At 41.8% G+C, this 71,798-nt stretch overlaps 1 protein-coding gene across 2 annotated transcripts; it reads left to right on the forward strand.

The window, feature by feature from the left end:
• The first annotated feature begins 7,197 nt into the window (after window positions 1-7,197).
• LOC106888811 (melanopsin-like) lies at window positions 7,198-53,330 on the forward strand. Of its 2 annotated transcripts, none has more exons than XM_014943323.1 (12): window positions 7,198-7,262; window positions 11,981-12,102; window positions 27,982-28,124; window positions 30,501-30,634; window positions 32,152-32,355; window positions 32,771-32,942; window positions 35,339-35,494; window positions 36,636-36,743; window positions 42,591-42,765; window positions 45,150-45,236; window positions 47,131-47,280; window positions 52,202-53,330. In XM_014943323.1, the coding sequence occupies exons 2-12, from the start codon at window positions 12,010-12,012 to the stop codon at window positions 52,589-52,591; spliced, it is 1,812 nt and encodes a 603-aa protein (XP_014798809.1). In that variant the 5' UTR covers window positions 7,198-7,262; window positions 11,981-12,009; the 3' UTR covers window positions 52,592-53,330. The 2 variants fall into 2 exon arrangements, with proteins under 2 accessions (XP_014798809.1, XP_014798803.1); XM_014943317.1 differs by lacking the exons at window positions 7,198-7,262; window positions 11,981-12,102 and adding exons at window positions 13,029-13,096; window positions 19,746-19,908.
• Window positions 53,331-71,798: the final 18,468 nt, after the last annotated feature.

The following is a 71,798-nucleotide window of genomic DNA, read 5'->3' on the forward strand; positions in this document are numbered from 1 at the left end:
GTAATTTATATAATTAACAGAGCAGCTGCATCTATGCTTCTAGTCTATTTTGGCTGCAAATTACCATGTGTGAATATGCATTAAAAATGAGATCTAGTTACTCAATGAACCTGGAGCAAAGGAATGAACAGCTCGTATTGCTCAGCTGAGTCAGGGACTTCTGAGGCTGCAGAAACACTGTCAGGTGCCATTGCTTCCCTGTATTCTGAGAGGCATTCCCATGGCCAGATGGTCCTTCAGGATCATCCATAGACATAGACGTCCAACTGGCTGCCCAAGAATACATTTCTTCACCATCCAACGTCTCTGGGATTGAGAGAGCCTGGAATATACCAGTCAAATTTCCGTTTATCAACTCTTGCTGTGAAAACTTTCAAACCATTTTGGATGCACACAGAACTTTGGTTGCACCGAACTATCATATCTGTGATAGTTATGTGGTATTTGGTCAAGGGGAAAATTGGATCTTATATATATGGGAGTATTTCATATCTCTATGGAGTTATTCACAGGTACAAAGGACACAGAAACCAGAGGTTTTTCTGTCATATAAGTCTTATATAAATGTGATCCTTTTGGCAGATTCATTTCTGAGGTGGCTGCTTGCTGAAAAGCAGCAATAAAAGATATACAAGGATGTCACAACCCATATTGGAATTGTCTTCACCTATTCCTATGCTTGACCATATTCTCTCCTAACCCTAAATTTCTTCTGCATTCTGCTGCTTATCCATATCTGTTTCTTTGTCAGTCAGACAGCGGCTGCCTTGTGCTCCACTTTTTCTCCTTACAATTTATTTGTGTAATGACTTTCACTTCTGTCTCCAGCCCAAACAGCTTGTAATTTATCTCCTCTTTTCACTTCTTCCTCCTCCTTTATGTCTCCGGTAGGCTTTTCCTGGCTAACTTTTCAAAGGCTTAATCTGCTGGCCATTTCATGTGGTACTTCAGTTCCTTCCAGTTACCTTTTGTAGTCCTGATCCTAGAGCCTTGACCCGCTTCTGAAGGATTCAGCTGTCTGTGGTCCAAGACCTTGTTGTGATACAGCACAGCTGCAAAACCTTGGCTTGGACTTCTGAGAAAATTGCTTAATTCTGAGAAAGTACAGAGATGAGAGCCATGCAAGATAAGAAAGGTAAAACTGCAGACAGAAGCAAGATTAGCAGCTCAGGGGTTCGAGAAAAAAACACAGTCATATGAAGAGACACAAAACTGAAGAAGAAGATGGGGAGCTGGAAGTTGGTAGGTCAGTGGTATCAGGGACCAGCCTGCCCAAGCTGTGATGGAGGCTGGCCCTTACCCATCTGCTGGCAGATCTGGCAGCAAAGGCTCAGTGGGCATCTTACTGAGAGGGGAAAGCATATTAATCCTTATGCTAGTAGCTCCTCAGCCCTAGCTAGCTGCTGAATGGATTAGTTGTGTATGGGCTGTTTGCCTGGTTTCTTTGTAAAAGTTGCCTGGAGAGGGGTGGCTACACGGTATGTACAGGATTTTGTCTCGCTTCTAAAATCTGCACGGCAGTGCCATGAAACATGAGCTGTAGCAAGGGGTTTTTTTGTTGTTCTACAGCCAGGTTTTTTGTAGCCTAACGTATTACTGTTCTTCTGCAATGCCGACTCACCAAAACCCTTCTTTCTCAGGACAGTGGTTGTTACTGTGCAGTCTCTGTATGAAACCTGACCTGAGCTGATCTCGCTGGTGATGGACCGAAGCACTGTTTGCCAGTCACTGAACAGAGATTGAGGGCAGCACACTAGATATACCAAGGAATCCTGGGCTCTGCTGGCAGGCTGCACTGACTTAGGTTTATCTAAAACTTTGTGTTGAAATTCAGAAGCCCTGAGAGAGTAATCACATTTTTGGTTCCTAGCACAGCACATTACCCTGCAATAACTTTTAATTCCTTCTGGCAGTTAACAGTCTTAGCCGAAATCACCACTTCTGCAAGCATCTCAGTGTCTGCTTAGAGCCTGTTGCTTCTTGGAAAGTTTGTTTCCTCTGAAACTGGTGGTAGATAGTCATTTTCTGTCAGGGCTGTTAGTTACTGCAGCGCCTGAAAGTCCCAGCAGGGACTGCTCTGTCTTGGGCAAACTTTTGACTTCAGAAATTAAGTGTGGAAAAAAGCAAGCAGACTGGAGAAGTTAAAAAAAGAAGAGGCCAATACTCTCTAAGTAAAGGCTAACAGATAGTGATTTGTGCCTAGAAATAGATCCCAACAGCAATGTGAAAATCGAATAAGGCTGTGTTTTTAATGTATGTGTGAAGATCAATGCTGTAGACCAACCTCTGTTCTCACTACCCTAACAAAAATACATAAGCCAAATGAAGCCTGTGATGTAACAGTAGAATTTGATTCCATGATTTAAGGAAAGTGATTTGTTACTCAGGGCTTGATGGATAAAGGAGAAACCAGCAGAAGGAATAACAAAACTGAGTTTTGCTGAAAAGCAGCTTAATGTTTCTTCCGTATCTCATACCAAACCTAAATTTGCCATCATTTTGTAGATTGAAATAGATGGAGTGGTATTTTAATTTAATTTTTATTTTATTAATAACAAACCCCCATGGCAAATCTTGCCAGTTGAGTGCAGGACTTTTTCCCCCCTTGGCTTATGAAACTACAGAGTTGCTGTGATGCTGCATGAAGGATCTTTATCTATTTCATTGGCTTTATAGTTGTTGATGTAACTGGAAAAATACTACAACATTAAACATACCTGAGACCTCACAAACATGTCGTCCATCTGAAAGAAGCTGCATTAGGCACTGGCTGATTTGGTACCTCTGAAGCAAATTTGGTAAATTCTTGTATTCCAGTTATAAAAATGAACAGTTCCAGTCTGTCCTTGGATGATGACAATACTCTGTTCTGACTGACGGAGCTGACAAAAGAGAATTGGATGATTTAGCTGGATTTTTGTTTTTTCTAGTGTTCTACTCCTTTCCTTTCATTTGGAAATTAGTTTGGGTAGAAGTAGAGCTGTTGCTAAAGTGTATAAACCTCAAAGACACATGCTTTGCTGCCAAAGTGTATCTCTGCCAAAGAAACATTTAGTTCCTTTTCTTTGCATCATTTGGGAAAGGGTGGGGAGAATACTTGAAAGCATTGGGAAAAGCTTAAAAGAATAAAGGAACTGAAGAATTTATTTAATACTATTTCCCTGTTATTCCATACAGCTATATTTCTTGAATTTAACTGTAGCAAAGCTTACTTTACAGTCTAACTTCCCATTACTTTTCTGAGAGAGCAAAAAATATTTTCTTCTCTAGGCCAGCTTTCTCCTAAACTAAACAGTCAGATGGAGAGTTCAAAATTGCAGTTGCCAGAAGAAATGATCAGTAAAGGCACACTCAACTTCAGCAATGAGAATTATTAACTATATGAGGAAATAGTTTTTTTATTTAAATGATTTTTTTATTGAAGTGTATATATGTATGCACATACATGCAGGCACTCCCAGCAGTTTTGGTTATATAATCTGACTTGCTTATAGCTCTAATCTAAAATTTTCAGTTACATTTATGCATAAAAAAAAAAAACCAAACCAAAACACCTCTATTTAAAATGTTTAAAAGAAATATGAATCCTGTTTCAGATATACCTGAAGTGATTCTCAAAGTAGCCCTATGTAATTCCCTACATCTCTTGACAAAAATCTCTTTTTAGCCTAGTGTTTTAATGTCTTGTTCCATCCAGTTCTCTCTCTGCCCTGCTGTTTTGAGCTTGGGTGAAGAGTATCTATCTCTGAAACCCTCCTAGAACTGATAGCTGTTTTTACATTCTGGCTATTCCTTATTCACTCTGTGTTTGGGGAAAAATGTTTAACTCATTTCAAAGCTTTCTTCATGAATTATTTCTAGAGGAAGCAAAGCTTTGTCTCCTTCTCAGGCAACATGTACCTTTCCATTTTGGTTTCTGTGAGAAATGAGGGAAAGAAGCTCTAGAAGTAGCTGTTCTTGCTTATGCCTGTTGCAAAGGGAAGGAGGACACCACCTGGTCGCAGAAGCCCAGACACTTGAGTTTCATTCCAACTTCCTTCGTGATATTCATCACGTCTCTTTGTTTGCATGCCCTACTCTTAGGAAAGGGGTTATATCTTAAATGTTTGATTTTAGTGAAGTGCTGGATTTTCAGTAATATGTATTTTGCTGAAGAAGGTAAGTGCAGCCTTATGACTTCTGTACCAGATGGGGTAGGGATTACAGAAATTTACATGGCATTAGACCAAGAAAAGCCCAGAAATGGGCTCAGTCCATGACAGAGAAGAGATTATAGACCAGAGATTACATGCTGGAGGGAAGAACAGGGTTTGGAGTAGACCTTTCTTTTGTTTCTTCTGAAAGCAAAAAAAAAAAGTGAACTCTCTTTCTAAGATGTTTCTTCCAAATTGTGTTTCTTTCTTTTCTGGAGCAGAATTGAAATTTGTGAAGATAAAAATCACAGAAGATCCTGCCAGAAAGAAAGATTAGATAATTTGAGTTTGTTTTTCTTTAGTTTTAGTGCCCGCATTCAAAAACCGGTCTCAGATTTATATGTCAAATTGTCATCCGGAAGGTATTACTGATGGTTTATTTTCAGAGCAGAGATGAGATCCAAGTTTCTTCTTGCTTCAGGATAAATGTAACATTATGCATCTAATTCAGTTACTGCACACTATTGCTTCTGTTTTCTAAGGTAAGAGTCAACAGTGAGTTTTATATTTGCCATTGAGCCTTGAAGATATTTGAAACAAAACTCTAACCAACACTTTAAAGGATTTTGTAGTTTAAATGTTATTTTATTCTGAGTCAGTTTTTGGTTTATGGCGATTTTATGTGAAGAACAATTCAAATCATAGGATTACTGGGCCTAAAATGGCTGAAGAAATTGTTATGTATTAGTCTTTGCACCACAGTAGATCTTGAGAGCTTCTGAAATTTATTACTATCTCATACCCTTAATTTTTATGGGAACTGGATTTTAATTTCCCTGGTTTGAGAGTTGGCTGGTGGGAATAGATCATGGTGAAGGACCTGCAGATCTGGAACTGGTGGCTGATCACTGAAGTACTATCTGTCAGGGCAAAGCTCAAGAAGCTCACACCACATGTGCTTCCATTGCCGTACTCTGCAAAATGCCGTAGTTGGAACAGAGCAGACCATGACCTGTGAGCACACTGCCCAGTGCACGCAGAGCCAGAGTGTCACCGTGTCACCAGGGACTGTTGGAGCTGTGTTAGATGCCGTGGTGGATCCCCTGGAGCCACACTTAACAGGGCAGAGCATTTTCTGCTAAGTGTTCGGGGTTGGGAGGTCAGGGCGGTGGCATGGCTAACACGTATTCCTTCTGGGTTTTAACAGTTGTCCCCCTGGCTTTTCAAGGACGTGCCGGTCATAGCTACTTTACATCGGACTATATTCTTTCCTCCTTTAGCATATAGAAACTGCAGACCTGTAAGTGCTTCTTTTTTTCGTGTGTGTCTCTTTTTAAAACATTTTTTGAATTAGTGAGTCAATACCAAGTTTGGGTTTCTCTTTTTTTAACCTCATTATCAAGAGCCTCTGTAAGTGTTGATAGGACTCTGATGCATTCAGCTTCCAGGATGAAATTCTCCAGGCTGGCTTTTTACACAAAAGGATTTTGTTTCAAGCCTTTAAAGTGTGAAAATGTTTCCATTTATAGAAATAAGTCACCTTTGACCAGAAATGGAACACTTCACTATAGAAGAAAACAGTACAACAAAAAAAATGTCTGTGTGGCTGTCTCTGCCATGATTTTCACAGCAAAAGTTATGACTTTTTGGATTTTTCCATAAGTTGTTAGAGAAAACTTTTTGATTGAGTGGGGCCAGATAAAAACTTGTGAGTTGGTAAAAAAACAGCATGACTTTTCTGTGGAAATTTCTGGTATTACAAAATGCATTTTTTCAACCAAAATGGGGATTAAAAGTAAAATTTTGTATTTTATTTACTGAAATTTTGTGAAACAACCAGAATTCAGATTTGATTTAAAGAATTGGTAGCACACTGAAAGATGTTGATCTGAGGACCCTGTTCCAGGTCAGGCAATGTATTTCCAAACCAGTTCAAACAGCCTCTCTAGAAGATATGTAACAGAGCCATAAGAATCATAGAATTATAGAATGGTTTGGGTTGGAAGGGACCTTAAAGACCATGTAGTTCCAACCCCCCTGCCATGGGCAGGGACACCTCCCACTGGACCAGGTTGCTCCAAGTCCCATCCAACCTGGCCTTGAACACTTCCAGGGATGGGGCATCCACAACTTCTCTGGGCAACCTGTTCCAGTGTCTCACCACCATCACAGTAAAGAAGTTCTTCCTAATATCTAATCTAAATTTCCCCTCTTTCTGTTTATAACAGTTACTCCTCATCCTATTGCTCCACTCCCTGACAAAGAGTGCCTCCCCATCTCTCCTGTAGACCCCCTATCACTGTAAGGTCTTCCCGGAGCCTTCTCTTCTCCAGGATGAACAACCCCAACTCTCTCAGCCTGTCTTCATAGGAGAGGTGTTCCAACCCTCTGATCATCTTTGTGGCCCTCCTCTGGACCCATTCCAACAGGTCCATGTCCTTCTTATGCTGGGGACTCCAAAGCTGGACACAGGTCTCCAGGTCGGGTCTCATGAGAGTGGAGCAGAAGTGGAGAACCACCTCCCTTGACCTGCTGCCACATTTCTTTTGATGCAGCCCAGGATGCAGTTGACTTTCTGGGCTGCCAGCACACATTGCTGGCTCACATTGAGCTTCTCATTCACCAACACCCCCAAGTCCTTCTACTCAGGGCTGCTCTCAATCCATTCTCCACCCAACCTCTAGTCGTGCCTGGGATTCCTGTGGCACAGGTGCAGGACATTGCACTTGGCTTGATTGAGCTTCATGAGGTTCACATGGGCCCACCTCTCAAGCTTGTCCAGGTCCCTCTGGATGGCATCCCTTCCCTCCAGCACATTGACCATGCCACACAGCTTGGTGTCATCGGCAAAATTCCTGAGGGTGCCCTCAATCCTACTGTCCATGTCACCAGTGAAGATGTTTAACTGGCCCAAGTACTGACTGCAACTAGGAATCAGTGTTTCTGTCCCCCAGGTGAGTGTCTCCCCAGGGGGCTATGGAGTTGAATTCGTCTTCCCTCACCTTCTGGTCTTTTGATATCTGCATTTCTTCCTCTGCAGTTGCCTGTCTCCAACAGAGATGAGATAACATCCCTTGGCTGTGGCTTAATGCTGAAGTCCCTTTCCTGGGACAAAAAGGAGCTTCAAAGGTTAGTAAGACCATAAGATGTGGCTAAAGCTTCTCTGCTGTATCTGAGAAAGTTAATGTCCTCACCCGAGGAATGAGAGATTGAGACTGCATCTTGGCCAGGTTGTTCTTTCCATGGAAAGGACTCTAGGAAAGGATGAAGTTTCGAGGAAAAGTTGTGGCTGAGTCCTGGTAACCCATTCCTGCTGGTAGAATAAGGGGATAAGAGGGATATCAGGCCCTAATGGGGTAAGTAGGAAGAGGCTAAGACAAGGAGATAAGAATTATGCTGAAGGCCCTGTTTGAGCAGGGGCCACCACCTTAGGTACCTCCAGATTCTCCCTCTCAGTGTGTCAGCAAGCAAGGGTTTCTGTCGGCTTGGCGCAGGCAGAGTAGAAATAAAAGGCAAATGCATATTTAAATTCCACCATTGGATTAACATATATACTCTGTTAGTGAGGAAAGAGAAGAAAAGTGTCAAGCTTGTACATATTTACACTTTTGCTACTGAGGTGACCTGTACATAAGATGTATCCTAGATAAGCAGTACCATGTCCTCTTTGTCACTCGTGAGCAAAGTGTAACTGTGAGACATGCCTTCTAATCCTGTGATTGACTCTTACCTGTACCTTGGTGTTAACTGGCTTCATTCATATCCTAAGGCTTAGATTATACTTTAGATGTTCAGCCATTGAAAAATGGTTGGTTTTCCATGATGATTAACATTCACAAGAAAAGCTGGCCTGGCCCATGCTAACTCTTCCTTTTTCTTTACAATTAAAGTGTTTCAGCTGCCTGTGAAATATGTGAGACTTTTCAGAGTTCTCAGAAGCGCAGTAGGCTGACATTGAGTGTTTGCACTGCAGTTTATAACAATCATTAGTGAGCAAAGTGTAACTGTGAGACATGCCTTCTAATCCTGTGATTGACTCTTACCTGTACCTTGGTGTTAACTGGCTTCATTCATATCCTAAGGCTTAGATTATACTTTAGATGTTCAGCCATTGAAAAATGGTTGGTTTTCCATGATGATTAACATTCACAAGAAAAGCTGGCCTGGCCCATGCTAACTCTTCCTTTTTCTTTACAATTAAAGTGTTTCAGCTGCCTGTGAAATATGTGAGACTTTTCAGAGTTCTCAGAAGCGCAGTAGGCTGACATTGAGTGTTTGCACTGCAGTTTATAACAATCATGAGATTAATTCCCAGATCAACATTGTAGCCACTTTGAAACAGTGGGAGATATGGACTGCTGAATGAATCTGTTTTGCTCATTGGCATGTGATTCTGTTCCCACCTTTTATTTCACTCTTCCTTTTTCTACAGCTCAAAACACATTTCCAAACATGCCTCCATGCTGTCCCAAAATGAACATGTGACTGTAGATTATCCATCAGTCTTTGACTTCTTAGCCTTTCTTTTGGTCTGACAGCAAATCTGGAAAGGGCTTTGAATGCAATTTCTTTTCCTTTTAAAGCTAGAATATACCAGTTCAGTGGCCATGTATTTCTCTTTCATTACACCCTCTTCTTTCTGCCAATTTTCGGGGGGTTTTGTTTTTTTCTTTTAATAATCATACTCTGCTTACCTTGTTTTGCACTGTTCAGTGATCATAGCTTCAGTGGCCACAAATATGGCCATAATTCCTTAAAAGGACTGAGATCCCTGACATGGCTGTGAGAGAGAGGGAGTGTGAAACTCGCTCCCATCCCACTGAATCTGTAGCCTGGAGGAGCTTTTTGGTGCGACTCTGCTTCCTTCGACATTCTAGGTAATAGTCCTTAATATACACTGAATTTAGCCTGCTTTGCTACTCTGTATTGCTAGTGTTCACAGATTTCTGAGGAGCTGGTGGGGCAGGCTGTTGTCAGACCCACATACCCCCTAGGAAGCAGCACTTTTGAATTGCCTGTTGGATGTAAAACACCTTTAAACCTCACTGTGTTGCCAGAAGTCATGTTTTTTTTCTGGAGTGCCTGTTGTTAGGCTGCAATGGAGGTAAGATGCCGCTGGTGAAGGAAGGCTCAGATCAAAGCAACTGTTGAAGTGTGCAGTACTTCTGGATTCACCACTGTGTCTGGCTTTGTGCCTGGATGTTTGCAGTCAGTCTCTGCTCTCTCCTTGTCTGGTGAATATAACACTCAGACGTCGCAAGGATGGGGGCTAAGGGTTGTGAAGGCACCTCGTGCTGAGACGGGTACCCCAAGGAGATGGCTCGTGAGGATGCCTGCCCTGGGCATGGCAGGTCTGCAAGGTTTGTGATAAAGTCTTCATCACCAGTGATAACTGGAGAAAATACCAGCAGCCTTTTCCCAACAACTGCTCAAGCCAGGATTCAGCACCAGTTCCAGCTGTTGACAATTACACTCTCCCTGAAGCTTTGCTTGGAAGCCGTGTTTGTCACAACAGATCTAACCTGTTAAACAGATACTGCTTTTTGCTCCAGCAGGGCTGCCTTTAGTGACAGATAAAATGATTTCGGTGTACGGTAGATAATGTCCTTCAATTTGTTCAATTTGCCAAATGCTTTGGGGAGCCTGTGAGGGATGAAAGGTGTCACAGAAATGTAAAGTGCTATTATTCATCCTAAATGACTCTGCTCTATTTCCTATTTAAAAAAAAGTGGGGGGTGTACACTTCTTTCCTGCATTTTGTTCAACATTTGGTTGGTTTCTTTAAGTCTCCACATGGAACTATGATCATTAGTCCCTTAGCCAAGGATCTCAACTACCCTCAAAAAGGACATTTTTCTACCCTTTTTTAGGCAGTTATTTACCTTACCTATTTCTTTAGTTAGTTGAGCAATCTCTTTTCTGTGACTGATTTTTAAGGACTGATTTTCAGTGCTTTTTACTTAAACACATTGTGAGTTTTAGTATGCAAATGCGGTTCAGAATGCACAATGAGGCCAAATTCATTGTCTGGTTGTACTTGCTTGGTTGATTTACCATATTTTCCCATGTCCCAAGATTAATTACAAACAGCTGAAATAGGAAGGCCTGACAAAGAACTAATCTTGGTGTAAGTGCAGGGAAGAGAGATGTGTGAGACAGGAATCCAGTAAGCCTCTAGCTGGAGGCTTAGTTGCACCTAAATGCTGTCATTCTGGAGCCAACTCAAACCATCAATCAAACCCCTGTCAGCCTAAACAAGTCTGAAGTTTGAAAAAGTTTGCTTTAGTTGGCATTTAATTTTCCCTTGGCATCCAATTCTTAGCTTTCATTAGAATATCTCGCACAAAATAGGGTTCATTTTGAGTCCAGCTCCATGAGGTATTGTCTGTAGTGGTCTGGCCTCAGAGAAGTTTCAGCTCCACCTTGCAGATGTAGGAATGAACGACAACATGAGCAATGTGAGCTGCTCCTTGGAAAGGACATCTCAACAGTTTGTCAGGTCTCTGATTTCCAGATTTTTGTAAGTAAAGAGAAAAAACAGAGCCCACCTGTGGACGTTAGAGGGCTGATAATTTTCATGCAGCCTCTATTGCCTTAAAAAATATTTAAAACACGTTACTGATAATATAAGCTATCCACCAACAAATTATGAACCTACAGGTTCTGAAACTGCAAAGACAGTATATAGTACTTCTGAAATTGTGTATATATTTTCCTCTGAAAGCCAATCTTTATGGAAAAATGTTGTAAGGTAAGCAAAAACTTTATGCCTCATCATACATCTAGAACATCAACACAATATTTTTAAGGGCAACAAAGGTAATCTAATGGTTCATATCATTTAGGTAATAGCGAGATGCAATGAATAAAGAAAAAATACTATGTAACTGTTACAGTGTCTATAGTACGTGCCATTTGGTGGATTTGAGGTTGGAGCATATAAAGCAATAGAAAGAACTGTGGTTTTCTTCCAAACCCTTCTGCAGGTAGGTCACAGAGATCAAATCAACAGGTTGACCTCAAAAATAAAGCATCAAGGTGCTAAGGTTCAACTGACTGTAAGAGGCAGCAGCTTATACTGATCTTTTGTTTTACTGGGCATCTTCAAAGGAGGGAAGTAGAAACTGTCAAGTCAAATAACCGAATGGAAATAAGATGGTTCAATAAGGAATGAATGCCAAGGATGAAGTAATAATGATCAACATAAAATACCAGTGTCTAAATGTTTATGTATGACAATACCATAATTTTGCGTTTTATAATACAATGTTTAACAGCATATCTTGTTTTCACTGAAGTATATATTATTTTTTTCTGTTCTTTTGTATATTGTTCATTTTATTTTAACATATCCATCACATCTTTGGGATTTTAAATGCCAAAGCAAACTTTGTTTTGAAATCTAGGCCTCCAATTTAGGAAGTTATGCTGTATTCTCTAATATTTACAGATTATCTGTATGGTATATGTTCACCATACTTGTAAGTTTTACATCTGTAGTTGAATTTCTGTCATCTTTAGAATCACCAGTCAAAAGAACTAATCTTTCAGCAGAAATAGTTTAAAGGTTCTCCTGCAAAGCTGTGACCACTACAAAGCCCCAGGTGGAGGGGGCATGTAAGTCCCTTGAATAACATGTTTAAATTGCTGTTTCCTCTCCTCTCTCTACTACTTCGAGCCTTTTTTTTTTTTCTCTCCAGACAAAGCTCTGTCTCACAAATCCTCTTCAGTCATGTCTTTCAAAAGGGGAATGCTGAAACCAATTATGTTGAAAATATTGTCAATGCACTGAAGGAAAAAATATAAAGACAGAAATGTAGCTATTTTTGTGATGTCTTTCTGGCCAGAGTGCAAGAGAAAGAGGCTCTGGACGAGCATGCCTGCCATCAGATCCCTGCTCTTTTCATCATGTTCCAGTGCCTCGGAAGAGCTCAGCTTTGCAAACGTGACACTGACAAGACGCTGTGAGGTAAGACATTCCTGTGCCCCATTCGGTGCCCTTCACTTTATTTTCTGTGGTTATTCAAACATCTCTGGGACAAGCGATGCTTTAAGATCGAGGCATATGCTGCAGGAGGACATGTCAGTAACTCCAGGGTGAGTTGCTGGGAAGTGGCTTGGTTTTATACCCAGTTCCTTGCCAGCCCTGCGAGAAGCCCAGCTGTGGCTTTAGGTATATGTGACTGCTCATATGTGGAGCAGGGCAGAGCCACCCTCACCATGCCCTGGGGGTCTGTGGGCCGTGAGGATGGAGCAGAGGATGCATAAGGAGAAAGCCAGAGCTGGCCTGCAGAAGCCAGGGGGGTGGCACAGAGATGGGGGGAGACCGGCTGCTCTTTTCAGCCACCTAAGGGGGGGTTACAGGGAAGGCAGAGCCAGGGTCCTCGTAGCGAAAGCGTAAGAGGCGACGGGTGCGAGTCGCTGTGAGGGAAAACCCAGACACCAGCCTCCATCCCTGCCAGCCCAGGACCACAGGGAGCAGGTATGGGACAAGTGGGACCCCAGGCACCGACCTCCCGAGGATGCACAGGTGTGGTACCCTCCTCGGGGGTGGTACTCGGGATGCTCCCGGGCTGGCCTGGGTGGAGGTAGCCGGCTGGGATGCCCTGGAAACAAGGTCCTCCCAGTATCCATCCTTTAAAAAAAAAAAAAAAAATTAAAATGCTGGGGTATTTGGGTTTTTAAAAAAGAAAAAAAAAGTCATCTTTTTGCATTGGAAACAGTTTCGGTGGGGCCAGTCAGGCTGAATAAGAGCATGGGTGGTTTGCTGAGGGCTAGCGCTGCGGTTCGATATGCTCCCGGAGCTGTCAGGCTGGGAGCGGAGCGGAGGAGGGCTGGCTTGCCAGGGGCTTTTTAAAGCCTGGGATTTGAAACGCTCCTCCTCGGGATGAGGCGCAGCTCGGCAGTCCTGCACGGGGCGGATGCGCGGAGGGAAGGGAGATGCTTTCGGCTGGACCCAAAAAGTACGTGCCAGGAGGAAGGCTTTGGAAAACGGGAGCTGGGCAGGGAGAAGGGAAGGGAGCGTTTCTCTTCTGCTTTGTTTCCTAAGGAGTGATTTAAATTAATGGCTTCTCCTTTAAAAGGGAAAAAAAAAAAATCTCATTGAAGTTGTTTTGATGTAATGAATTTTGATTTATTCTTTTGTGCAGCTGACCCAGCTCTCCCCAAAGGGAAATGTATTTTCTTTGTGCTATTTTGTTTAAATTTTTAGGATGGATTTGGAGTTTTGGTTGATGGGAAAACTCTGGCTGCGTAGGGGAGGATGGTAGCAGGTGATTGCTTACGATGGTACTTGTTACATCATTGAGATCTAGTTGTTTAAGCCTTATTGTGATCTGGTCATTAATAGCAGAAAGATTTCAATGAAAAAGGAAATATAAATGAAGTCCTAAAGCAGATTTCAGAGTTGTTATGCTTTTGTGGAGCCGATTAATGTAATGTAAAGTGACCTAAATGACATGCTGTTTGTCAAATGTTTATATGTTTAGCTAGGATTATTTGAAAACATTCATAAAGAAAAGAGGATTTTCTTGTGCATTGCTAAGTAGTTCTGACGATTTGGGACAGAAGACTGAGGTGGGTCAGCAAAGTACTTATGAAAAATTTGTGTACCCCTGTCCTCACACACACCCCCACCCACTCTGTCCCTGTGTATTTGGCATTTAAAGAAGTCTACCAAGAGTATTTGTTTCTAGCCTTGAGTGGAAGAGAAAGGGTTACGGGAATGGTATGGGAGTAACTCCAGCTTGGGGGGGAAGCTGTGGATGTCATCTCATTGCAACAGGTCATTGTCCTGGAATAAAAAAGAAAGAAAAAATTTAGGCTTGCTTTTTGTAGAGTCCTGTTAAGTAATGAATACATGGCAAGTAAATAGGAGTTTGAGCATGTAACTCATAACTCCAAATCATTTAGATGCACTGAGTGCACTCTGGCACTGCTGCAGGTCTTCACTTCTAATTGATTTTGTCTTTTTAATCACAACTTTATCATGGTGTCTGTGTGGGTTATTTTTGCTGTTAAATTTTCTCTGAAGTATCATAGAAAGTCCAAGTTTTGTTCCCTGTCATTATTTACTTGTTAATTTTTTAACTAGTTCACATTCTGTACAACTTTCTCTTGCCATAAACTTAGCTGTACAAGAACATGAGTATATTTGCACATACTTCAGTAAGCTCATCGAGGGATTTAAAGTCAAAATATTTTGACATTGTTTGACTGCCTTCAGAGGTTGCAAATTACTCCCCCCCCGATGATGTCCTGCACTTCCAGTGTGCTGGGGTGCCAGCCTGCAGAGAGAGTGTGACTGCTGAAGATGGCTTGCTTAATCCAGCAGCTCTTGGCCAAACAGTTTGAAGCAGAATCTATTGCACAAGCCAAACTGGGCCCAGAATAGAAATATGTGTCTGTATATTGTTGCAGGTGATTAAATGAGGCTGATAACATTCCTGAACTACCAGAACATGACAAAGTAATGTTAGTAGATGAGATGATTCAGTCTTTGGTATCAACGTACCCACAACTTTCTCAAAGTTATGCAAACATAACAGGAAAACATGGAATTGCAAGACATGGCAGCTTCAATACAAGCTAAGCTATTTGAGCCCAGAAAAGCAGGAAATCTTAGAATACTAGAGCAAGTGAAGTGAAGGAGTTACTTAAAACGCACCTGAGAGGTAACTGTCAGACTGACTTGCACAAAATTATTGTACACTGCTACAGCACTCAAGAATGTGGCCACTAGACACCTTCTATAAATACTATGATAAGGAAAGTCACCCTGGGAAACATAAAAAAAAAAAAGACATTTTTCAAACTTCACATATGGGTTTGGTAGATACTGGGACATGAGAGGATGCTTAGCAAGTAGATAACTAATCAGTCAGAAATGAGCGATACTGGCTGGTAGTCAGTAGCTCAACACCCAGTGACATGCCTGCAGGGTGTACGGCACGGGTCCAGCGTGTGGACGTGGGCTGCTGTGCAGCTGGATCACTACATACGCCTCTGGGGCAGCCGCCTGCAGTGAGGTCCACGCCTGGGGTCACCAGCTCTCCTGCTGACAGCAGACCCAGGGAATGGTATCAGCTGCTTTGTTTGACACCATTTGCAAAATTGCAACATACCCCAGCAGAAAGCCCAAGAAATTAGGCAGGCGGACCTTTCTGATGTTTGCTGTGAAAACGGAGAGAGCACTGCGAGGGGCTGCTGAGTTTAATGGAGAATGCAGACCAGAAGACTTAAATGTCCATAGAAATTTACTGACTGCCATCAGCACAGCTGTGTTGCCAATGAAATGACCGAATCCATGTTGGTTAGACAGTGATACAAACAACTTCATTTAAACAGCTACAGCTAATCTAGAGCTAAAAAAGTAACAGGAGGGAGCAAGCTTTCTTTGTGCTCCATGAAGTCAGCAATGCCTGAATAAGAACCTTACCTCAGGTGAGAAGGAAGTTTATTTGGGGTTTTTTTAACTATAAAAAGGACAAAGTACTGCCATTGAACTTTTGGCAAACTATAACCCTAGTGGTCAGCAAATTACTTGCCTCTGTTTTTTTTGGAAAGAAAAACATATACACTTTCATATACACTTTTTTATCAAACATTGGAATGGGCTGCCCAGGGAGATGGTTGAGGCACCATCCCTGGAGGTGTTCAAAAGACAGGTTGATGTAGTGCTGGGAGGTATGGTTTAGTGATGGTGATGCTTCTTGTTTGTTGTGCGGGTGTCTATTTTTGTCAGTTAGGTTGACGGTTGGACAAGATGATCTTTAAGGTCCCTTCCAACCTAGAAGATTCTGTGATTCTTAAATACCTGATATCTTTTGCTACAATTTCTGTGCTGAAACTTGTGCTAATATTCAAATAACGTAGCTGACTAAGCCTTCACCATCGTAGAGAAAGAGTGAACATGGCTTAGAAATGCACGGCGTGTTCCTCACCATGCCCTCGCTGACATAAGAGGCTCCTCCCTCCACAGCACTGTGGTAGGGACCTTCACACAGAAGATGAGCACTAGTGAACGAAGGTCAGTGGTGACAGCAGGAGCACCAGGGACCCCCTGGACTAATGCTGGTTCTTTGGAAAACTCTAGTGGCTCTGCTGCAGGTAAGTGCCAGTCTGTTAGTCCTAAAGGAGCTGATGAAGGAAGGTGGGTTGTCTCAAGCGCTGGAGGGCTGCAAGGTCTGCACTATTGGCAGTGCCTTCTCAACAGTGCATGAGGTAGCAGCCTGATGGTGGCCTGGGTAATGCTTCAAGACTCTTAGGTAATCCATTAGCAATAGAATTATTTTGGATTCAGCCATAATGACTGTACAAGTGCTGTGAAATTGCTTTTCAACTCCGTTATTAGCTCTGTGTTTACCGCTTGATCACAACAAAACTAATAGCATTGAATTACTGTTAAATGTCAAGACAAGTCTGCAATTAACAGTAACTACTTGTTTTCAATGAGCTCTTTACTTGTGGAAAATCTTAAATGAGTATCTCTTACCCCACAGCTGTTGTGAGCAGATTGTGCCTTCATCCGTTTTTCGGTGGAGAGATGCTCTTTAGTACGATGCTTTTACGGAGTTGGGTGGACTGAGGAAGGCCCAGTGTGGGCTTAAATATAGTATGAACATGACTTGAGACACACACAATGCTTTGTCAGACTTAACTTTGTTTGATTTGTGAGATTCTCAGCTGCATATTACTTTGCTGGCTTACTTCTATGCTTTTTAAACACAGAAGTTCAGAAGGAGCTACTTTCTGTCTGAGATGAGAGGTAGGGCTCTGCAGAAAACAGCTTCTGTGGACTCCCTGAGGCTTTCTGGCTTGGCACAGTAAAAATCAGTTTGAACATAACTGGCTTGTGGGCTTCTCTTTTTGTAAAATGCCACTTTCTTCTTAAAACAGGAAAGGAAGCTGGCTTGTGCTGGGATTTTCATTTCTGGTAGTTCACCATGGTTCTAAGCTGATGTTGCAAAGGCAATGTAGAAGTTGTTTCAGATGGACAACTTCAGATCTGGAGATTATTGTGAGGGTGAGGGGTGGACAGTGTCTCCTAATATAGATGTGCTAAACTTCTTTTACCTTTAAGTCTTGAAAAGTGCTCTGTGGAAGTTATTCAGAGTTAAAGAAAATTCTCTATGTAATTGAAAAAAAGAGAATACATTAAAACAACCACATCGTCCCTGTTTCCAGTGTGCCACAGACGATAGTGGAGAGGGAAGGGATAAAGCTCCTTCACTGCTATATCAAAGTTGTCTTGGTGCTTCTCCAGATCAAAGTAAAGGCACTTGCTTTTGTGGGAGATCTTGTTTCTTCCTCCAAGATGAGCACTACCATGAGATAATTGAGTTTTCTGGAGATACAGAAGTTGTTTTTAATATACACACCTATTCCCACATAATGTGTCAAAGCATGCTCCATTATTTCAGTATTTTATAAATCTGGGAGTCTTTTGATTGCTGTAATTGCTCTCTAATTATGCCCATATTGCAGTTCCTTGTTAATTTGCCAGTGCTGCTTCAATCTTCCTCTGATGAAATAAGTACTGCAGGAGCTTGCTAATTGTAAATGGAGTTGCCAGTTTCACTTGTTCATTGGATGTTGGTCTGTTTGTTCCTTTAGCAGTGCTAAATCCACCAGGAATTGATAAGTGCTTCACCCTCCAGGCAAGTAGAAAAGCAATGATCGCCTTCCTGGATGTGAGTTTGTTTTACTCTTGTTTTGGAGAGTTAGGGGAGGTTGCACTACTGCCAAATGCTTTCATTTGGCAATAAAGGTTTGCCTTTCACTGCAGAGAGGGGTGATCTTGCACGTATCTCACCTGATAATTTCCTTCTCTTCCCAGTCATCTCCACTATCTCCATTACCTGTTTGTGGTTAGGTGCTTTATTCTAAACAAAGTATTTAGAGTATCTAGTATGAATCTGTCAGACAAAAATGCATAGGCCATTGGACTAAACAAACCATTAGTGATCCGGTTAAATTCTCTAAAATTAATCGTAAAATATTCAAAAGCCAGATTTTCATGATACTTAGGCATCTAACAGTGCAGATAAACACCAAGGACTATTTTCAACAACACAGGAGAAGAGTAGGCGTATTGCCACCTGTGCAATCAATAGATGTGAAGTGCCTAAAAACATCTGGAAATCTGTCTTTTCCTTTGAGAATTAAAGCCACAGTAGGAGAAGCTGTTACAAAGGAAGTTGAACACTGGCTGTAGCCTTCCTATCCAAGAAATATGGTCCCAGTATAGATTACTTAACTATTAAAGCTAGGTGAAAAATGTGCATACAGGTTCATTTGGCTTTTGTTGTGTTCCTTGTGAAAGTAAAAGAAGGTAGGCTAGGAAGATTTTCAATTTACTGAGACAGCATACCTGTCCCCAAGTAACTGGAATGGTATTTCATTTTACTTATGGACTAAACCCATACTTTTACAGTATATATTTTGGGGAGTTTTATACCTGGCATCATGGACTATCTTAGGTTGGACGAGTGGGTGTCAAGTTCCACCTCCTACTCCAAGCAGGGCTGACTTCAACATTTTGAAATTCTCTATGGATGAAGATTCTGTAGTTTCTCTGGGCCCCTGTTTCAGTGCTTCTCCAATCTCATTGAAAATTTTGCTCACTGCAGCTTGTGTCTGTTGTGTCTTGTCCATTCACTATGCACCTTTGGAGACAGTCTGGCTCTGCCTTCTGCATTACCCCCTTCCATCCACAGAGAAATATTAAACTGAGGCAAGCAGATATTACACGGGAATAATCCTCGGCTTAGAGTGATTAGACATTTCTTTGATCTACACAGAAATTGAATGCTACAACGTTCATACTAATATCCACAAATATGCTTGAAGTTAACAGATGGAGAATGTGCACTTGCTGTATTCTCCATGTTCTTCCCCTAAAAGCACCTGTTGCCAGAAACTCTCAGGTGTAAGATCCAGGAGTTGGTGTAACTCTGGCCAGACTCATTTTAGCAGTTTCCATGTACCTAAATGTACATGATGGAATGATGCAAATGGCATCAGGAAGCTGGAAGTTGATTTAAATTACCCTCCACCCTACTACCCACAAACACAATTTCTTGTTGAAACATGGAAATTACCCTACTTGATAAAGAATGTCTCTGGTTTCATTTAAGAATATTTCCTGCAAAAGAAAAATCAGGGTTTTTGTGAATAGGGAAATGTAAAGAGTGAGGTGGATTCTCTGGTAAAACTGCAGTTCTGTATGCTCAGCTAATAGAAATTGTAAATAAAATTAAACTGAAATGTAGTTAATAGAGGAAGCGTATTTCTACTATTATCATTGCACTTCCTTCATCATTCACTACAATTCATCGTAAGTTACAGAATAGAAAAAATAGAGAGCAGAGAATCCAGCAGAAACCAAATTACCACGTTGGTGAAAAATATTAGCTATATGTATTTTTTAAAAGTAGCATTAGAAAGGCATATAGGATTAGTATAAATTATTTGCATTATGTCTTAACTATTTTATTAGCATGTATTTTCATTTTGTAATCACCTTTGGAAAAGCTGTTGTCAGTTCTTGACTTTTTTTTCAGAATCCTTAAAAATAAGCACATGTTTTCATGGGATCTCTTTAAAATGCAGGGCCGACTTCTCAGAGCAGTTTTTGCACACAGATCTTCTGGCAACCGCTGAAGCAGCTGGGTCTCCCTGAGAAGCAGAACAGTGCCATGAAAAGACGAGTAACCTCTACTCGAAATGCATAAAGCCAGAGGTGGCTGGTGAAGGATTCCCTCTGTTATCAACAGTAAGGAAGAAAATATTCTTTTTTTATTTTTTTTTTTAATATAAAATCTATCTGTCCAGAAGCCAGAGCATATGTTCAAGTTCTTTGAAATGTGAGGATGCTAGATCCACTGGCAGGGATCAGAATTTCAAAATGTGGTGCCAACATTCATGGAAAGGCAAAGACCTTTCTTTGTGTGCTTCTGTTAAAATCAGTAACACACGGGCATCACCTGGTAGTCACTTGTTAGTGCTCAGCCTGAAGTCTGGGGCTGTGGGGAGCAGGAACGGGCTCATTCCAAGCAGGTGATGGGTGCTGCAGCACTGTGTTGCCACCAGCAAGCAGTGGCACCCCATGAAATAGCTTTGGATGCGTGGTGGGCAGGCTGGAGCAGGACCATCCTGATTAGAGGTATCCATGGCTGGTGAAACTTGAGCAGCAGTTATCTGGCAGCCTGGGATGAGTAAAATGGACCAAGAGAAGCTCAGAGGTGGTGGAGAGGGGAGAGCAGCTCAGGGCTCAGGTGAGGAGCACGTGATGTGCCAAAATGTTGCAGTGCCAGCGAGTTCAGAAAACTCTCCCCACAGAGTGGCAAACATGGAATAAAGGGGTCTGGGTATTTTTAGATGCACTTTGTATAATTATTAAAGAGCAGCAGTTAGCAGGAAGATGCACAGAGGGAGAGAAATAACATGTGAAAGTGTATGATGCATAATGCATGGGAAATTAAAATCTTAACTATTTGCCTTTGAGTAGAAATTATTTCTCCCTGAAGACTGCAAGATTTCTTATATTGAAGGAAATAACTCTGTATTATGTTTTGGCTACACGTGCTTTTCTTTAATGTGCTTTAATGCTCTGAAAAATATAGCCTGAGACTTCTGCCTACTGCTTTGTTGTTTCACCATGCTAAGTCATCCATTCCCTTGCGGACAAAGCAAATATGCACTGAACTGTAATAGTCCAGATAATTTCGATGCACTGTTAGCATCGATTAGATTTGTTCAGTGTGCTGCCTGCCTAGGCACGCATAGCTGGTGCCGTAATTTGGGGATGCATTTGGTCATAGCATCAGACAATTTTGAAGGCATTTATGGCCAAGGGGACAATATGGTGAGTGTCTCAGTGATCGTGTTAAGGAAGTGGTTGTGCTGGTGTGTGAGTCTGTGAGGGGTGAAAAGGGGAAGATGGACCTGAGTCCCCAGCTCAACTAAATACTAGCAGAATCTGGTAGCGGGCTTTTATTTGCTTGTTTTTCCAAAATGCTAAAGTTATGGTTGAACTTGGTTCTTAGGTTTTGTATTCTCAGGTTAGATTCAGATGTGTTTAAATAGAACATAAAATTTCTGTGGAGGAAAACGTTGTGAAGACCTGGTATGATTATACAAGTTCACCAGTACTAGAACAGAAATGTCCTCAGAAAACATGCCTCTGGTGCCTTGCTTTAACACTTTCCAGTCTTTGGAACAGAATCCATTGCTTTGAGGTTTGATTATAGAAACTCAGATTAAGGCAGGGAAAAAAAAAATAATGTACTAGTTAACTTGCCAATGCTTCCCCACAAAAACAAGGGAGCAAGTAACAGAGCGTTCCTTCCAAGGCCGGGTTGTGCAGACAGGCTCAGTGGAATCACTTGTCAGGCTTTGAGTAACCCCTCGCATTTGCTAACCCCTGCCCAAGTGGTGCAGATAACACTCGAGCTGGAACACACGCCAGCTCATCGGTTTTCAGCTGGGCTGATTTTGTTGTTGATTCATTATTATTATTTTTTGTACTCAGAGAAGCAAACCCGCCTTTTATCACTGATTTCAGCCATGCGGCTCGGGATGTACACAGAAAACTATGTGCATTTGCTTTCCAGAATAGACTTTACATTTTAAGGGTCTGCTCGTCAGTCTCCAGAGAGAGGAAAATAGGCCCTTCAATAAGTTTGTAACGAGTGGACAGATATTAAAACTTTACTTATTTTCACTTTTATTGTTTACTTCTGATTGCCATATTATTTGCATGTGAATAATTTTTAAATCATGTCTTATTAATTATAAAACATGAATTATTAATAGCCCTAGCTTACATCGACTCATAAATCTGGATGCGTAGGCACCTGAGTTTGCCTACGTTGTTGAGTATCTATCTGGTTTATTTTCATGACACTGAGAACTTGCTCAGGTTTAAGAAGTTTAAGCAACGGATACCAAGGACCTGAAAGAAAGCATCTTGTCAAAGCAGGGGTTGTGGTAAATCTGGTATCTTGAGGATATATGCCCCGAGCGAGTCTTGAGGTCAACTATTACATGGCTGTTTTCACAACTGGCTGTCCATCAGTTCAACAACAGCCCAGAAATGTTCACTGTAATAGAATTAATTAGGTATATATTTTATTATAGAAAAAAATCTCTTTTTTTTTTCCTACAAACTTATGATCTCAGTCTGGATAAACACCTGCCTAGGTCCGTAGCAGATACCTGACTTTGGTACCCAGCTGCCTTTGCTATTGGTTGTACACATCGCTGGCAGTTCCTGTTATGGTTTGTCACTTTTTTGGATGAACTGCATCAAATTCACAGTTCAGTTTGCTCAAACCAATTGTCTTGTTGATTAAGTGCATGCTATAAATGTGTGTTTGAATGCTGCTGGCTTTGGCGTGTGAACTGATTGGAACGAGCTGTGGAAGAAGAGTGTTGCCTGGAGACTGATAAGAAAAGTAACTTTCCACATGTGGATGATTGTGGTTTGATTTGACTTCCTGAGGACTGAATTAATCTGTACTTACTGTGTGCTGTTGTAACTCAGTTCAGTTAACCAGAGCAAGCAAAGTTGTTGTTCTGGGATTTTTTTTGTTTAGTTAGTTTTTTAATATTCAGCGGTATTAACAATATTTTCTGTAAGTATTAATTTTAAGTACATCATATTTTGAAAAATATCTGACCAGCACTAGCTCTACCATAGTTGCCACATAGCAGTGGTCTTCTATTTGCTGATTCAAGAATTCATGTGTACAAGATATTAATTAAGCCCCAATTTTGTCATTTTGAACCAGATGGTGCTTCACACTGAAATTATCTCTTATATTGACCATCAGTGAAATTACAAGGACTGTGGCAAGTATTACTTGGTAACTGCTTCAGTTCGATGAACTGCTTCAAAAACATCCGCAGACTGGCACAACACCAAAATATTGGTTATTATTTTTCTTTCAAATTTGCAAGGATGACAGTATAGACTTAAATGTTCTGCACAGTGAAATCAGACTTCTGCTCTGTGAATTGATGTAGTGGGTCAGCACAGGGAGGCTGCTGTGCTGTTAATTCACTCTCTTGTTAGGCCACATTAATCCCCCATGTAAGCAAGTCCCTACTTAAGCTCATTTTAATGTAAATCATTTCCACAAGATGAGCTTGCATCCGTGACCAAAATCAGAGCATAAATAAGGCTTTAGATACTCTTATATCCACCTAATGCCAATCATACCACCATTTCTGAATTCCATCCCTTGTTCCCTACCCTGCCCTTGCCCTCCTTTTTTTAATCACAAATTTTTGTCTTCTGCATTGCAATCTTTATTAATCTTACTGGCTGGAAAGCAGAAACAGATGGCTCTAATTATTTGGACATCTTTTTATCACTAAAAATCAAATTACAAAAGCTTTCATGGAATAACTTTCCTTCTCTGTTAGGTTTTCCATCTTTATTCTGGGAGAAGTAGACCAAGTTTATTTTTATATCTGGTGCCTGCTTCTTTCGCCAGCTATTTGAGGGACAGCTGTTAATTGTTTATCCTCCATTGGCCTGCAGATCCCTTAGTTACCCTGCCAGAAAAGCCCTCCAAGCAGCCACGTAGGTGACAGCATTTTGATGTTGTAGTCACGTCGCATATAAGGGTAAGGCCACATCAAGACTGATGTGAGTTGTCAGGTCCAACATCTCATAGAGTGAAAACACAAGTGATTGTAGCATTAATTTAGAAGAAGCCAAACAAAGCGAGTACAGGATAGGCAAGTATGCCAGAAGCTGGCCCCAGCGCAAGTACTGGCATCTTCATGGGCTGCTTGTTTACATTTGTATTTTTGAGTGAAACAATCAGGTCGTTCTGGACAGTGTTTTTAAAACCTTCATTTAGGAAACAGAGCTGTGTGCAGTAGAGTGCTCAGGATCCTGTCCCAGGACCACAAATGGAGGGAGGTAAAGCCAACCTGGAAGAAAAATGGACAGGGTGAACACATCTCTGTTCAACTGAGCCTTTGAAAACTCGCTTCACCCATTATATGTTCAATACATCAGTTGAACAAAATGTAATGCCTTCCTTTATTATCTCGGTCTTAAACCACATCATTAAAGAGAAGGAGTCAGGCTGTAGTTTATGCAGAACAGGCTTTCCATTCTGTTACATGGCTGCGGTGACACTGAGCACCCACAGACACAATTTATGGAGATAGATGTGCTGAATCCAGGGCAGCCGTGCATCACCGTGGCAGGGTGAAAGAGCTGGAGCTGGGGGAGCATCTCGCAGCACATCTTTTACCTTTGTAAGATTGCTGATTGCATTCTCAAGGGGCCTAAGTTCACTGTTAATAAAATGAAAATGATTAGCTTGAAATATAACTGCACAGTGTATTCTAGCAGCTAGAGAGCAGTGGTGTCAGATGGATACAAAATCCACACTTTGCTAAGTCTGAAGTGCAGGACCCTTCCAGTAGTATAAATTGATTTTTTTTGCTGATTCACACCAGGTGTCATTGACTGTACATCATTTTGGTGGTAAAAGAGGTTAATATGGACATAACCTGGTAAGACACAACGGTGACTATACCTAATGCAGCCTGCTGTACTTAGCCATTCTCCTGGTTACCGTGCCATTTGGAAAGACTTGTAATAGTTATTTGGGTTTTCTTGGGTTGGAAAGAGTCACAGCAACTTGGAATATTCTTCTAGAGTTCAGATTTATTCTTATTACTTGAGAGAAACTAAAATCAGAAAATACATGCAGTGGTAACATTTTCGACACTATCAGCAAAATCAGCTTCTCATTAGAGCATGTCACCAGGCTTCAGAATTTTTTTTGCGTATTTCTAGTCCTCATCCTCATACAGTAAAATATTTACATTAGTAAGTACTTAGCTTGTTAATCAAAATTCACAAAAAGACCAACTTCTTAGATGTGATCTTGTAGAAAAAGAGAAAAGGCCTAAATTTTGTGAATATCTCAAATCCTTGATGATATTAATGGTTTGTCTCCAGTTGGATATTACTTTCTACAGAGAAAGGGTCTGTACTAGCAAAGCAGTATTTGTTCAACAGAGTAGCCTTTAAATTCTCAACCTCAAGAGTATTTAAATCTTTATTCTTAAAATTTTCTATTGTGAAGTTATGTGAAAATAGTGAAATTGATTGTGTGACTAAAATGAGATATAAATTCTCTTTGATTAACTTGTGCCAACCGTACTGTTTTAGCCTGTTTTCTTTAGAAAGTTTCCACTATTTTAATGAAATTCTTTTTTTATTGAAGTTAAGGTTTTCTGTTGAAATATATATACACACACAGACACGAATATTTATATTCTTAAATCCAAATTACAGTGTTATAAATGGTTTTCTCTCTTTATCAGCTTCCCACATTTCACACAGCTGGATGCCTGCCACATCCCGCTGTCTCAGGGTAACACCGGCAGAGTGAGTAAGTAGCCATCTTTTCATTCAGCTCTTAGAGTTGTTCTTGCTGATATTAACTTCACAGCAAAAGTGGCTGTGGTATTTTATAGACTCCTCTGAAGGCAAGATCCCTCCTCCAAAGCCTGTGTTAATCTAAACATCACTCACTTCAGCTTCTCACTGAGATAGCAGGCTCTGTGTAATCCCCAGTATTTATTGCCTTCCAAATTCCACTCTGTAAGCATCAATAGTTTATATTTCATCCAGTATTTCCAGCAAACTGTAATCTGAGTTTACAAATGTGTCACATGAGACGTTTTTCAGCTTTTGACACAGCTCACCCCCGGTAACTGAATAAATGAGACCGTAGCATCCAAGTCGGCTTCTCCTCAGCAGAGAGATAAGGCGAGACACCTTTGGGTGTGAAATTGATAGTCAGCTTCTCAAATGAGTTTCTGCAACGGTGAGTTCCCATATGATGAAGTAAAGCATAATGCATACCACAGGCAAGAGCCACTTGCCCTGAATTACAACCTCTATATAATGCTCCTGTATATAATAGCCCTCTCACAGTGGTAAATCCTGAGCACGCTTAACAGATAAGCTGGAAAGGAAGTAAAAAAAGACCTTTTTCCTTTCTCTCCAATTTAGCCTCTTTGGTATGCATTGCCAAAAACGAGGCAGGGTTCCGACATAGCGCACACACGCTACTAAGAAGATTAGGTTTGAGGGAAGAGGAAAGGAGTTAATCGTGGTTAATTTGGGTGCCCAGGCAGCCCTGCTCTGAAAGCACGGTGCCGTCTGTGCCTGGTGCCACTGGACAGCCATGGTTGTTTCCTCATTGGGCCACCTCCCCGCGTGCTGCCTGCTCTTACACTACCTCTCACACCTTCTTCAAGGGTAAATGCTTCACAGGGTGCATTTTTTCTTGCTGCTTAACTGCTGGGAATGGCAGTGACAGCCCCCTGGTGCAGCCAGCACCAGCAGACGCTCCCTTTCATTTCTTCCCACTTTTATAGTGATGTTATCTTCGGTGAAGTGTCACATTGGCAGTAGAGTCTGCCAGACCACTGAGAAAGCTTGAAAGCATCTTTCTGCTTTGAAGCCATATCTTTTGTACCATTTACAACATTGTTTCGGCCCTGGGTGCTTTGCTGTCCCCGTTTCTGCTCCAGACCGGCTGGTTTTGGGGTGTGCTCTGCATCTCAACAGGTGGTTCCTATCACCAAATGCTACCTTCTCTGGGAGCACCCCAGTTGGACTGAGCAATCAAGGAGATAACGCCCATGGCTAGAACTGTTGCACAAGAAAGGAGCTGTAGTGCATGCACTTACAGATGCGCAAGGAATAATAGAAGCAGAAAGGAGAAGCAGCAGAATGGGACATGAGGAGCTAGCAACAGGGGAAAAAAAAGGCTGTTCTCGCTGTTCTTACCCCTTCAATACTACCAGTGAGGGGATAGTCATCATCTTGAACCCGTTCTGTCACCCAGCTCCTGCCCTGCAGACACAAATGAGCCTCGTCCTGCACATTGCTGAGCTGCACAGTGGTGATGCAAAGCAGGTCCTTAGCTGTGACAAGGTGCCATACCTTTGACTAAGCCATCCAGATCTGACCACATGTGTGAGCACTCTGCGGGGCTTAGCTGCTTCTGACTTGGTAAATAAGTCTGTATCAGGCAATTCAGCCTCTTCTCATCGATAACGCTAATGGGAGCTGAGTGGATTAGCTGTAGGCTGCCCTGCTGCTGAATTTAGCAGATGATAAATCTGAATTTGTTTAAAAGAAAAAAAAATACGTAGAGAGTTGGTGGAGTTTTATTCATGCACTGGAGATAAAGGGCAGTGAAAGAGGTGTCAAGAACATTTTATGTATTTGTGCTTACCCAGGCAATGTGACTGCTACTGTTTTACATCTGGTTTCCTGCCTTTTCCATGGGGAGTTCCCAGGTTTTGCAGCGCTCAGTTAGTGGATAGGGAAGTTGGGGAGACCCAGGGGATTTAATGTTTGTAAATGTGGGATTTGGTATCAGTGCTCCTAATAAAGCTGAAGTATGACAGGCTATTCCTTGTTGAACTGAAGGTTGTGTTGTCAGCTAGCTCTGAGCCCCAAAGAGCGAGGTTTATGCTGGCAGGTCTTTGCCTTTTTCACACCTTCATCACAACTTCCTTAGTATTTTTTTCCAGTCTGTTTTCCCTGTTTTGGTTTGGGGTTTTGTTTTTGGTTTTGTTTTTTTTTCAATATGAACCTGTACTGTTAAAGTAACGAAGGCTACTTGAGGGAAATTTGACTACAGAGAATGTGAAAAGAGTGCAGAGATGTCTTTTGATTTGCATGAACTGTGGAAGCGAGTGCTCTTCTTTCCTTCAACAGGCTGATCACGTGTCCCCTGTGATAACCATCCTAAACGGGCTATGCTCTCCTTTTCCTCTGTTTTCCATTCAGGGTTTGAACATGGGCACCCAGCCACATGCTGTGACCAAGACAGAGGTCCCCGACCATGTTCTTTACACTGTAGGAACATGTGTGCTCATTATTGGCTCCATTGGCATCATCGGAAACCTCCTAGTTCTCTACGCATTTTACAGGTACAAAAATTCCTTCTATGGTTAATCTGGCTGGCCTTGAGGTTCACCTCTGCCTGTGTGTAGATGTTCTGCATTGGTTTCCTCTTGGCTTAAATCTCCAAGCAAAGGCTGATGACATCAAAAGGGAGAAGGCAGCACAACCCCTGTCCCCCTGCATCCCTGATAACCTCAGTGTAAGTTCCTCGTGTTTTACGGAACCAAAGGAAATGAGAAAACAAATACCATGTTCAATTAACAATTCTACTAAAATGTTTAAAGAAGAGTTTAGTACTGTTGATGATAGAAACAGCAGACTTCTTCACTTGGCCCACAGAATTTGTAGAAACGCTTGACAAAAACTGACACTCTTTCCAGTCACCCAGATGTCCTGGAAGGACCAAGAAAATAATGCACTATGTGAAATGAGATCATGCCATCAGTGCATTCCCTGCTTCAGGCAGATCATAGGTTTTCTGTCAGTTGTTGTGCTCTCTTGGCTTCTGAGAGTGTAATAGTGTAATAGACAGCCAAAGCTACTGCAGCCAGAGCATGCAAAAATCTTATGGAAAAAGTAAATAGCTGCCTTCTGTCCCACACTGTGCTGCTGCATTTCAAAATTCTTCTTGCTCGCTGCTGGCTGTCATCATGCATGTTGATGCAGAGGGGGTTTACAATGCTAGAAACACAGGTGGGGTTATGAACCAAGCATTAGTTTCCTATTCTTTAATGTTTAAGACAAGTAAATTTGTTTAGTTATTTTGAATAGCTGGCTTTTGATATGAGATAGAGGAGAAATTGAATTCCCTACAACTGAAGGTACCTTCATGATTTTTGAAATGCAGCACAAGCTCTTAATTTTTCTTGAAATTTGTTTGGTTTAGCTGGTATAATAAAAGCATTAAATTGTCAAAGTAGGAATATCTCCATAGGCAGACAAGCACCTGTGAAGGTGTGAGCTCTGCACCCCCTCTCACCCAGTTGTTGCGGGCAGTTATGAGACCCAAGATTTTGTTAGAATTACAGAAGCATTGAGATGGCTTTCTCAGTTTCCTTTTCAGTATTTCTTTATCAGCATGAGGAAATTCATGTTTTAAAGCACATCAGAGAGGTTTCAGTTGTTCAACTTTCTACACTGAAGGAGGCGTTTGGAGGCTGAGGAAATTCATGTTAGCTGCAAATATTTTAAAGCACATCAGTGAGGTTTCAGTTGTTAACTTTCTACACTGAAGGAGGCGTTTGGAGGAAAAATAAAAATTATTTCAAACTATTGAGAGTTACTGCATGCAGGTTCCAAGAGCAAATCTATTTATAAAATTTTGCTTCTTCCCTGTGTCTCACAGAGTGTGCCAAGTCAGTTCTTTTTGTATTATATGTACCTGATGCTGTGAAAAGTCCTGAATTCAAACTCTAAGTATCAAAGCTCTTTACTTTGCCATGGAACCAATACAGTGGTTCATGTTAAGGGACTACTAGTTCAGCGTTACACCTTCTCAGTATATGCCTCAAAAGTGCCAGTTTTAAGGCAGACTTGGGTGAGCTGAACTCACAAATCAATTTAACTTTCGAAGTGGGGCATACTATTTATCAGAGCAACAAGACCACGTTAAACCAAATAATCCCCAGTAAAAGCAAGAGGTTCTTTATCACGTTACCAGTATCTTTATTCCTCCTAGTCAGACCCTAGGGTAATCTTGAATACCAGCTGGAAGTTTCCTAGGATGTTGTAACTCCAGATATCCCTAAGAAGTGAGACTACGTCAGGTGGTGAGATGTGGGGAAAAAAATCTGGAGGAGATGTTTGTTTTCTTTTGTTGAAGTTTGCTTGCAGGCTGTTTGATGTTTTTAAGCTCCTTGTTGCAGTGTTTAATGTCGCCTTTTCACCTGCAGCTGAGTGGTTTTGTTATCTCTTGTGAGATGTGTATGAACAAAAGTATTTTTTCAAATCTCTGTGCATGCTTTGCTTGTGCCCTAGCACTTTTTCAAAGGGTCATTTAGTTAGTGGTAACTTTTCAGGCCAGCAGCTTTTGAAAAGTCACCAAAAGCAGGTCTTTTGGCTCTGCAACCTGCTTCAGATCCTGGTCTTGTGCAGTGCAAGACACAGTGTTACTCCTCTTATAGGGAACTGCTCTTCTCCTAACCCATCCAGATTTTTCATCACAGCTGAAATGCTCCTCAGTTTGAAGAGGAAACAATCCACTTTATCCCCCCCTGCTATTGTCAGTCACCGATTGGAAATTACTGTATCTGTAGCTGCAGTAATTGACTGATGATTAGCAATTGATTGACTGTAAGTAACCACTGATTCCAACCTGGATAGTATTTGTTTATGCTAGTAGGCAGAGTTATAAAGCTGTCCACTTTGTCTATTTACAGTCATGTATTTCTCATGTTTTTAAGCAACAAGAAGCTGAGGACTCCCCAAAACTACTTTATAATGAATCTGGCAGTGAGCGACTTCCTGATGTCAGCTTCTCAGGCACCCATGTGCTTTGTCAACAGCTTGCACGGAGAGTGGATACTTGGAGATATAGGTACTTTTCAACACTAAACCCTGCCTCACCAGCTCACGCTGTCTGCAGCCTATTTGAGCCATAACAATTTTGGCTTGTGCTGTGGCGACAGCAGTACAAGACTCTTGAGTGACAACCCAGGTTCTTGGCATCATCAGTCAGCATGATGGGTCATGTTTTGTGTTATAGGTTTGATTCTTTCATCTTATTTGTTTTGGAGAGAAAGAAGTTAGCATCAACATGTAATCATGTTACTGTTTAGCTTGTAAGGGCAGATGTTATGGGTGAAGGTGGGTAGAAAAGTTTTGCCATAAATATTTTTTTCTGTATTAGTTTAAGAGGGAGTTAATATTTCTATTTAGTAATTTATATTGGTATCCATTAGCATGCTTCTAGGAATCTCACATTCAGAGAATTAAATAATGACAGTCAGTTGAGGACTCTGCAAATTTAAGCCCATTTCTTTCCAACTGCAAGAAAGAAAAGGTGATGCAGGCTCAAATTGTAGCTGAAGTGTGAGTATAGCAAGTTCCTCAGAAGGCTTGATGCTCTGCTTGCTATCGCTCATCACATCATTGGGTTAAAATTTGCACCAAGTAGTGGTCATGTATTGGTGGAGCAAGCCCCCCAGTCCATGTATTATTTCGCAGCACAAAAGGGCTCTTAAAAGGCCTCTTCTTTAGTTTGAGGATGTTTTTTGTCTTGCTCGTCCCCTTAGATAAAATCAGTGTAAATTATCATGGCACCACAATGAAGTGATTGATTTGAGTTCAGAGGGATTTGGTCCCTGATTGCAGGTTACTTATAAAGACTTTAGAAGAAGTCTGCTGTAGGGTTGAATCTGATGTTTCAATTGCCTCCCACTCCTAGTGGGCTGCTGTCTGTAACCACACAGAGGGATGCAAGATCTCAAAAAACGAATGATCATACAACAAAGGTTTCTAAATCAAATTAGGGACAGTGTAACTACAAATTTTCATCTGCTAGCACAATGCCTGAATGCAAAAAGGGGAAAACCCTGTTTCATGTAAAATCTGTCAGGCTTTTAAGAGGTGCTGCTATTAAATATAGGAGCTGGAGTTATGTTTTACAGCTGGTCTTTTAGCCATCAAATTTAAACCACTTTTACATTTTTAAGCCACATAAACCAAAGTCATTTTTCAAAACATTCATCTGTCATTAGCAGACAGATGTCTGCTGCAGCCTGTTATGATCAATGTATTCGGCAACAGTCCAGGAAAATGTAACTTTAATTAGATTGGATTTTCTTTGAGGCAGTTTTCCATTGACAAAAGGTTCCCAGTTGCTGCCCACAGAGGAGAGTAGGACCTGTTAAATACATGCATTTGTATTTTATTAATATTTGTGGGTTTTCTAATAAAAACTTAATAATTATGAAATTGTGAGGCTAAGAAAATTTTTCTAATGGAAGACAAGTCCTGAGCCAGGAAAAAATGGGAAGTTTATCATGTCAGTCTCAGGCAGAAAACATGCGTCTGTTTTAAGAAAATCTCTGACATTGCCATTTTCTGCTTCAGGCTGTGACTTGTACGCTTTCTGTGGGGCACTCTTCGGAATAACCTCGATGATGACTTTATTAGCTATTTCTGTTGACCGCTACCTTGTGATCACGAAGCCCCTGCGATCCATACAGTGGACTTCAAAGAAACGCACCATTCAGATCATCGCTGTTGTATGGCTGTACTCGCTGGGATGGAGTGTGGCTCCACTCCTCGGGTGGAGTATGTTGTCTGCTCTCCATTTCTTCTAGTGTTCCCTGCGTGCTCTGTTTTAGCCTTGCTCCGGGTATTAAAAAAATTACATTTTTTAATAATTTCTCTGGTGGATGTCTCGCCAGCACCTGATGGTTTGCTGTCATACCATGTATCTGCACTCACTGCAGTGCAGATGCCCTCCTCCTCCCTATCCCCAAGGTTGTATTCAAGCAGAACAAATTGCAGATATGGAGTATTAGGTGTATCTCAGAGTCAGGCAGTCAGAACCTCCTCTCCACGTTGTATTCTTAGACCACGCATATGATGCAGCATGCATAGCTCCTGGAAACTAAATAGTGTATTTTAATTGCTCAGTTGTTGGATGAGCAACTGCACAAGCTCTGGGTTTATAAGTAAATAATGTATTCCACTTCTTTCATAGGTTCCTATGTGCCTGAGGGCTTGATGATTTCCTGTACGTGGGACTATGTAACCTACTCCCCTGCAAACAGAAGTTACACCATGATTTTATGTTGCTGCGTGTTTTTTATTCCCCTGGTAATAATATTCCATTGCTATTTATTTATGTTCCTGGCCATAAGACGGACTGGCAGGTAAGCAATGTAACTGCAATAAGTAAATCTCCGTTTTCATGTATTAGAAGATTTTCTCCGTTTCTTTGCAGAAAAATCTGAATCAAAAATTAATCTGAATTGAAATTGGAAAAAATGTGGCAGATTATTAATAGCTGTAACTGGAGAAATATTTTTGCCAATGTAAAAACTGGAATGGATGTATGTAGTTTGGAGTAGACAAAGAAGTCTCTGGTGGTTCTAATCTTATCCCAGAGTGTGATAATTAATAGTGTACGAGATAATTTGATAGTTCGGATTATTTGTATTTTAGATTTACAGATTTACAATACAAAGAACACAATCCCTGTGCATTCCAGCACAGTTTTCAGCCCCAAGGGATGATAAATAGCATGTAGCAATGGGGGCATCATCTGCCTTTAAGCTGCTCTGTAAACATAACAGTCTTCATGTTTTTTGACAGTTTTATTTAAGGCAGGCATCCCAGAAAACCTTGTGGTTCACTCAAGCATCACAACTGCACGCACAATATCTGGCTATGCTTGTTAGGACAGTTCCGCCCCCCCCCGCCAAATTCTTGGTCTGTATTTGAAATCGCATATCAGCAGGGTATTAGATCTGTAAAGTAACTTCATTCTGTCATTTATTTTTCTCCTAATGAGCACATGAGTTATCTTTGGTCTGATCCAACGCCAGCTGGAGCTGTGAGTCCTTCCCACTGCTCTCAGTGTCATCAGCTCTGATGGCTTTTCTTTGTGCCAATCTGTAGGCACTTGTTGAAGTCATTTGGCTTCACAAGGCTAAATTCCATTTTTGCAAGCAAGTTTAGCTGCATGCCCAAACTGAAGTTCCTACTGAGCTGTATTTTGGGCCTTAGTCTTGGTTTTTACTATGCTTTGATACCAAGCGAAGGAGCAAAGAGTGCATTCTTAAAACACCAGTATCCTGTACACCCATGAAGTACAGCGGCCACAAGATTTTTCTAGGTCTTTGTTGTGGTTTAACCCCAGCCAGCAGCTAAGCACCGTACGGCTGCTTGCTCGTTCCTGGTGGGACAGGGGAGAGAGAATCAGAAGAGTAAAAGTGAGAAAACTCATGGGTTGAGATAAGAACAGTTTAGTAATTGAAATAAAATAATAAAAATAATAACAAAAATATTGTAATGAAAAGGAAAATAAAATAATAATACTAAAAAACCAACAAAACAAACACACAAAACAAAAAAAAAGAGAAATAAAATAAACAAAAAAAGACAAGTGATGCAAATGAAAAACTATTGCTCACCACCAACCAACCGATACCCAGTTTGTACCCAATCAACAGCCCTGCCCTGGCCAGCTTTCACCCTAGCTTTATGTTAAGCTTGACATCATATGATGTATGGAATATCCTTTTGGCCAGTTTGGGTCAGCTGTCCTGGCTGTGTCCCCTCCCCACTTCTTGTAGGTACAGCCCCAGCATCCTCGCTGGCAGGGCAGTATGGGAAGCTAAAAAAGTCCTTCACTTAGTGTAAGCCCTGCTTAGCAGCAACTGAAACATCTGTGTGTTATCAGCATTATTCTCATCCTAAACCCAAAATGCAGGGAAGAAAATTAACTCTATCCCAGCCAAAACCAGGACAGCTTTTTGTTCACTAGTACAGTAAACTCACTTCATGGGTATGTTCACAGTGAACCAGGAGAAAATTTGTTACTCTGCTGGCTGGTAATTACTGTCTTCAGCCTGAAATAAATCTTCATTTCACAATGGTGATATGTAAGAATGGTTATTTCTGTGCTAAACCATATAAAATGCTAAGCCATTTAAAACCATTTTTTAAATACAGCATTTGTCTGATGTTAGAAGATAATTTCATGGGACGTTTTTTGGCAAAAATATTAGGACTGCCTGTTGTATTCGCCCCTGAAAATACTATTCTCCAGTGAATAAATCTGCAGGGAAGTAAAAATGTCCCCATAAGCATTTCTCAGAGTAGTCAGGGTATTCTAGCATATGTTACCTTGTGAGCTGGAATTTCTGCAAGGTGCTCCTCCCTTGAAAAGGAAAAGCCATCAGAATTCATTTTGCATCCTGCTGTGCCTTTACTTGCTCCACCTCAAGGAACAATGAAGGGCCAGGGATATATATTTCTTCACCTTCCCAACTTAAAACCCTCTTTGTGTCAGGATAAGGAGGTGCCATCCTGTAGTCCCAGGGGTTCTTCTGGCTCAGTCCCATATGCTTTCAAAGCTCAAACAAAACACATGGGACCATTTTACTACATTAAATACATCCTAGATTTTTAAAGATCAGAAGACAAAAGAACAGAGAAAAATTAAATCTGCTTCATTTTGCTTATTGCTGAGAATGCGTTAGAGATGCTGCACCTTGTTCTTTCACCCTCCTGCTGACATATCTGTATTTTTTAATCATCACAGAGATGTTCAAAAGCTGGGGTCCTGCAGCCGGAAATCCTACCTCTCTCAGTCCATGAAGAATGAATGGAAACTGGCAAAAATTGCTTTTGTGGTCATCATTGTGTTTGTATTGTCCTGGTCTCCATACGCTTGTGTCACCTTGATCGCCTGGGCAGGGTAAGTGGAAACATAATCCAAAGAGCATGGGTTATTCTGAAGTATGGATAGAACTGTCACCCATAAGAAACAGATCTCCATTTGGAATGAGTTTAAATAGTTATTACACTGGAAAGGATGTTGCTTTCTTTGATATATCCTTGTAGATAAAGCCAGGAAAGGGGTTGTATATGTATTTTTAAATTATTATGACTTTTTAGCTACTTTTGGGGTACACATTGTTCCTCCCCGCACTTTCTCCTGTGATCCTTTATTTGAATTAATTGGAGGAGTTACTTCTTTTCTCTCCTAGTACCTGTTCTCTCAAGAGGTTTCCACCATATGCTTCTGCCTCTGACAGAGGCCAGGAAAGATTTCCAGGTCTTCACCCCCGATCTCCCTTCTTTCTCCAAACACTCTCTGTTCCCATGAGACCTATTGTCTTGTCATTGCATGTTCTTGATTTCCAGGTCAGGCTGGATGGGACTTTGAGCAACCTGATCTAATGAAAGATGTCCCTGCCCATGGCAGGAGGGTTGGACTTAGATGATCTTTAAAGGTCCTTTCTGACCCAAACCATTCTGTGACTCTATGACATTAATTGTGACTATCCTGTTCTGACATCGATCGCACGAGTGACTGTGGGTGGTTGAAGTCAAGAGTACAGCATTGGTTTCAGACCATTCTAGTCCTCTCTTCCTTCTACAGTGTTTGCAACTCAGTCGTTGGCATCTGTTACTGTGGAGCACAGATCTTGCTGCTGAAAGATTTTTAGGTTTGATTCTGGTCTCTTTTTTATCACCATTCCCTTTTCCCAGATGGTCACAATGGGGATTGTTTGCTTTTTGTTTGTTTGTTCTGGTTTTGGGGAGTTTTTTTGCCAAGTGTAGAAGCAGGGAAGGTGATTCTTTGTGTTCCTGGTCATCCTTAAATAAATAACTAATTACCTGTATGTCTTCTCCAAATGAATGAAACGAAGTACACACTGTCAAATGCAAGCCTTTCATCCGAGCAAAGAATGCATTTGAATGAATGAATATTTCAGGGGTATTTCTTATCAAGAGAACACAGCACAAAAATGGTCAAAAAGAGTAATATGTTTTAATAATTTAGTATTAACTCATGACATAGCTGTGTGTGTAATGTTTTTGCTTTCTTTTAGTCGAGGCAACACCCTAACACCATATTCCAAATCTGTGCCAGCAGTTATTGCCAAAGCTTCTGCAATCTACAACCCCATCATATATGCAATAATTCACCCAAGATACAGGTACAGTAAACATATAGGTATGTGTATAACTGTACATGCAAATGTGTTTTTTACAATAAGTGAACTATCCCCGTTGCCTCAGCCTCCCCCCGTGCAATGCTTCTTCCCACTCTGACCACCCCGTGGTGGGATCCAGGTGGTCAGACCCTGCAGCGCATCCACCTGATACAGGGCAGCCCAAGCTGCACATGGAGCTCCAGACACAGCCTCGGGGGACCAGTCCCTTCCTTCATCTTACTTCCCCCTCACAACCCTGACAGGAGGAGGAGGTGATGCTCAGGGTCATCTTGTGTCATATCAGGGATGGCCACTAAAGAGCACTCTCCAGATGACGGGTTCCAACCAGTGAGGTTCAAAAGACACATCTTCCTCAATTTTAGAAGCTGTATATGCATACATTCGAGCTTTGGTTTTCTGAAGCACTGAAGTTATTCTCTTTACATCAACTTCAGTACTAATGTAAACAAGTTGCTGGTCTTTGGGAGAAGCCCTGTAAGAAACAAACAGCATTTTCATAGAAGTTCTGAGAACTGTGGGAAACCAGTAATCCAGACAGAGCTCCCTGCAAATGAGAAAGGTTTCCAAGCACGCTGAAAATACTCCTTTTTCATTAGCAGGCTTGCTAACTTTGATCAACAAATATTTGCCTTCAAAAAACAAAGCAGATGCTTCTGAAATACTCTGTTTTGTGGAAAAAAGTCTCTTCTGAAGGCTGTTTTCATATTTGTTTCATTTACTTGTTCCAGGGGAAAAAAACTTTCCATTCTTTCCCTTTTTCCAAAATACTAGCTTTGACTTAAAAAAAAGGAAAAAGTTTTGCACTGCACTGATGGGGTTCAATGGGCAAAGTGTAATGTTGATTAGTTCTCTGAAACACTTCAAATTCTTTTTCAGATGTGAAAAATTTCTTAACCTATGCCTTCATGAGCAAAGTATACTATACTTTAATTCTACTTATTATTACAGATAACAATGTATGTTTTAAAACAGAACGCTGTGCCAGCGCAGCACAATTACACTAACAAATACTCAAACACTATTCAGTCTCGATAAGCTGCACGGTTAGCCAGCTTTTCTTGCTTTTTTATTTCCTTCTCAAGTCTCTCACAGCTGATGAATGAGTTTCTGAGCTGAAAGGTATGAATTCTGCTTTTTATCTGACTCTGACTGCAATAAGGTAAGGGGTAGAGAGCATAAAGATAACTTGTTCCCACAGAGTAGATGATTAGAAAGGTAAAAATGCATTGTAAAGAAAGATTTCCATGCTGTTGCTTTGATAGGAAACCTACAAGATTACGGGAATAGAATGACAATTTTGCATACTGTAAATACAATCTCCCAAAAAATCAGAAATTTTTCCCTTTGCAGAAGAAGGTCCACTACAACCCCCTTTAATAACTTCTCTAGAGCACTCTAGTTGGTCTCCAGAGACCAGCTCAGCAGTCCCCAACATATAGGGAAAGCAGGAGAAGGAATCACCTTGCGTTTTCAGAAAGGTGGCCTGCTCTTTGAACTAGCTAGGACTGGAGGCATACATAGTATGGACACATCAAAAATGATTATGTCTTCAGCTGTGTGGTCCTAAAAGGAGTTACAACATACTTTTGCAAGGCAATAAGCTGGCACAGTGTTCTGCTGAATGGTTTCAAACAAGGATAAACTTACCCTGCACTTCCCAGGCACTATGCAAGCTAGAACTGCTTTTTTTGAAGTCAATGTTTTACATAGAAATGTCCTCCCAGCTTCAGCTGAGGAACATGTACTGAGTACTGGCAAAGTAACTCACTTCTGTTAAAACTTCTAAAATACTTGGTTCCAAAAATCCAGCAAAAATAGTTTTTTGGGGTTTGTTTTTTGAATCTTTTGTTTGTTTAACATAAGGAAAGGGATACATATCCATTGTGTTCTCTGCCCTATCTCCAGCATTAGGTGGGTTCCTAAATATATTCTTTTCACCTTTATGAGTCACAGCAGTGTACTCAGAAGCAGTTATACCTCATATCATAGAAGATACAGCTCAGAGCCTGCCATTTCCTCCTGTAGCTGTACGTAATGTGGGTTTGAAACATTGGCAGTGAAAAACATTTTATCATATAAAAGGAGAAATTCTTGTAACAGAACTGTTATTCAGTGTATCTCTAGATTTTTCTGCATGTCTATCACAAAGGGATGCTGTATCAAAAGTTCAGACAAAACATGGGTATGTCGCAGTGATAAATGTATAAATGCCACTAGATGGCAGGGTTAGACGTTGGTAGGAGGTTTGTCTCACACATGAAGAGGAAAAGCTTCTAGGTTATATTGCCTGAAAACTAGAATTTGGGAGCTGGAAAGAGGATTCATTGTTTTGAATGTCTGATGAGTGAAGTTGTGTGAGAACAGTTAAAGCTTCTCAGAAGGCTGGTGGAAATATACCCAGAAATGGTGAAAACATGTATTTTGTTAGAAAATGTCTGCAATCATAACTAAAGTGGTTTTGCCTCCTCCAAAACCCTGAGTCCATCTTAGTTTTTGAAGACTGCAGAGTATTTCAGTTTATAGTAAGAGAATGACTACTGCCCGATGGCTTGCAGAAGTTCAGTAAGAAGATTTGCATGGCTGACTGGCACAGTAGGAAACTGGTATTTTTTTCTGACCCAAAGCTGTTGTGTTCAGTGACTCCTTATATCATTTTTGCAAGGTCAAGAGAACGTTTTCAAAGCACATACTATATAGTGAGCTGCTTCAATTAATGTTTTTCCTATCAGCATGAGTTTTCCAAGTAGACTGTGTTAAGAAAAAGGCTGGACTCCACAACAGGGTTTCAGAGACTCTCTTAAACTAGATGGGGGGAGGTTCCTACTTCTTAATTTGTATTTCTAGACATATGAACAAGGTATGTGTCTATGTAGTTGTTTGGAAGACATTTTATACACTTGGGCATAATCCAGTCAGGAAAAAAAAAAAGGAATGTCGGGTCCCTTGAGATGAACCAAGCACGCAGTTTTGAAACTGAAAAAGCAGCTACAGTACTCCAACAAGTCAGTTGGTGAAAATATGTTGGCAAGACCAATTTTGTTTGAACAGTGAATGATGAATATGTATGTAAAGATCAGCATTTCTGGATAATTTCCATATGTTCTAATAATTCACATTATGCTTTCAAAGCCGTTTATCCAGTGATAGATAATAGGCCAGTCTGTTCATGCCCAAGAATTGAGGTTTTGTGAGAGAATGAATTGCCATTTTGCATTGGAACTACTGAAGTGGGTTAAATCTAAACTATTTTCCAAGCCTTTCCAGAAAGAGGCGCCTAGAAATCAGAATCTAAAGAGTTCTGCTGTGGGTCAAACCAATGATGTAATGCTGCCAAAGTAAGTTGCTTTTTTTTGCACAGAGAATTGCTGTTGCTGCATCTTAACAGCCCAACAAATCACACAAGTCTTTTTGTAGGGTTTTCTTACCTTAATCAATGAAAAAAAGTACATTACAATGAATGTAACTGACAATGTAATAGTGACCTTTGTGCTAGCGTTTGGCTTTTAAGAACTCGTCTGAGAGGTTAATTGTTATATACCCCCTTGCTCGCCCACTCCCCACGAGCATGAAGGACGAAAACAGTTCTCTTCCTGACAGGTATCACTGGAAGTAACAAATGGGAGTAAGGAAGGAAATGTATACAAAGTTTTAATGAATTAAATGCTGTTTTGTGGGGGAAGAAAGTTTTCACTCCTTTAACAACCTTTACATGAGCTGTAGAGAGCATTGCTTGGCTGTTGTTGGAGGTATTGCATAAACTTCTTTGATTTTGGAAGTTTCAGGTTTTATAATATTTTTTTCATATCAAATAGGGAAATTGTGCATCTCCATGTTGTTCCCAAGTGAAGCACATTTTTACAAAAATTGTTTGTTCAAAACTTTTTCATCATAAATGACCGAATAATCGCAAATAATCTTGATTTGCAATATTTTCTCAAGAAGTAGTTTGCAATTTACTACATATTTGACTTTGGATGACTTTTATTTTAGAGGATTATAAAAATACCATTAAATAAGCACCTTAGGTTTACACCTGTTTTGTATTTCACATGTGCAGTATTAAAACTCCCTTCAAAATCCATGCTTTCTTCTCAGCCCACAAAACGTCCCTCAACAGTCCTTCCAAACACTTGTAAAACTGAAACTCTGGTCCCTCAAGACATCAAAAATATTCTTATGTTGTCCTTGAAATTTCACCATCAGACATACATTTCCTGAAACTCCAGGGTGAGGAGGTCTCTGCATGAAATCCCACTTAATAAGCAGGACGGTATGTTTTACACCAACTTGAAGTTAGAGTTTACAGCCCCAGATAGGCTGTGACAGACATCAAAAGCTACGTCTATGTCTGAGGGAAGTGGTTCAGCTTCCCATCTGGGGAAAAAGCTGACAGTTTCTTTTTCAGCACCAGCCTGAGATCTTCCACATGAAAACTAACTTACGGGGGCTTGGCATTTTCTTGTGTCCTGTAAACCCTTGCTGATTCTCAAAACTCTTTATTTTCTGCACAACATTAGCTCTTTTTTATTTTAAATCCAGAACCATGTGGGCAGCTTCCTGCTCCCCAAGCAGCTCGGTGGGGCTCTGCCAGCTCACAGGCAGGAATCTCGGCAGAATCAGGCATGGTGGTGTGGGCAGAAAGCCTTCTTCAGTCCTTTCCTACTCTGTAGGCACAGAGCTGCTTGTTCAGTTGCCTTTGAAATTAAAGACATGCAGAAGTCTGGTATACTGAGAGTGGTGATGATGCTAAATATTGTGGTTTGGTGGTGGTGAGTTGTTTTGGTTTGGTTTTCTTTCTGGATTGGCAAACTAGTGATCTCATCTAGTGATCCCGGAATCAGGTCTCTGAGACTTGAACATGTGTGATCTTTTCTGAGAGTATAAATTATGATATATATGTTCTAGTTATGCAACAAACCTGGTAAGTATAGAAGCAAAGATTTTACAATATACACCCGCTTGGCTTGCATCTCAGTGTAAAGTCAATATACTGCCACCCTCCTCTGATCTATGTCTCACATATCAGTGGTTTTCTATATGCCTTGTCGCTGCCTTGCTCCTTGACTTGTTTATTTAGCTTTGTGCCAGTATTGGCTTCATCTGTTGGGCTGAAATAATGGGTTGGGAGTTACTGGGGAAGGTGTTATACCAAATGCATCACTCTGCAAGTCCTTGGTGGCAGCGAGGAGCTTTCTGCAGCTGGCATTCTGCAGGGGAGGCTTATGGGCTCTTCTGCTCCATGCGGGACTAGGGCTGGGGCCAGGAGGAATAGACTCATACAACCATTACTGAGATTATTATTTAATGAATAAGGGAGGTTTTAAGTTCTTTGAGCCCTAGGTCATCCTTCTCTTCTGTGCTTGTACAGAGTGTTAATTTCCAATAGGAGTTTACAGGAGCTGCTGCAATACAAATAAACAGTAAGATCTGATTCTTCTGATCCTCTCCTCCTTCCTTTTTTCCAGTCTTCTTGTGCATTTGCACAGAGAAGACCTTCATACCAGCTAATCTGAAAGTTTTCTGGTTAATTTTCTATTAAATCAAAAGCAATTGTGCTTTTCAAGATGCTGTCAGATCTTACTACTTATCCACGCAGCTCTTCCAGGCATGTTTTGATTCGAGGCCCAGAAGCCACCTGCTATTTTCCTTTCAGCCTGTTCAGTAGTTTCCATTAGATGTACCATGCTGTTCCCATGTCGTCTTTAAGACCTCCTCAATCAAAAGAGAAGCTGTGATGAGGTTATGGAAAGAGACAGTACTTTCACCACATGATTTTCAAAGCTGCCCCGTCAATGTGCTTTTTTTTTTTCTTCTCCCATTTTCCTTCAGAAAAACCATCCACAATGCTGTTCCTTGCTTGAGGTTCCTAATACGAATATCAAAGAACGACCTCCTGAGAGGCTCCATAAACGAATCATCATTCAGGACCTCTCTCTCTAGCCATCAATCTCTTGCTGGCAGGACCAAGAGCACTTGTGTTTCGTCAGTTTCCACTGGAGAAGCTGTAAGTTTTTTATCGTTTCCGTGAAGGAAGTGAGTATAATGTTTCCCTGACTCCCAAAATTAGTGACTCTATAAATACATATTCAAAATTAGAGAATGGAAAAGAAGCGGGGGGAGAGGTAGCTAAATTTTTTGGGTCGTATGAGGTCATTTCTGCAAAGTCTTTCTGGGACTCCATACATGATGATTTCTGATCAGGAAAAGCATCCAGGCCAGCGTATCCGCATGACTCAGATGCTTACTGGGACCATGCTTTTTTGGGTAAGTCTTTAACGTGAATTAGAAAGAGCCATTGTCAGGCACTCCCCATGTCACCAACCCTTTGCTACATAATCCAGTATCTGGTGAGGCTGGAGGACAGGAAAATCATTTCCATCCGAACTTTTCTGACTCATCCAATAGCTGTTTTATTGTTTTAAAGGAAGTCCACTTTCCATAGGCAGGAGACTTTTTTATTTTTTTCCTTGGATTTTAACTGTGAGGAGTGGAAGTTTCCCACACCTGGAGCTGGTGGGGTGTTTTGCAAGCAGGGTACCCCAAGTCCCAGTAAGGCTAGCAGTGTGGCTGGAGTGTAGCCTGAAGAAGGAGTTGCCTATAGCACGGTGGGTTTCTCTGGGGAACAGCCACAGGTTAGAAACTCAGGATGTGTAACCTGCTGGTTTGGGTTGTGTTAGAGGTGGAAAAGGTGGAGTGAGCCCTTTCTCTCCTTCCCAACCAAGCAGAATTAAACAGAAAACAGGTCTCATAACAGTAGGATCGAGGGAGTTAGAAATAAAAGGATCCCTTGGGGTTCTTCCCAGCCCCTCTTCACATGCCCGTGCCTTCTGTAAGCCACAAGAAGCTGGCCTTCCTCACAGAGGTGCTGGGGAGGCAGCTCCCAGGGAGGGATGGTGGCTGCAGCAGGGACTGGGCTGATGTTGGACCTCCCAACCAGCTTGGGAGGTCCAAGATGGGGACCTGCACCGCTCAGCACTCAGCTTGGGTGTATGACACCTCCGAGAGCGATGGCTGCAGTCCTTCCACGAAGGTGTAGATCACTGTGGTGGGCTGAGTGGCAAGCTCGTGGCTCTCCCCTTAAGCCAGGTGGCAGAGGTCTGAGCAAGGACAGGGCTCAGTTACTTGCGTGCTGTGCCCTTCAGGCTGCTGCTTTCAGGGTGCTGTTGCCAAGAGCTGTTTCTATGAAATCATAACTACGTATTTTGGGGAAGACTGGGGTCCTTAGTTTGGAAATGGACCTAGGACCTCTGAGAAAACCAGCAAGAGGAGTGCACTGTTCTTGAGCAACATAATTTTGCACTGAAATTTCTGCTGGTTCCTTTCAGATAACAGCCCCAGGGAGATTTCTGAACTCTTTCATGGCAGACAGACAGTAAACACACCTGAGCAAAAAATTGTACTGTTCACTGTGGAACCAGGCAGCCCCAGTCAATGCTAGCGTGGTGCCCAGGGTGCTGACAAGAAATTCAGGCCTTCTGGCTGTGAAATCAAAAAGCAGAACAAAAAATCCACTTGAAGGGAAGGTTCACTGCCTGAGCCCTAATGAAACAGAATCTGACCTGCTATAAGACAGGCTACTTTGCGGTCCATCCCGCTGCCTCTCTTGCACAGTAACCGTACAGTTGCATCAGGTAGACTTCCAGTTAAAATGGTTAATTGCACGTTACTGGGTAGCCTCAGCTGTGGAGCTTGTGAAGTTGTGAGCTGTTTGTGGACAAGGATCCTCTTCCACTTTGTCACTATATATCATGTATCCCAGCAGCATTTCCTGCTGTCACGAAACAGCCTGCAGGTTAAAGTATTACAGACAAATAATAATGGTGATAATTAAAGATCACATAATCAGTTAAATGGGGTGTGGTTTGTCATTCCAAATTAGCAGGTGTTTAAATACCATGCAGTGGACAAGCTACTTCTCAGGAGAGACTTGGTCTAGAATTGAGAACCTTTTTCATAAATTATGTCTACCATAATTTTTTTTTTAAATTAAAACAATAAATAGAAGAGTGAAAGGCCTCTCTTAGCCTAGGCAAAGCCTTTTTCAGCAGACTGTTGTTCAGATCTGAGCTCGAGTTTGAAGTGTGCGATCAGACTCTTGTGGAGTGACACTACTGCACCACACCACAGAGCATGAGCATCCCCAAATTTGCTCGCCTGGCTTCTCATAGTCTTCAGGGCTTGGGGAGCACTTTCATGTTTACCTCGTTGCTGCTATACTAGGGCAAAGACTTTAATGAGATAAAAAAAAAAGAGTGACTCACTTTGTATGGGCTGTGAAATTTAGTGTTTGTCTTGTCTTTTGAATATGTAAATAAATGCATAAATATTTCTGTTGCAATGTAAATGAAAATGAGATAATCTGTCCTGCTGATTTAATTCCATTTACAGACCACTGATTACACAATGATGCATGAGGGCACCAACTGTGATGATTTCATAAACTGCAAAATACCCAGATCATCTTTGCAATATGAGGTCAGTATATGCAGCATGCCAATATCCTATCCAAGAAAAAAAAAGTATAATTTGCTTGGGATTGCTTAACAGCTTGGACAAACAGAGTACCCACACGTACCTGGATCTCTCTTGAGATCATGGGGACTATCTGTCTGCTTACACTTGTGCTTCATTCACTGGTTGTAGATAGCATGTGTAGTGACATGGAAGTACGTTGACAATAAAGCAGCCATTTTTAGTGTCACATGACGCTAGTCACACCACACTGGTCACATGACAGTAGCCACATGACAGTAGCCACATGACACTAGTCACATGACAGTCACATGACATTAAACCACCCCGTTTAGTTATTTCCAACTTTTTTTGCCCCTTTTAATTTTCCTTGGCTTGATTCTCTCCCCGTCAATCCTTTGTTTGATGTCATATTAGGTAATTTCTCCTGGATCACTTAGCCTGATTCGAGCAGCTTTCTGTTCTTCACTGTTTGTCACTGCTTGGTTTTGGTTCATTAGGGGTAGCATGTTATTGTGTGTGCTTGGTTGGGGTTGCTGCTTAGAGGTGGGATGATGTGGATCAGAGGCTTCAGCCTTTGGCACAACTTTGGCTTAGGTGTCTCCAATAAGACACCTGCTGTTAGCTGTGTGTGGCACCGTGCTGTGGTGAGTTGACACAGCCAAAGGTAATTGTTCTTGGGGGGAGTGACAGCTCAGTGCAGCTGTACGGATTTTAGCTGAAACAGCAGCTGCTGGAATAAACACTAAGCTCAATGATTCTCTCATGACAGCAGCACTGAGCAAAATTTTGGAATACTCCAATAAACTATGGATGGGCAGGAATGACACCAGCAATGCTGTAAAAGATGCATCTGTTGCCACCAAGGCTTTCCTCTGTGTGTCATGTGCATGTTAGTGTAGGGAGCCAACATGTTTGTCAGTCACGTACAGTTGTATTTACAGTTTGGTTCTACAAGGGAGGAGAAATAAACAAGTGGCAAGACATAGATGTGTGAGCAGGGTGATGCAGTGGAATTATGCACTAGCTTCCCACTTGTGTGGAGCCCCATCTATCTGTCTACCTATTTATCTATCTGTATGGAAAATTAGTGTAGATTCCACCAATTGCCTCCCATCCACTGATGATGGTTCAGAGGAGAAACAAGCTCATAAGGCTTGAGAAGCCCTGGGTGTTTTGGGTGTCCACCTGGGATGTATACAGAATCACACAGAATCACAGAATCTTAGTGGTTGGAAGGGACCTCTGAGATCATCGGGTCCAACCACAAAAAAAAAAAAAAAACAAAAAAAAAACAACAAAAACCAAAAAAAGCCTTGGGCACTAGAGCATGCCCTGAAGAGCCATGTCTATACGTTTCTTAAATACCTCCAGGGATGGTGACTCCACCACCTCCCTGGGCAGGCTGTTCCAGTGCCTGACCACTCTCTCAGTAAAGTAATTCTTTCTAATATCTAATCTAAATCTCCCTTGCCGCAACTTCAGACCATTTCCACCTGTGCACATCCATGGTTTTGTACCAGCTGATGATCATAGAGAATACCATAAGCCATATTAAACACACTGGTTGTACCTGCTACCATCTTTAGACTTTAGGTGCTATGCAGCTAAAAGCATTGCACAAGCAATGAGTTAAAAAAGGATGAAAAACATCCTGGTGAAAAGAGATTAAGTAATTTTTCATCTTTTCAAAGATTTTTTTTTTGTTCAGAAAAATAGTCCAGGCAAGTGACAAGATTAAAAATCAAGCCTGTCCCCAGGGGAGTTTTCAGTGTGAGACCTGTGTTAAAGCAGCTTAAGTTGTCTCTAAGTGTAGATGGTTTCTGCTAGATTATGAGAACTTCTAGAATTTGAGAAAGGATGTAACTGTGTGAAATTCTTCATCGTTTATGATTAGACCTGGAGCGATGTAGAGCTTGACCCTGTAGAACCAGCCCATAAGAAACTGCAGCCTCGACGAAGTCATTCCTTCTCAACAAGTGTGAAACAGGAGAAGAGAGACCAGCTCCCAAAGACCTACAGCTGTGATGCAACATCTGCAGAAAAGGTAAGGAAAAAAGTCTCTGCTGGAGACTTGACATTTTCCTGTTAATCTTGTCACAGGATGTCATCTCTGGAATAACAATTCAGCCTTTATATGATCTCTTTCTTCTCTAGGCTTTATTTATACTGATTCTGATGTCATTTTCAGCTTTGCTGTTATTTCTTATTTTTTAGTGATTAACAAAAATGTCAACAATGCTGTATTAACTTTTTTCACTGATATGTTGCCTGTTTTTAGAAATCCAGCATGAGTTCATAGCTCTAAAGCTGCATTAAAGCACAGTCAATAGCATCAAATGTAAGAAGTAGTTGTCTTCTTTGCCTCTTTGCATGTGTGTCTATCCAAGCTCTGGTTCCTTCCATCCTGACCATCATGTCTACGTTGTGACAGCCTCCTTATATTACAAAATCAGGGCTGCAAACCAGAGTTTGACATAATAGAAGCCACCCTTCTTCCTCTTTTCAGCGTACATTAAAATGTTTTATTTTTGTTGAGGGGGAAGACGAGAAAGAAACTCCCATTTCTCCCTAAGGGTGGGAGAGTCTGGCAGCTGCCACCCTTCCCTCACTGAGAGAGGAGACGGTGAGTACTCAGCGCATCTTCTGCAGATGCATCACACTCATTGCCCAAACCGCTGAGGTTTGGTGCCATGCAGTTGAGGAGCACCCCCTTCCCTAAGGAAGTGCTGAGGATGGGAGCAGTAAGCCACCCATGGGTCAGCTTCTGCCAGAACCGTAACCTCCGTTTCAAAAGGAGTATTTGTATGGGTGGCATGATGTCAAGCGTGTAGCTTTTTGAGAAAAGAAAGGACTTGCAATCCCCTCTGTGTGTCTGGACTGAGTAGGACCTGCTTTTTGACGGAGGCACTCCTTTCATGGAGTTACTCTAGTGTGTGTAACCAAACACCCACACCTTGTGCAGCCACAGCATCTGGTTCTGTCCGCTGTGCTCCCTTCCAGCTCCAAGGCTAACTGCCTAGAGAGAGCGTAGTTTAAAGCAGGAGCTGCTCTGGAAATTTCCAGCTGTCTGAGGACCCGGTTCCTGCATGCGTCTGCCCTGTCTTCTTTCATGTGTCTCCTTAAGATGAAGTCCTCAGAAATGTTGGTCTTTTCCTGTAACTGTTGTGAATAATATTGATGGAAAAACAACGGCTTCAAATGTGGGGGCAGGCAACATGGGCTCAAAATCTACTACCCACCTCTGCTGCCCTCCATCAGTGTGTCCAAGGTTGTAGGCAACTGGCAAAGACAAGAGATTGTCTCCAGGTGCTGGAGAACCACCGCCTTTCAGTTTCACAAGGAAGTAGAAGGAAAATAAATCCCAGTGGTTGCATAAAAGAGTTAATGAATGCAATAAATATTTCTGTATTCTGTAATCTAGCAACTGTGCAGCCCACAAGAAGGCTCAGGCACACTACTTTGTCTTTGGAAGACCTGTGTTGGATTATTTTGATAAATAACCTTTAAACGGAGTACCTTCATGCTGAGGCTTTCAGTGGTGTTCACCGAGATGTGTGGAGTTTATTTACATTGAATGATCAAAGCCTCATTTGCGTTTCTCAGTATTTTCAGCAAAGATTCCTGTGTGGTGTGAAGCTCCTTTGTGTGCTAGCTAAATGCATGAATATTCATTCTATCAGAGTAAATGTTTATTTGTCTAGCTCAATCAGAGTGTTTCACTATAAGGCCACCCATTTACCAAAAGCCCAACTGACCATAAAGAAACCCCACTGCATTTTTAGGTATTTATTTTAAGGTTCAGATAGCATTACTGGATTGTCTATGACTGAATTCCAGTTATGGCACTTTTACAAGTGCCCACTTATGGAAATATAAGTGTGAATTTGGTAAAGGGTCACCTGAATTTTTAATTTAAGAAAATATGATAATTTTTTTTAGCAGAAGAATCTTATACTTCCTTCACTTTCTTTAAGAAGATGATCTCACCAACATCTAAAAAATTGATGTACCTCTAAATTCTTTTCACAGACCGACATCAGATCTCCTTAAAGCACAGTTGCAGATGGGTTGTCAAAAAAGAAGTCATCCCCCAAGCGAAAGTAAAACAGCTGGTTGGTGGCCTAGGCTTGGTGCTTTCCAGAGCATAAAAATGCCCAGGGCTGTTTTCTGTGTTGCCACAAAGATATGATCCAGCTCCATGACTTATTGCAGTTAGTTAGGATGGTAACAGGCTTGATGGACTAACACCAGGAAACCTGGAAGGAGCCTTTTTAGAAGCATTAAGATGAAGGCAAGTGTTGTGAGAATAAGATAGTTTTCAAAGAAGAGTTGCCAAGTGTGCTCTCTGCATCCAGGAGATCGTCAAGGGAATTACCCAGCATGAAAAAATATTAAAAAAAAAACCCTTGGAAGTGGTGTCCAGCCTACTAAGCCATATCCCAAAGAAACCTGTGCTTCTGCTGTGGTGAGAACAGCACTTGAAGCAGGGAGGAGTGGGTTTAGGTTTGGGGCTTTTTCATTCTATTTTTATTGTTGGTTTGGAAGAGCAGACTTCTCTGACACTTTTTTTTAGCACCTCATGCTTCCCTCCATTTGGGTAGGTACACCGGCTGGAGAAATCCCTGTCTATAGGGATTAATAAATGATTCCTACTCGTGGGGTAGAATTATATTATGCTGCACTACCTAGCAATATCTAATTTTAAACCCAGACTGACAGAGATGGGAGGGAGCAGAAAGAGACTAAAAATTCTGGGCTTGTTGTTTTTCAAAAAAAACCCAACTTGTGTGAAAAAAACCAAATGTATTTGGTTTTTTGTCTGTAAAACGAGACGTATTCTGAAAGAACTACTTGCTAAGACTGAGGAGATGACTCCTAAAAACAAAACCAAAAACAACCAACACCCCTTCCTCCCAACAAAAAGAAAAAAACCAAACCTTCCCTTTCTGATTTAAGGAACCGTTTGTCAGTATAAACATTGCATAAAAGAGTTAATGAATGCCATAAATATTTCTGTATTCTGTAATCTAACAACTGTGCAGCCCACAAGAAGGCTCAGGCACACTACTTTGTCTTTTGAAGACCTGTGTTGGATTATTTTGATAAATAACCTTTAAACGGAGTACCTTCATGCTGAGGCTTTCAGTGGTGTTCACTGAGATGTGTGGAGTTTATTTGCATTGAATGATCAAAGCCTCATTTGCTTTTCTCAGTATTTTCAGCAAAGATTCCTGTGTGGTGTGAAGCTCCTTTGTGTGCTGGCTAAATGCATGAATATTCATTCTATCAGAGTAAATATTTATTTGTCTAGCTCAATCAGAGTGTTTCACTGTAAGGCCACCCATTTACCAAAAGCCCAACCAACCCTAAAGAAACCCCACTGCATTTTTAGATATTTATTTTAAGGTTCAGATGGCATTACTGGATTGTCTATGACTGAATTCCAGTTATGGCACTTCTAAGAGTGCCCACTTATGGAAATACAAGTTTGAATTTGGTAAAGGGTCAACTGAATTTTTGATTTAACAAAATGTATTTGTTTTTTTGTCTGTAAAACCAGACGTATTCTGATAGAACTACTTGCTAAGACTGAGGAGATGACTCCTAAAAACAAAACCAAAAACAACCAACACCCCTTCCTCCCAACAAAAAGAAAAAAACCAAACCTTCCCTTTCTGATTTAAGGAACCGTTTGTCAGTATAAAGGCAGTGTCACAGGCCATGGACTAGGAGGAGATAAAGGGGACCAAGATGACAGCCCCTGCTGGGCTGTAATCACACTAGAAATTGATCTAACATTTTTAAAAGATGTTTCAGCCCCAAACCTCTATAAATCTTGGGAATTACATGCCTGAACACTTCAAGAAGACTAAAGTTGAATTAATGAGCCTTATGACTGGAAGAGGAATATCTACAATAGAGGAAAAATTTTACAAAACTATTATGTGAAGCCAAAACTATGGAGAGACTCTGTAGCTACTTAATACACGTTACAATCATATTAAGAGAAATTGTCAGAACTATGGCACTGAAAGATGTTTTATAACAATCTGAGTAAAGCTTAGTCAAATTCTGAATTCCATTAGGATTCATATGAATGCACATAATAATGAAGTAAAAACTACATTTTACTTTTAACGTTGATTTTCCCCAGGAAGGAGGGACTTCTAACTTCTCTCTATATCTGACTTTATAACCTTATCTGATTTTTATAATCTGAACTGTCGTTTTCTAAAGCAAGCCAAAATTTATCATTCATGCCTTCCATTGCCGGTGTATTTAAATGTCAACTGACATGTTCAAACTTTACTTTGTTTACTCTAGTTTTACATACTGTGCACAAAGCATTATGGAAACGTGACGGGGGGAGTTGCCATCAGAGCCAAGTTAGAAATTAGAGTTCTCTCAAAATAGGCAGATGAAAAACGGTTAGCAAAGCAAAATCACAGTCACTGGTTTTCCCCTCTTTGTTGGTGGAAGTACTGTCCAATGTATAAATGTGATCCCAGACTGCCCCGAGGCAGTGCCAGGAGCCATTTGGAGGCACCATGATAGAAATTGTCACAAGAAACTTTAGGCAAATAAAAAATACAGTATGCTTGAGGCTTATCTGAGATCTCTTTCATATGAGAGAGAGAACTACAATTATCCAGTACCTTGAGATGTGGTAAAAATGGACAAATAAGTGAGATATAGGAATGGGCTTTTCTTTTCTTCTCTTTTTTTTTCTTCCTTTCTGGTCTCTGCTGATATTTGAGCACGTCGTCTTTTGCTTTATTTAACATCTGGCTTTCCAAGCTGTAGATGTTAACACTTCACGATTTTCTCTCTTTCTAGTCGATGGTTCAAGTGCTTAGAAAATACGACCGGTGACTCAAATAGCCACGAGTGGTAATTAATTTCAAATACTGGTTTCAGTAGTCACATGCTGTATGACAACACTAAAGCGTCTGTCTCCGCTCTAGGTTTCCCTCTCCTCCAGCTGCCTGGAGAAGGTTCTGGGGCGGTCAGTCCTACGCAGTCCCCCGGCGATGCTTGTGACCAGCTCCCTAAAAGCAGCTTCTCTGCCTGTCGGTTTGAATAGCAGCAGTGTCAGCAGAGCAGGAGACCCAGACACTTCACAGCTGGCAACGCAAGGAAGTCAAGCTAACGGAGTCCTGGGATCTATCATTGGCAATACAGTCCCTCGCATCATCATCATCCCTACCTCAGAGACCAACCTATTTCGAGAGGAACTAGAAGAGGAAGAGACTGAATTATTCCACTTTCATGACAAAAAGGGCAATCTGCTGGACTTGGAAGGGCTTAGCTCGTCCACGGAGTTCCTTGAAGCTGTTGAGAAATTTCTGTCGTAGGTTTGTCAAAAGAAAACTTTCCAGTAATTATTTTTTTGGCATCTTCTCCACTTAATTATACCAAATAACCAAAGCCTTGTAGCTTAGATCATCAGACTTTTTGTATGTTTATACGGTAGTCACTAGGCAGCCTTCAGATTTATCTTTGTCCAGAGCAGCTCAGGCATGGGAACAGGCTTTCTTTCAGATTGTGCTGCAGGAAATGAGCAGTGGAAGATCTGGCAGCACGATCGGGCAGCGTCGGTCGAGCCGGCCACATGCTTCGTGGGGCCCTGGTTTGTAACCACAGGCAGAGGTGCCAGCAGAAGGAAAAATGCCTGAGCGAGAGCAGGAGCAGCTGCTCAGTGTTTCTGCTACCTGTGCACGAAACAGCATTCCTGTTTTGGCAGCTCTCTTCTGGATGGTGATGGGAAGCTCCAGGAGACCACAGCTTCCACCAGCCCCAGCAATAACACAGACAGCTAGATAATCTGAACTATCTTTTAATCAAATTATTTTCAGCATTGCTTTTGGTTTTCTTTTTTTTTTTTTTTAACTAGACAGCTTGGTAAACATAAATAAACAAACTAATGGTGTAACTGGGAAGTGACTGCTTGCTTTTAAAATTAGTGCTAGAAGTCTGAATTTTACCTCAGCATTAATACGATCACCTGAATGTTGAAATGCAAGGTGCTATGTGCTAAAACACACATTACTGCCTGTAGAATCATTTAGAGCACCTTCAGAGTTACAGTCTTGATTAAATATGTATGGATCCTAATGAGTCTGATTAAAAGGGTGAACGTTCACAGCTGGCTTGGCAAGTCATTGATAAAAGTAAAGCCTTGGCTGCGATATATTCACTTGTCTCTTCAGAGGAGATTCTTCTCCTCTCTTCCTCTAAAATGACCAAGTGGATGCCATCTTCTAACAAGTCATTTACCAGAGGCCTTCAGAGCAGGTAAATCATCATCTGCGGTTACTGATTGTGCTTATTTTATCTGTGCTTCACGCTATGGCTCAGGCTCACAAGACCCTCCTAGCATTTTATTCCTAAATGCATTCTTCCTTTCGTTACTCATTTTCCCTTTTCATAACGTGTTCCCCACATCCTCCTTTTCAGTCTCTGACTTTCAAATGTAGACAGCCAGTCAAACTATATTGTTCTCTCTATAATATGTGTGTATCTTAGTAGAAAGTAGGCATTTCCCTGGATATAATAGTGCAAATATTTGGTCCAGTGAGTCTAGTAGCATTCAGGCTGTGAGTCAGACATCCAATGAGAGTGGGAGTTTATGTTCATAGTCTCAGTTTATCCCCTTGACTGTATTGTAGATTGTGCAGAGAGCACTGAGAGCATTTTCACGTTTTGTGTATGCACTGCCTGGTCTCGAAAAGTAATTTCTCTCTTCCTGCTCTCCTGATGCAAAAAACAGATGGAAAGCATAGAGGTATTTTTTAAATTATTTTTTTTTATTACAAGAGAAGATAACACAAATCTTGTTTACAACTAGCTAGACAGGGACATCACTGAAGACAAACTAAAAGCCAAAACAGCGCAGGAGAGAGAGGAGTGCTTCCAAATTTGCAGACTCAAGACTTTGCAGGGTGTCAGCACAGCAGACCTTTGGGAGGACTGAGACACTTGCTTTTGGACTAGGCTCTGCTCTTTTTAGGAGAGCAACCAACTCTGACGAGTTATAGAGGTGATTGCTGAGACAGGCTGCCTATTGCAGCGCTCACGGTCTTCACTGCTGTTATTATTTGAGGTACTCTGCTGCCTGGAAACCGGGCCATCATTCCTCCTTACCTTGGGGAGAAGGGTGGGAAGGGTTGGTGGACCCATGTCATGCTTGTGGCCGTCTGGGTGCAGCCCCAGGTGGCTCTGGGTGCATCACTGTGCTGCGGTACCTGCTGCGGGGCTGCTGAAGGCTGTGCCCACCGGGTGCCGACTTCTCCACAGGGGCCAAGCATCGTGCCAAGGCTGTCCACAGTCAGCTCAGCATTTCTAAAGGTGGTTCCTCCATTCCAGGACTGGCCCAGTGAGCAGGCAGCGTGGGGACTGGGACAGGGACACGCTTTGCCTGCAGCTCCTCAGTGCCAGGCTTTCATCCAGTGCATGGCTTTGGCCACAATGAGTAATCAAATGTTAAAGAAATACAGTGTTCATGGAAAATGGGGGAGGCTTAATCCTAGGCTAAACAGAACTGTCCTGATGTCTCTGATTCTTCTCATTTTCTTGCTGAACCTGTCCTCTCTGATTTGGTGGTTGTTGTTTTTTCCTACGTCATCTGTACAGTCAGTGACCTTTCTTCTTGCGTTTAATATCCTCAGCTGCTGTATCTCCTTTCTTCTCGAGCCAGATGTTGGGAAGCAAGTATTCCTATAAGGCTTCCAAGTCTTATACCTGACCTTTACTGTTATAATTGCTCTAAATAACAATAAGAAAATGCACTTGGCGTTCCAAGAAATAAAAACATGCCCCGGAGCAGATTTTGCACTCAGACTTTGACAGACTTGTACTGGTAAGACTGTAAGCAGGATATTGCCGTAGTTTCCAAAGGGATGAAGAATGTAAGACCTAAAATAACAGTTAACAGACTCCTCTGTGTCCAGATAAAGTTGTGCATTCTAGTTGTTAGTCTACAAGATGACTTCCCAGTGATCTCTTGCATATGTGCTGGTACTAATAAAGTGTCTCAGAAAACTAGTGGGCTTGAGGTATATGCAAAAACGTGTTTCACTTTTATACTGTTAATATATTATACTGTCAGTACCGTTGCTTCTGAAGCTAATGTCAAGATTACTGCTTACTTCAACTGATGTAGGCTAGAATGCCAAATGAGATGGCACTAGAGAGATAAAACATAGACTTGTATCAAATAACAGATAGATTTATTACATTCATTGTGAGATTTTTGCAGAAACATCAGTCACAGAGTGAATCTTAAATTGACTACCACCATGCAGAAAATTTTTGCAAACTTCCCTGTTGCCACATTAGAATAGACAGCACATAAAAATGTACAATATTAACTGTTGCCTCCCTTTTCACAAAGGAATGTATTGGTTCACTAAAATGGAATAAAAAAATCTCAGGTGTTAAACTAAACTATCTATTGTTTGGTTTTCTTATTTAATCATTAATTTCAGGAGCCAGGAGGAGGAACAAAAAAGTTGAGTCAAAGCTTCTGAAACCTGTTCTCTGATCCAGTGAATAATAAGTTATATATATAACTTTATTTATATCAGCAGCTCCTTTCAAGTCATTTAGACTGCTCCCATGCAACCAAGCACCTGCCTACTTGAGTGCAGAGCATTTACAATGAGAGTTCACTGACTTCCTAAATTCTGAAGTTGCTTGGCAACTTTTGAAATATGACGACTTCAACTGAGATGTCAGGAATTGGGTGAACAGAATTGAAAAAAATTAACCAAAGTCAATACATTAGAACTGTGACGGCAGCCTTTGATCTTTGTCCTAGATCTGAATGACAGTTAACCAGCAATTGTTTGTTTCTTCTAAATCTCTGGATAGCACAGTTACAGGATATGTTCCAGTTTTCATAAGTACAGAAAGTTCAGACCACAAGCATAAACATTTTCTTTTTACCATAGACAATGAATTTATTTTTTTGTAATTAAATCAATGTTTAGATAAAGGTTTCAAATAAGAAGGAAAAAACTACTTACTTGAATATTAATGAATCTTTCTGCCTTGGGTTGGTGTGAAGCAGGACCTGTACCACTTTCAGAAAGTTCATTCAGTTCCCAGACACCCATCCTTTCAGGAGGCACCTCTGAACAAGAAAATCCTTCCACTCTGCTGTCTGAAAAATGTTTATGTTCCAAAGGGACATGTGACATGCGAAACTGGAAAATACTGGGAGACAAATATACAATTATCCTCCTTTTTCATTTCCTTACTCTCCCCCCCTTTTTTTTTACAACTGCTCTTTACTGATTCTCTGTGTATGTTATCCTTGCTATTTTTAGTCTGGTTCTTTCACAAATACATAAAAGCCATGCAAGATGTGTGTTATGCAGTGGTTTAAGTGTGGACTGCTTTATCACATAGGAGTAGATCAACAGGTAACTGAAGGATGAGGTTGGGTGAGGTAGAAGCAGCTGAGATGTAGCTGTCCCTCCTGGTCATCTCAACACAAGCTGCTGATTATTTCTTGCTTTTCATCTCATCCATAGCCTCGGTCTATACCTCAGTCTTCTGGCTGCACACCTTGAATGGACAAGTATTGAGGTGGAAAGTTTGGTGCTGAGATGCTTTTATTGTGTCTGTCACATTTACTTGTGATTTAACGTACCCTACAGCTGAGTAAGATTTCAGATATATGGCTATATATTTTATTTGCTTTATGATGTGTCTGGGTTGCACTCATGTCTGTGCTCTGGTTGTGCTTATTAGTGCTACAGGTGGTGGCAGTACATGAAAAGCTAACTGCAAAATGTCAAAGTCAGGTGTAAATCCACCGCTACTAATTTTCCCCTGTGCCGGGGTGGAGATATAACTGCTTGTCACCGATCCTGGTGCTAATGCTCCATTGTAAAATTTCCTGAGAGAAAATTTCTGGTAAAGTCTTATACAATACATTGAAATTTTTATTCTGAAACATTTTTACTCTTTAATTGTGGTTATGTATCATGCAGCCACTTTTATTTAAAAAGTCAGGTGTGTTCTTCACCTTAAAGCAAAGCTTCAGAAGACCCTTGTCATCTTCAGGACCTTGTTCTGGACTGAATGAACCAAAGAAAAAGGCAATAACCTGTGAGGAGGTGGGTGGCTGCCATTACCAGCGATGCATGGTCCTTAGGGTGACGCACCCCAGCCCTTTCCCTCCATGCTGAGGAGCAGGTTTGATCCCCACGGAACAGTCAGACACAGGTGCTAGTGGGTGCACATGAAAATGCTATTTTCCAGAAATTTCTAGGGAACTAAGTGTGGCTAGATTTTCATGGGGACAGCAGAAGATGCCTCCCTAGAGTTTCTCCTTGCCAATTTTCAGGTTCCTTTCCACTGCGAGCAGGTGGTAAAGCTCTTCAAAGGAACAGATGGATGTATTTAACGTTAACAGCTAATTTTCCACAGGCGTGCTCTTGGAAACAAATGATCCCTATTTCCTGAGATGGAGAAAAAAAATTCCAGCCCAGAGCACACTACAAGTGTGGAAAATGTGAGACTGAACACATTTGAGTTCGGTAAATGTAAACCAAATGAAAACAGCAGCTTATAGTGGAAATCGTGGAGCCACTAGGGCTACAGTGAAATGGCCAACTCCATCTTCATAAAAGATGTAAAAAGCTGTATCCAACTAATACACCCAGGTCTTTTTGTCTAACCCCATCTATGGGTAACCCAACAGAAATGAGATCGGAGCCACTGGCACTTTGTCAAACTTGGGTCACTGTCACCAGACCTGACTGCCTGGGCACCAACATGTGGAGGAAAAGGCGATTAAAAGTTTCTCTTACAAAAGCAAACTTCATTTGCCTTGTTAAACCCAGCAGAAAAAGACTGAGGGGGATATGACTGCTATCTTTACACGTGTCTTGGGAGGAAAACAGGCTGTTCAAGCAAAGTGTCAATTTTGGCACAGGAATAAGTTAGCATAAACTGTCTGAATTAATGTATTTTGAAAATTACATGGGGTTTTAAGTGCTGGGGGGTTTGTTTTGTTTTGTTTTTCAGCCTGAGGCATGTGAATCATGGGGACACAAAACAAAACTTTGTTTTATGCTGAGCTCAAGCCTCATAGGACCAGTGCCATCCAGCCAGCTGTAGCCCCAGTGGCAGCCACCAGCAGCCAGTCTCAGACACTGATTGCTTCAGCAGAATAATAATAAAATTGTTTAGAGTGCAAATACCCACAGAATCAAATCTTCATATTAAAAATGTCTTGAGATGACTAATTTGCTGGTGGTTTTAAATAGGTTGGGGTCGTTTTGAGTGTCAGTGCATGGGCAGCTGCCAGGAAAGAGGACAAGGCAGGAGTCCGGTGGGACAGATGCAACAAATTTCCTGACAATGTACAGCCATCGAGCAAGTAACTGCTTCTGATTTGCTGAAGGGAAAAATTGCTGAGCGACTGGTAGGATCTCTTTTTGCAAACTTTAGTGGAAAAATTGTGGGTCCCCTAAGGTATTTTGCAATGTGGAAATAACTTGAGCTTCAGTTGCCTGGAAGGGCCGAGTCTGCATTTTGTTATATTTCTCTTCTCGCCGTCATGCTGCCTAAAACCCACATGCTTTTCTGGGGCTGGGACTCGAGCTGGTTTGGCCTTCGCCTCCTGGCCCCAAATTGTGTTTACAATCACACTGTAGCTTCAGACCTTATTTTGCATCATCAGAGAGTCCAGCAGCAAGTGCCGAACCCCCTGACAGGCCCCTGGGGCTCCCTGCTACATGCCTTATCCTCCCAGCCTTTAGTCTACCAGATGTGCTGGTCTGTGAGGCCAAGGGAAATGGGCAAGTGAAAAGAAGCCTTCTGTGGTTTTCCACGGTTTCACTATCTTGCCTATTTAGGGAGTGACTGGTTGGTTTTTTTCTTTCTTTTTTCTTTCTTTCTTTTTTTCTCATGGATGCCTTGGCATGCATCCCTGCTGGCATAGGATGCTTCCTCAGAAAGCCTTTGTTTTTCTGCTGGTCTAGATTTATTTTCCCCATGTGATGATTTTTCCTGGAACAGCTTCTGAGAACTGCTGAAGGTGTCTGGCAGGTGGTCCTTTACGGTTGGGTTGTTATGCCACACTCTGGTGCTGCTGGTGCACCAAGACATTTGCTTTTAGGTGAAGATCTTCCTGTCCAGCAAGAATTAGCAACTAAGATTTCCAGAGGAGAAACTCCCATGGCATGTTTCCGTTTTGACTGAGATGCTGTTTCCAAACTTGTGTAAGAGAAGGGCTGCAAATGGAAAAATAGGAGGGTGGTTTTAACTATCCCACGAAGTCTGCTGGTTTGAATCTCTCTTCTTCACGTGCTTCTATTTCAGAAAAGGCTGTTGTGCACTGCCGGAGCATCATCAGTCTTAAAATACTAAAAACTCTGACACCACAGGCTACAGAGAAGTCAGCACTTTCAATAACCCAAGGGAAAAAAAGAGAGAATACCAGTCTGCAGAGAGAAATCAATGGACAAGTCAAGGTAAAGGACAGATAATAAAGAAATCTTCTCTGTTGTGCTCCTGAAGTCCAGGCCTGGACTCCAGTGGACACAGTGAGGCTCAGGATGGGTGACTGCAAACACTTAAACAAGCCGGACTCTAAAAGGAATCTGGGTAAAACTATCAGAGTGAATTTTCATGAGTCTTGACCTTTACAAGCTTTTTTCTCCAACCTCCACAGAAAAATGAAGAAAAAGAATAATCATACAGACTCAGACCACTTGACTTAATATCCTGTCTCCAATAGTACCAGCTAGTGTCTAGGAAGAGACACAAGACAGGAACCGATACTTCCCTGCTATGCTTTCCCAGCCTTCAGCGGATTTACGCCAGAAATTGTATTTAATAAGCCTTCACAGAGCTCTTTTTTCACAAATCCTCTTCTTATTTTGGATTTATGGGACTCATGTGAAAGCCTAGCAATCAAAACATCCCGCGGGCTCTGTGATTTAATTGCAATTTACATGAAACAGAGCCTCCCTTTTCTTGTTTTGAGGTAATGCCTGGTTTTGGCATTTGGTGCCCTCCAGTTCTTGTAGGGTTTCGAGAGAGTGGATGATCGCTGCCTTTGGGGACCTTCCCTGGCGCTCCACTGAGGCTACACCATCTCCACTGATGGTGTCCTCTCCCAGGTGAGGGGTCCTGCTCTGTCTACCTGAACTCAGGAGCTCCATCCCATTGGCACAGCAGTACAGTGAAGCCACTGGATACCATGGGTGAACTGCAAAGCTGCTTTGCTTGCCCCTCCCAGGAGGACCTCCTGGGTCATTGTCCTTGTCCCTGGATCCCCTGCCTGGACCTTTGCCCCCTTCTTTCTCACCCTGGTGTACTCCTGCTATCTCCTTCTCTTCTGACAGCATTGCTGGGAAGTTGGGAAAAGGCCTGAAAAACTTGGAGCAGAAATGTGATGTGCTCACAGTTAAAGAGTATCTGCAAAATATTTACAGACTGTTTAAGCAGTTGGCAAGCACTTTGGGGAATGACTTGAATAATTTATCAACAGGCTGTCTCCCAACTCTTGTGGGAGGGAAGAAAATGTAATTATCCTCATTTAACATCAGCAGAGACTGGGACATGGCGTGAGAGTGTGCCCGGACGGTAGCAGCGTTGTGACAGTCTCCTTCTCTTCCCAGCATGTGGTCAAAATCACTAAAATACTTGGGTTTCAGCTGTAGGTATTACATAAAAAATACAAAACAACCTCTAGATCCAAATAGTGCAGCACTCGTGATGTTGGATCTCAACTGGGGTCCAAATTTTGCCACTTAATATTTCTACCTGTATAATACGGTGAGTTTCAATGACAGATGCAAACACGTAGCTGGAATTCTCACCAAAACATATGCCTGGGACCCACTCTAGGACACATGACTAAATAGCAGCCACTGGAGTAATATTATCCTCCCTCCTTAATCTGGCTTGCTTCATGGTGGTAATGAGAAATTAATGTAAAAATGGTATTTCTAAGGGCAGAGTTTCCAAGCCTTCTCTCCCAAAGAATATAATTTTTTTAATAACCAATTTGAAAAAAGTGTTGCCCAACGCTTCTCTTCCAGCCTATAGGATGTTTCCTTTTTTGCATAGTAATTGAACTTTCTAGTCTCAATGTCATTAAACATAGGCAATGACAGCTAAAGAAGTCTCAGTATCTTGTGAGTGTGCTGAATGGGACGCCCTGTTAGAAAATCAGAATTATGGCTATGTGGGCTTTGAAAGGAAAGGGCTGAGGGGTGACATAAGGATGAGGTCGCGCAGTACGTCTGCCCAAATGTCCTCACGCTGCCCTGGTGAAGCATGAGGAGCACTGTGAGTCCCAGCACTCGTCCTGCCTTTGCCAGCATGGTGTGCCCTGCCAGCGCCACTGCTGCAGGCGGGTGTCACCTCCCGTAGGCTCACGGTCAGGTGGATGAGGAAAAACCTTGGTTTATTTTTGGTGCAGCAAACCCCCAAAACCCCAAAGGTTGGTGGCTATAAGCCTGGGGTGTTTCTCTGCAGCCCGGCTGGGAGCACGGAGTGCCTTGGCAGGAGGTATCGGTCTCCCCAGGGCCGAGGCATGGGGAAGTGACACTGCCCGGGGGCAGCCTCTGGGCCAATGGGGTCAACTAAGAACTTGGGAATGTGTCTTCTCTGTCTGCTGCAGCTTAGGGAGAGACCAGTATTGCTTCAGCACGCATGACCCTTGCTTCCCTTCGCCCATGAGGCTCGCAGGGCTCACCCAAACACAAGGGAGTGAGTCAAGTCTTTCCTCCCGCGGGCTGGACGGGGAGAAAGACAGGAGGGGAGGCTGCTCTATTTTTAGCCTCCTGAGACATGCAGACCTCATGGTGACGGGGGGCAGATAATTACGCAATAAGTCATACTAAGATTTGCTATTTAAGTCTATCTGGCTTCTTCCTTATCTCAAGTGCTGTACTAGCAGTTCCCGCTCTGAATGCCCGTAATCAAAATATAGCGTGTTTTCCTGGAATTCATTGCATGAAGTAATAGCCTATTTAACGAGCGGCTCTTCTCCATATGGTGTTCTTCCTGGCCAACGCTTACAGCCAGGTGCCGTGATGGTGGCTGGATTGGCATGGCCAGATCTGTTGTAGCCCCACAAGCAAAACCATGGGGTGAGCTAAAGAGGGTCATGAAGTGCTGGGAAAGGGGGCTTGCTTTTGGGGCAGACTGTCGACTATCGTGATTATTGTCTCCACCCCAGTGCTGCCACCCCTATCAAGGGAACGTGTTTGACACAGAAAATGCACCTAAAAAAACCTTTCAGTCGATAACTTCAGCTTCTGTAGCTGATACATCCTGGTGCTTCCATGCTGCTGTCACCCAAAGTGCACCTATGCACCACCAGGCTGGCTGCAAAGGGGCAGGGAGGACCTTGGGTTTAGTCTCTTCCCTTCCACAACACGGGTATTTCTAAAATTTCTCATGATTGATTTAGAGATACTACCTCATGCCTGAACCCCTGGCTACGTCCCACTAAGCCCCTCTTTACACAGAGGGTGGCTCCACAACTACTTCATGGGGGTTTTTGCCAGTAAAAACACCTTTTCCAAGTTCCACTTGCAGTAAAAGGGGGGAGCAGTGAAAGCAAGGAGGCAGATATAGATATTCTATATTCTATAGATAAAGGACGAGGGAAGTGTCAGGCCCTTCAGCGGCATTATCCGGGGAAACGCCACATACGTTACTGCAATTTGAAGCAGCGATATCTTTTAAAAATATAACCTTTTATTCCCATGCTGCTCTAAAGCACTCGGAGGAAACAAGCACGTTAAAAATGAGGCACCAGCCTGGAGCTCCCAGGAATGTCTTGTGCCACATGCCACAAGGGTGCTCTTGGATTTCAGGTGACGCAGAGGCTATATCCAGCTCCCGGGCACCGGGGTGAATGGAAACACTTCTCGCCGCATTAATAACTGAAGAGCTGAGCTCCAGCCCCCTAAACGCAAGCAATTGGTTGTTTGGGGAGAAACCAGAAACATTTGCTGCAAAGGTTTCTGTTGTATTGCACATGAGCTGCCACAGATTTAAAAAAAAAAGTGGATGAAAGGTCTCTCTATTTTTATACAGCAGAGTGAAAGTGTTAGGTATCCGCGGTAATATTTAGTCCGAAGAAAAGTGAAATTGAATCTGAGTGACATAATGAAAAAGTGTCTGGCAAAGCCTGGTCCAGAGGAAAAGCAGTAGGGATCATTGCCTCCTAAAACGTAATTTTTAAGATGGCTATGCAAGCGAACTGAGGGCTATGGTATAGCTAACAGCTATTGTGTAGTGGAGGAACATTGTTTTGGGAGGAGAAACAGAGGTGTTGGCGTTTTAAAGCATGAAATACACGGACCATGAAGCAAGGGAGAAAATTTAACCAGTGTCAGTTGAAATTTGGAGGAGTTGCACAGAAGAGAGAAGTGAGTGGGGATACAGTGGGTAAGAACCAAGTGCAGAATAAAGGGAAGCAGGATGAAAAGTGCCTAAAACTGTCACAGCAGGGTAACGTGGATAATAACTCAGCTGGTTTCAGGTCTTGAGCCTTTCTTTCAGATGCTCTTCTGCTACAGCTCTGCCACTGTGGCAGGTGTCTCAAGTTAGCATCAGGCAACACCAGGGTAATTTTGCTCCCCCTTGCAAACTGGGGCTGGGAGGGGCAAATTCTTGCAAAGGAAGGGTTTGAAGAAACAGCTCTGAGTCAGGTAATGCTTCTTTTTATTTCTCTGAGTTCCTACAAGAAATTAATTAATGGAATATTATAGTGTGAATAAGATGTGACAAGTGAGAAATCCATCAAATGTACTGCAAAGAAAGATTCAAAAGAACAGGCAAATTAGAGGGGGCAGATAATGTGATTGCAGGCAGCATCCCTTCAGGCAGCAGTCCAAGGACTTTCAATGTTGCACAGACATAGATATATATATATATGCTCAACTGATGTGATCAGGGAGAGTTTTTTGGAGGGACTGATTCCTCCCTGGTTCTCTGGCTGAGCAGCACGCTGTAGGTCACTTTACCATGGGCTGGTAGTTGCCACAGCCCCACTGCCCCTGTGATAGCCTCCGTGAGGGATGGCCTGATGCAGGCAGCAAGGGGAACTTGGGGGCACAGGAGCCTCTGCTGTTCCCCAGCTTACCCAGGCTCTGGTTCGTGCTGTGCCTCACTCCTTCCTCCTCCCAGCATGGATTTACCTCCCAGAGGCCCAGCAAATGGTGTTAAGAGGCTACAGGGCTATTTTCCCAGGAGAAAATCTTCAGTATGCGTCTGTAACTGAGCCCCTCTTCTTTTATAGAAAAGGCAACTATGGGGTTTCTCAGCTGCTTTTATTAGTAGAGGAGATACTGAAGAGGTGTAGTGCTTTTTTCAATGTCACTCATAAACCACAACTAGAGAAAATCTCTAGCGTTGTTTTCTAGTCTGTTCTGCAGCCCGTGGTATTTTTTTACACCTGGACATTATTTATTTTCATCTGGATTCAAAAATGTTTGGTGTTTGCTACCAGATGAAAAATAATTCTTTCGATTACTGGAGCTGCAGGTGATGGGTGAGTTGAATTTCTTCTGCAAAATCACTGCTGCTGCTAACTTTTGCTGCAGCCAGCAAGAGGTCCGGAACTGGCTTCTAACAACCTTGTTGCTACAAAGCAGCTTGGGAGAAAATTATCATGAAAATTATTAAATCCTATAAACAAGGGGAAAAAAACCCCTTTTTTTCTGCTATGGCTTTGAAAGCTTGCCTTTGAAATACTAATAGTAATATATGAAGCCAAAATAGGTCAGTAACTGTGAGGTGTACAGGCCAATGAAGCTTTAAATCAAGATGCTCCTTGGTTATCGTGCTCTGTATCCCAGTAATTGATGTGCAAAGCTGTCTTGCCACTTACGGTGCCATTATCATATTATTGCTGCTGTCAACACGTGGTTGCAATCATACCAATGGGAAGTATGCTGGCAGTGATGAGGAGGAGACAAAGAGCAGATGAAGGAGTGAGGTAGACAAAATTTATGAAAAGACAGAAGGGATACTCTGCAACTCCACTTGTCTGCTATCAAAAGCAGTACTCGGTGCAGTACAAAAATCCCAGTCTGATTAGTATTGATGGCCACCCATCATGCTGCTAGAAGATAACAGCAGGAGTTGTTATTAAAGCAGTAGGTGTAGAAAATGCAGCTATTAATAATAGTTACTCATTATTCCACTAATTGCTTTCAAGATCTTTTCTGGGAGAGACTGCAGCTCACCGTTAGTGTTATTCAGAGATACAAAGAAGTTTATAAAGAGAAGAGCTATAGGTGAATTGAAGAGCAATGAGTCTTCTAAAACCAGACATTTCTGAAGTGGTACTTGATACTCTGTTCTCAGTTTCATGAGCTCTGACCTGTAGGAGAACCGAAAGTGGCCGCACACCCTAAATGAAAAGTGACCACAAGCCAGAAAATGTTGAAATCGAATTGCTGGTTCTGTGGTTCTGTGCTGTGCTCTTGGAGGAGGAATCTTTTTCTTTTTTTTTTTTTTAATAGAAGTTATTGTTTGAGCATATTGCCTGAAGGGAAGCAATGTTTCCTTGGGGATTACCAGACCCCCCCTCTTTTCCATTTTTAACTGGTAAAAATGGAAACATTACTCCAAGAATGTCTCAGGATCCCATCTGTTACCTCAAGTTGAGAGATGGAGGAACTGGAGGTCAAAGTTTGAGTTCAGCTTCCTGTGAGAAACCAGAGACGAGATTCCTTAAACATGTTAAAACTTTGCTTTATATGGATTGTTTGTCTCCCAGTTCTTGTGAAATACTACTAAATGAAGTATTTACATCTTAAAAGCATTCTTCCTTGGTTTTCATGCTTGCTCACTAAAGGTAACAGAGTCAACTGCATCTATGGATTTGGCAGTTCTCCCTTTTTCTAATTTTTCCTTTTGCTGTTTTCCAATGCATTCCTAAACATGGCCAAATTTTGAAAAGCTGCAGCATAACAAAGCAAACTGATGGAAAAGGGTGTCTGGGCCACATAGCAGAGCAAAGGGGGCAAGCAGGAGGAAAGAACACACCAGAAAATCTAGCCTTTTCTGCTTTGAGGGAAAACAAAACTAAAAAAAATCTCTTCAGAACAGAGTTTTTTGCATTCCTTGTTGGTTTTTTGGGTGCAAAAAATGGAATAAAAGAAAAAAAACAAAAAAATAAATTCTGTGGCCAGTTCTTATCCTGGTCCATGAAATCTCAGCTCCCTTAGAGTTTGATCAGGAGTAAATTGAGAGGCAGTCTCAAAATGCTGATGGCCTCACATGATTCAAGCAGCTGAACTAAGCTGCCTGGTTACATTTTTGCGATATATTATATACAACATTGACTACTCAATGGCCATTTGCCTAATGGAAAAGAAAATGGAGAACACATGGGCAGATTAATAGGGGGAAAAAACAGGACTGTTTTTTCTTTTTCTTCTACTGGCTTGGATCCACCTATTTTGATGGAGTTATTAATGATTTATGTTGCCAGGTAACATATATAGCTAGCGGAGTAGGACTAAGGTAAAAGAACAGTGGGCATTTGAAGTGTACAAGACAGTTTTGGGCAGGGAGGAGAGCTTAAAGAAAATAGTAGAGGGTACTAAAACTGTGCCTAAAGTTTGCTTTCCGAAGAAATGAGAAGGTATAGCATCCCCTTTTCCCTTCTCTCTTATCTGGGAGAGGAGACCCTGGAAGCTCTCCTCTTCAGAGAGGGGCTCCAGGACACCTGGCTGCCAAGGAGGAGCTGTACATTGCAGGGAAGGGAGCTGTGGAGGGAGGCATTTCTTTCACTTAAACAGCAAAAGTTGAAAAGCTACACCTTTTAGATCTAGTTTGCTCAGTTATGAAAAAAGACGGAGTTTGACTCATGGGTTGTTAATTGCCATTGATGGGTAAACAAGAAAGAACCCAATCTAGATGAGTTATTTGTAAGTTTGTGGCTTTTTTTTTTCCCTAGTTCATTTGACCTGGAAATCAGTGAGATGCAATAAATAGAAAGCCATGAAGTTATCATTCACAGAGTCACTTTTCCTAGTAGAATCATGCTTTAAATCAGCAGGACTGTCAACCCCCTGACACAGCCGGGCTGTAAATACTCAGTCATCGCTTCACTCGGGGTGCAGGGGAATGGTGAGAAATGAATGACCAAAAGCGTTCCCAGAAATACGCTGCCCTGAGGATTCATTTGTTGAATAGAGGCTGTGCCAATGCAGTGCTCTGCCAGCCTCGCACCTCTATTGAAATGTCTCCCCTGATTTATTCTCAGCATATGCATTCCCACATGTGAATTCTGTATCTTTCTTCATTTCCTTTCAAGATCTGTAGACCTGGGCTGAATTTTACGGGATGCTGCGTGCAACGGTGCAAGGCAAAGAGAGATTTGCCTTTTCAGCTAGTCTCAGTGCTCTCCTTTTAGGCTTTAAAAACATGTTGATTGGGTTTTTTTTTGTTTTGTTTTGCTTGGTGTTTTTAAGTTTGTAAAGCTTTATCCACTGTCTGTAACTCTGCAGGAATTAGTCTGGGTGCTAGCCTTTTGCAATGCATGTGACTGGTCCTGTTTGTTTGGGCTGGTGTCTGAGGATTAAGAGATTTGGGAAAACTCATTCGTTCTTTCATTCTTTTGTGATCCCCTCAGTGGCTTTGGCTGTTTTTCTGCCTGCCTGAAGCAGGGAGATGGAAACAAAGATGTGTGACTCTCTACACCCGTGCTCCTCACAACCAGCAAAACCTTCCACTTGGCAGGAACCAGCAGGACTCCTATATGACAGGCTTGTGCCCAATCTGGCTTTTTCCTAGCTGTGCTTTTGGACTTCATGTCATAATATTTATGTTGAGTGCTTGACATCAGCTGAAAAGTCTGACTCGAGAAATTTTTCTCCACTATGCTATTGTACAGCTGCTACATGGGCACTGTTAGGAAACACAGCTCTATACCCGCTGCTAGAAGCGGTCGCTGTTAAAATCATTGTAGCTGCTTCTTCAAACTAGTAAAAAGAGAAGTTTCTACTCTTAGGCTCATAATACATCCACAGTCAGAAGTCCATTTCTTCAACTGAGGATCAGTAGAAACCACTTCTTGCACCTCCAGTGTTTTTTATTATCAGATGCTGTTATGGGTTTACAGCAAACGTAGTCAACTTGGAAGTTGCATGTTACTGTATCCAAGGCTGTGATTCGCATTTTATGCAAGTGAACCTCCTTGCACAAGCATCCTGTAGAAGAATTGGTCACCAGATTGTTGGGGAAATGGCAAAGCTTTTAATTGGTGGGGTTTTGTGATTTGTCAGCAGATGCGAATTCCTTGAGGTGTGGTCTCCTTCCCTGCTGACATGGTGGCAGCAAAGTGGTTTTGGTAGCTATTCTTCACGGACGTAGCTGTGAAAAAGTGAGCCTTTGGGCATAAACTGCAGCTTGGCCCACTGGCTCTCTTCTCCCAAGGCCATCTGAGGGAGGAGAGGCCTCTCTGGTACAATTTGAAGAAGTCTTCTCAACTGTGATTTGGGAAAACACTAGGTGTCATCAGTGAGGTTTCTTTTTCCAGCAGTAACATCTGCATTTGAGAACCCACAGCAATGCTCTTGATAGAGTAGCCGCCCAGGATCATGATGGGTTTTTATAGGAAAGCCAGGAAGAGTCTCTGAAATCCCCGTCTCAGACAAGTCTAGCCAAGAGTTCAGGTTGTCCAGTAAAAACCATGTCAGGATTAGGTTTGATTTTTAAGTGCATAGAAGGCTATTGTCTAAAGCCTACTTTTATGAAAAATGAAAACATTATTAAAATACCAGGAGAAATAGAATATTTTTCTTCATTTGTTTTTTAGTTATCAGTTAGATCTCAGTGAAGATATTTTTTTTTCCCTTTTTCTCTCTGTTGCTCTTTCGCCTCTCTGCACGAATCTCTCCCTGTTGCAGTACTGTGTCCCTAAAATAAAATGGGAATTACTTTGTGGTGCAAAGAGGCTCTTTTCTGTCGTTGAGATGTGAACAGCAATGTACCTGCACAGCTCAGCCTCCTGGTCTGATAGAAGGGCAGGGAACTCACTAAAAAACTGATTAAAAAAAAAAAAATAATAATTACAAGGAGAACAGAGACAAATGCAAGGAGCTGAAGCTGCCCCAACAACTTTCAAAGGGGCTGAAACTCCTCAGGCAGGAAAAATATCTCCTATTTCCTCTTCTCTGACTTCACTGTCCCCTGCTGAGTCCGCCAAACCCGGAGAAGAAAAGGGGCTTTTTGTGATCACAAGGAGGAGGTCACTTTTTTCATTCTAGATAATGATCCTTTTTCTTTTTCTCTCCCTCTTGGTCATCTCTGGTGCTAAGATTACAAGAATGCAAGTGGCAGCCAGAAAGAGACAAATTCCAAAATGGGAAAAGTAATTTTACCTTTTTTCTACTTCTTTTCCTAGACATGTACTTGTATTATTAATACAAAATAGAAGAGTCTTTTCAGTACACTGCATGTAGCTAGGATTTTTATTTTCTTTTTTGGGGATCCACTCACTGTGCTGCTAGGAATGAATGAGTTTCATCTGTTTGTGTTTAGGGATTAAACCCACCACAGATGCTCCAAATCCTCAAGTAAGTTCTTGCAGGTGTCAGCTGTAGTGCCACTAGAGACTCTCAAATCCTGGCACCCACACAGTCTAGCCATAATTTAGATGCAAAAACCTCTATTACATCACATTTCACAAGACAGCATACACTCTGGGCTAGAAGAAATCCCTTTTGCCTCCCCTCCAGCTTTGGCAATTATCTAAGACCCCTCTATAAAAGGAGCATGGCTCAAGTGGCAGCATCTATACAACTAATAGCTACATTTAAGTTAAAATCTAGTCTAGCTTCTGTGAAATTAAAGCAGACTCTCTTCACAGAGTCTGAAAAGTAAATATATGGCCTAACACAGTTGCCCTTAGCCGACTGGCTCAAATCCTGGATTAGAAAGTAAGAATACACTTAACTCATGAAAAATCAAGAAGCCATTCAGGAAATTGCCATGCATGAGGAATTAGCTGTAAGCAGAGGAGATGGCAGCATCTGTGGGAGAGAATGCTGAACTGCTGCAAATAGAAATTGGCAAAATAAAGCTTAGAGAGTTGCAAATGATAAAATAGCTTTGGGTTGACCCTGTTAGGAAAAGAATCACCATGCAGAACATTGCTAACTGATGTGATCCTGTGTCACGCTCAGCAGTTATCATCCAGTATCCATAGCTACTTCCTAACTAAAATGGTTTAGAAACAGCAGTTTTTCCTCCTCATCTGATGAAGAAACAGATTTGGCTCCATAGTCTGCTTCACTTCTCCAGGCTGAATGATGCTAGGTGGTAATTCTCAGCCGTGTGTGCTGCTGAGCACTGGCTGTGCTTCACAAAGTCAGAGAGAAGGTGGGCAATGTGGCTTTTGTGATGCCTGCAACTAAGCATTGAGTTAATTTCAGGAGAAGGTGAATGCTTCTGGATAAGGAGGGATGGGAAGAAATCATGACTCACTGTTTGCCTCTTGCTCTGTTGTAGATCTGGCCATTTTTTTATTTCTTTGCCCCTGTCTCTGTCTCTGATTTAGCTCTCAAGATAGTCCTTAACTAACAATGTGCCTTACAAATCACTCATAGAACAAGAGCTGCACAAAAACTGTTGTGGACCGATGGGATGCATTACCACAGCCTTTTCTCAGCTGCTTTTTTCTCCTTTAAATCTAGCTGGAATAAACTTTTTTTAATTATTATTACTATTATTGCTCTGGACTCTCTGTCTACAGGGATGATGGGATTGCCCCTCGCTTAGATGCCCCAGCTGAAGAGCAACAGACAGTGGGGTGAATCGAAAAAATTCACCTCTAAACCCTGCAACTAACAATGTCCTTACAAATAGCTCATAAAACAAGAGCTGCACAAAAACTTTTGTGGACCAATGGGATGCATTACTACAGCCTTTTCTCATCTGCTTTTTTCTCCTTTAAATCTAGCTGAAATAAACTTTTTTTAATTATTATTATTGCTCTGGACTCTGTCTACAGGGATGATGGGGTTGCTCCTCGCTTAGATGCCCCAGCTGAAAAGCAACAGACAGTGGAGTGAATCGAAAAAATTCACCTCTAAACCCTGTGATGTCTTCTCCACCCCAACATTCAGCACACAGGTAAGAGGCTTTATTTCTCTGATTCTCATCTGCTTCCGCATTTTCAGCCTGTTTTCCTTTTCCCCCACTATGTTTTTTCCATCCTGGTGCAACTGCTTGCTTTAGTATTTTAAAACAAACAAGAAAAAAGCTAAAAGTCCTATGGCAGGATCCTCCTCCTTTCTTATTTTTCTAGTAAGTGGTCTCTACTTTTAAAGTAGGAAGCGTTTGTGTTGGACATAGGAAACCCTTTGCTGTTGCTCCTCTGTTCCTGCTGAGGTTGCTGGGGTTGGTCCTTTAAGGTGTAGCTTTACTCATCTGCAGGTGGAAGAAAGCAGTTATCTACCTTTAAAGGTGCTCGAGATCCATTTTTGAGAAACACCTACAAGAAAAGGAAGAATTTCATTCTCCCCCATGAGACCCTGGGGCTGGTGGCAAGACCTTGGGAAG

Source organism: Calidris pugnax, unplaced genomic scaffold (assembly GCF_001431845.1).
Source record: "Calidris pugnax isolate Ruff unplaced genomic scaffold, ASM143184v1 scaffold15, whole genome shotgun sequence".
Lineage (NCBI taxonomy): Eukaryota > Metazoa > Chordata > Aves > Charadriiformes > Scolopacidae > Calidris > Calidris pugnax.

Bases quoted from the DNA above. Each gene is read 5' to 3' on its own strand.
- LOC106888811 (XM_014943323.1), top strand. From the start codon at position 12,010: ATGCCTGCCATCAGATCCCTGCTCTTTTCATCATGTTCCAGTGCCTCG. The intron at 32,943-35,338 runs GTAAGCAATGTA...TAATCATCACAG, and splicing joins GCCATAAGACGGACTGGCAG to AGATGTTCAAAAGCTGGGGT. The intron at 42,766-45,149 runs GTAAGTTTTTTA...TTCCATTTACAG, and splicing joins CAGTTTCCACTGGAGAAGCT to ACCACTGATTACACAATGAT.